Consider the following 54,444-nt stretch of genomic DNA (forward strand, 5'->3'; position numbering starts at 1 on the left):
AAGTGGAACATGCAAACTCCAGCCTTGAATCAGACCCGTGCATAACAGTGCTAACCACTACCCCACTGTGCCACCCAGATCAGAATCCACAACGGGGAGAAACTAACTTTCCTCATTACGGAAAATAAAAAGTGAAGTTTGGTCTCTTTTGATTAACAGCCGGTTCTTCAGCGCCTTCACGTTATCAGACGTTCTCCGGTACGCTAAAATCACACGTCCAGGAAACAGGAAACGGAGCTACTTATACAAAGAAGAGCTGTGACTGATGCACAACTTCAGACCCTGTGGCAGATCAATTTACAAAAAGAATTAACAATAACCGGAGGGCAATTCAGCAGCTTATCTGCTGCTGGCAGGAGGCGAAGAGTGACGTCTGGAGTCACGTCAAACCAGCAGCAGGCCACTTATCTCCTCAGCTCACGAAGGAACACGCCGTACTCCTGAGGCGAATCCTGAAACTGTAAATTCAGGTAGAAACAGAGAGGCTCTTCAGACTTCAGCGATCATCAGTTCAGGCTGTCAGGACGGCCGGAGGTCCGAGAGGTTGAGGAATCGGTCCGAGTCCTGATCACACTGCGCCGAGACAAATCCAGATCCTTCCGGTTTACATTAATCTTTATTCAGCGGTTTTCAAGCTGTACACGACAAGAAAATGGGCCTGAAAACACAGAGAGACCCAGGAGTCTGAAGGTGCAACTGATGCTCCGTTTTCACATCGTTTCAAGTAAAAACACTTAATTTCAGAGAAGTTTCACATTTACAAGTTTTGAGAAAGACCTGCGTTTCCATGGGAACAATGGAACTGCTGAAAACGCTGCAGGCCGGCGGGAACAACTGCTCGCCACCGAAGAAAGACTTTCAAACCATTACTATTACTTACCGGTTAATTCCTGCACAGTGACTCTGACGCTGCGTATCGACTGATCCCCATGGGATGACGAAACACGCCGAGGCAACAGGAAGCATTTGATTGCTGCGAGGTCGAAGTTCAACACAAGTCGCTACACATGCAGTCATGCTGGCCATGCTGATGCCTCAGACTCGTCACCATGCATTCTAAACATCCGTCTTCTTCCCAGTCAGGATAAACACATCACACTATACCGAGCTCAGTCTCCGCTGCTGCATCGACCTGGCCGTCCAGCTCGGAGCTTCCCAACCTTCACCTCCAAAAGTCTGCAGACCTGAACCCAGTCCGTGCTTGACAGAGATTTTGAGATGTCAATAATCTGGTATGGAAATTATTTCTGCACATTTCAGGTAGAATGCCGTTGATGTTGACAAGAGCTGAAGGTAAATAAGTGAAATCATGGCGTGTGGACCTTTCGTGGGTCTCTTGTTTGCGTTGTGGAATCCACATCACCATTCTTGGCACTGCAAAGAAAAATGAGCCTTTTCCTCCTCGATCATGCGTTAAACTGATTGTGAACCTCGGAATCCGAAGACAAAGCCGTTTCCCGCTCTTCCTTTTAAGCTGTGCAAGAGTTCGCATCGATCAGGGCCCGTTTCCACACGGGATAAACTCACCTCTAATAATAGAGAGCACCTGGCCTTTTCAGAGGAAGGAAGGAAAATTCCCCCGATCGGGTTTTGTTGGGGCGGACGCCCCGAACGGAGGCTGTGATGACGGCCGGCCCGCCGACAAAGGCTACAGAGGAATAGCAGGAATGGCCCTGGCACCTGACTGCTCGCAGCTGACATCTCTGGCACTCAGACAAGGATTATCATGCAATTTGGCCCTCTCTTCCTGGGCTCAGGGCTATCCCAACAGCCCCCACATCAAAGCCGCAGATGAAAAAGACGGCCATGGACGCTCACTCCCCGAGTGGAATTGGCTTAGTGCAGCTCCGTTTAGAAATGGCAGGGATACAGAGCGGAGGCCTGTTTTGACAGGCCATGAGGCGAGAGAGGTCTGGGTCCTCTAGCGCCAGAGAGCAGCATTACAACTGGGACCTCACCTCCACAGGTCAAGGTAAGGTCCAAATCTTACTGTCCAAATCGTCTCAGTTCCAACTGGGACACCGGGGGCGAGCTGTCAGTCACCAGGTGTGCTGCATTAAAGAGCCTCATCATATTCCTGCATCAAATGCAAATCCGGCTTTAGGCCCCGGCGTTTGTTTCGCTGCTGGCTTGACGGCCTGATGCACTGCTCTCATGTGGCTGTCAGGCTGTTCTGCGGAGCCACAATTAAACCTGAGAAGCATCTGAGCATGGGGTCACTGAAGGTTTTCATTGTGAGCTCCAGGCTCCCGTCATTTCAGACATCTTATTGTTAATAGTCCAGTGCTGGTAGCTCCACATGGGATTGGTAGTTTTCAATAAAGCTGGAAAAATAGGAAGCACCGTTACAAGACTGAAAGATTACGGAGGAAAAGATGAAAACTACCAGTAAGTCAGAGGAGCAGCTTTCACTGGACGCTTCATTCGCTCCGTCTCTCCCGGTACTCATTCACAAAAATATCCCATCAGCCAATCACACGGCAGACGCTCCGTGTCTTCAGGCACGACGACGTGGCTAAGATGAGCCGACGAGGTTCAAACTCGAGGTGAAGACCATGAAGAAACGACCCTCATGAGACTCACTGCACCACAAGACGTGTCTGGGCTTTGGTAGATGGTTAAACTTACAACTAGGGCTGCAACTAATGATTATTTTGATAATCGATTAAGCTGTTGGTTATTTTTACGAGTTTAAATAATGCTTGATGAGTAGTTATTGGACAGGTAGATGTTGTCTGCCCTGTCAGTTTGCTGCTCACACGTCCTTTTTGTGGATTTAATGTGAAGTTGTCTGTGGATTTCTTTTCTCTCTTGATGTGTCGCTTTCTCCAGATTTTTTTGGACCTTTCGCCAGGCGCCTCCGCCATCTTGGCTGCTGGCTTCTTCGCCTGCTGGGCTGGTAGATGACAGCTAAAGCTCATTACTGCCACACTGTGGCAGCTGCCAGGACAGACTGAAATTATGCAACAACAAACAGTCCAATTTAGTTAAAAAAAAAAAAGGCATTAACCAACTAATCAGTTGCTACATTAGCTGACCTCCGCTTTAATAATCCATTATATCGATTAGTTGTTTCAGTCCTACTCGCAACAAGTTTCCACACACAAGATGAAACACGAGGCAATAATGAAACTCATCTTTTCTCTTTTTTTTTGTGCAGAAAAATCAGTGATATTTATTTGTCCTGGGCTATGAGATACAACCACAAAGACCCTGTGCAAAGAAAGCTTTAAACGATTAAGTCACACTTAGGGAGAGCAAAGCACAGGTCACACAAACAGAAATGGTATATTGGCCTTTGCACAGTATAATTTCATAGAGTTCATGCTACAAACAAACGAAAAAAAAAAAAAAACACTAAAATGAGGGAGTGAAAGTTATCCACAAGAAAAAAAAAAACACAAACACCGCAGTCCAAATGTTGAAATGAGAACATTGTGTTAAATGAAATTTCAAACTGCTAATACTGTTTTTCTGCTCTGCTCGCCGCCGCCGTCGTGGTCAGACGCTACATTTACTGCTGTGCTCGCTAATCTCATTCCACCGTGGGGAACTGTTTTCACCACAAACACACTCCTGCAGGACCAAGGACCCTCAATACTTATGATATATTGAAAAAACAAACAAAAACAAACCGAACGATTAGAACAGAGCTGGGTTACATAGCTTTTTGAAAGAGTTAGGAAAGTATACATGACAGACAGGATATGGATGACAGAGGGCTACATATTGGGAACAATCTCATGACTGAAAGCAGTTTAAAACAGCATATTCAGCAACATCTCTACATTTCATTTTGACATTCTCATCTGTGCTTTCACAATCGTCTCATCTGGCAGCCGGCTAGCTAAACCCCGCCCTTCGTTTTTTCATATTTCACATTCTGAGCCAAAACTTTGAACTTTTGTTGGTTTAATCGGTAAATCAGGGTAGCATGCTAACTTAGCTAGCATTAGGCCTTAAAGTAGGCTCTGGTGTTGCCAGTCAGGCTGGTATTAAAGCCGGAATCTCACAAAATACATGTTTTAAAAGAAGCCAGTTTCAGCACTGACATGAAAAGATCCTTTTTTTGATTCGTTAAGGCAAACCTGACCTTATCTGAGCCAAATACTCACTTAAATTAGTGATGGCTAAAATCAAATAAGGCAAAAAAAAAACACACAACAAAAAAAAAGGTGCTATAAAGTGGTTTTGGTACCCCGAAAAATAAAGGGGTATTTTATCAGTTTTGGGAATTAATTACCAAACTATTTCTAGATTCACAACCGTTCCTAAAGAAATAGCGGAAAACAAAAACGTCCGGTGCTGGATTGTCTCACAAATGGACCAAAGATTTCATTTGATGCAAAAAAACACTCGTCACAATCTAACAATACTTGTCGTGTTGTCACACAGTAAACCATTAGCTTATCGTAATGTTAGCTTAACCAGGAAACAGACCGCAACCGCTAGCTGACCGCAGCTAACCGGAGCACACCAACCAACAAAGTCAAAACCAAATGAAGTGTTTTCAGTTTTATGTGAGAAACCATTCTTTTTAGGACACGTTTGAAAGTACTGACATGTTCACTGACATTGAATGTCCGCCAGTACATTAAAAAAACAACAACTTTGCTTTAATGACTTGGGGTCGCTACAATCACAAGCATTTTTCGGCCAATTTCAAAGTGAAGAAGTGGTTAAAAACTGAAATATCAATTATCAGAAAGCGCCTATCCTTTTATTTAGGTACAATTGTGTGGACAAGTTAAATTTATCTACAAAACCTGTAAAAGATTGTCATCTTGTTTAAATATTATGTTTCAAAAACACATTGAGAAGTTCAGATATTTAGACATCACACATTTGACCTACGCTAGGTTATAAACGTTAGCTTGTGTGTCCCGTGGTAACTTCCTTAAAAACCCAAAATGAGCCAAGGCTAAAACACGGACACGCAAAGGACAATCTCCCTTCACAGGAAGTCATTCTGTGGCCGAAAACTGCACCACTCAGTTATTTATAGTTTATTTGGCATCTGAAATTTAAACTTTATGCTAAGTTAGCAAAAAATGCTAGTTGTTGACAACATGAATCGAGGCATTCTGGCTCAAAAATGATGCCACGAAATTATTTATAATTGGTCTCAAAGGTTCTAACCTTTACACTCTAATTCATGTTCATTCCCATCAAAGGTGCAGTATATTGGCAAAATAGGTAAAACACTTGTAAACATTCCGATCTTAAAAGTCCTCATTGGAGCCTTTGGCGCTAACTTCTGGAAATGGTTACTAAGAGTTAATTGTTTCTTGTGGGAGGGGTTCAGCTCCAGTCAAGTTTGGCACTCTGCACAGTCAAACCATGAATCTGAAGACGGAGAAACGGCTCCTTCCGCAAGCGACCAGCCGCGCTAGCTAGCTAGGGTGTGCCAGGTTTTCTACAGCTTTTTTCACAGGTTAAATCATTTCCAATGTTTTAAAAGTGCAAGCAAGCGAGTACAAATAAAGCAAAAAAAAAGTAAATAGAGTGACGGCTTCCCCTCTCGAACTGAATTTTGTGTGCTTTGTCGGAGCACCGAGTTAAAAAATATCCTACAAAATCCATAAAAAGAGGAATAAAAGCTGATTGCTATTGCTGTATGGTATAGATTATTATTAATACATTTCCAAGCTGGCGGGAGGGAGACGACAACGCACAGGAGAGACGGAAACAGCTGTGAGAAAACAGAGGTGAACCTGAAGGATGGAAGGTACTGTGTCCTTCTGCCGAGCGGCGCTCCGAACCTCGCCGCTCCGACTTCACTCGTCGTCGCTCTTGCTCTTGTCTGACTGTTCCTGCAGAGAGATGGAGAGTGTGAGGGGTGGAGGCTTATCGACGGTGAAAGGCGCCGCGGGTTATCCCATCGTTCATCTATCAGCCGTGAAGGAGGTCTGAAGGGGGAGCCGGCGCCCTTCGCTCAGATCCTCGACCTGTCTGAAGGACGGAGCAGGAGGAGGAGGAGGAGGAAGAGTGACAGACCGAGGAGAGCAGAGACCAACTGCAGAAATCACCCAAAGCATCAGATCCACTGAGCTCCAGGTAGCCGACGGTTCAGCGCCAGACGCCGGGCGCCCTCGCCTCCCAGGCCAGAACGCCGCCTGGCAGGGCCAATTAGCCGAAACAGAAGCTGAAACTCCACCCGAGGTGGAGCGGGAGTCCAGCCGAGCTACAGTACCAGTCGATACCATTTTTTGCCTCCCGATACCGATTCTTTTACTGTAGGTATCGGCCGATACCGAGTACCAATCCGATAACAGTATGTTATAAAATAACACCATGCCTCGCCTGCATGACTGTCACATGATTACCACTGTGGTGAGGCCTGGCTCAGGTTAAACCCTCTAAAACATGAATCAATACAAATTCAAGCCATTTATTTCTAAACAGAACAGTATAAAAAACAGTAGTGCAAATGCAACTGAACTAAATCAATCTAAGAATAATTATTCTCAAGAACTTAAAGTGCAGCCTCGATATTTTTAAATTAAAAGGGAATTTAAATAGAACAATATAAAACAGTACTGCAACGACAACTTAAATAACTAGGAATATATGTTGTTGCATTTTTAAATTAAAGTGCAGACACAGTATTGTAAAATGAAGTTATTTAGATAAAACAGTATAAATAACAGTAGTGCAACAGTAACCTCAAACAAATCTAGAAATATTTTTTTTAATTAGGGTGCAAACGTAACATAGTAAAATGAACAGGGAATTTAAATCGAACAGTAAAAAAATAGTTCAACAGCAACTTAAAAGATTACTTTCCAAAATGTTATAGTCCAGAACCAACGTATGAGGTTACATTCAAAAAATAAAAATCCAAAGAGCAGAATTTTCGGCAGTATTGGCGCAATTTCAGATACTGGTATCGGAATCGGAACAACTCTACCAGCATCCCCACACCCGCTGACTCTCGGTGGTTTTTCTGCCCGGCATGAAGTGTTTCTGAACACCGACGCCTCATTAACGCTGCTTCCACCACAACTTGTTTAGAAGGCAGTCGGGGAACAGGAGCCGAAAGAACGATGGGATTAGAGAACTCTAAAGCGGAGAACGCTATATCTGCATTATGCATGACCACCTACTCTAACTGGCTGGAGCCGAATACGGAGCCAAACCTGATGAATAATGCAAATTTCTTTATGCTTTTTTTTTTTTTCTTTTTAATACATTTAAATCTGGAAATTCCATAATGGGACTGAAATGTAAACCACGTGAAGTCTGGTCTTAAAGAAAGGAGGATTGTCTGCTATTGAATAAGATGCGTTGCTGTAATGCTGAGTCTAAGTATAGAAACGCACGCCGAGAAACAAGGGAGGAATGGCTCTACTTTAGCTCTGACAGCTTCTCGACGCCCTCTCATTAATGGAGTCTCCCTAAATCAACTGAGAACATAATGGCGTTCTGTCAAAACATCAAGAGGAGGAGAACAACTCGAACAGCGACTGAGTCACCGGAGACATCTGGGGCAGTTTTCGTTTTCAAAAGTTCCCTGAAATGAGAATGCAAAACGACACGGGGTGTTAAAACGAAGGCTCTGCTGGGGTGTCCTCTGCCGCAGAGCAGCTGGGAAACCGTCCCCGCCTCCAGCAGAAGAAACGAGGAGGACATGACGGCTGCAGGGGACGCCTGGCAGACAGTAATGGAACAAGGCAGACCTCCGTCACGCTGCCTGTGGACCTCAGCGTCGTGGTTAACGTGCGCCTGGCACCGTCACCTATACGCCAAGTTAATGGCGAGCTGTCAGTCACCAGGTGCGCTGCAGGTAGGAGCCCCATTAAACTCCTGCATCAAATGCAAATCCGGCTTTAGGCCCCGGCGTTTGTTTTGCTGCTGGCTTGACGGCCTAATGCACTGCTCTCATGTGGCTGTCAGGCTGTTCTGCGGAGCCACAATTAAACCTGAGCATGGAGTCGCTACAGGCTCCCGTCATCTGAGACGTCTTATTGCTATTAGTTCAGTGTTTGTAGCTCCACATGGGATTGGTAGTTTCCACAGGATTCCTTCTTACAGGACCAGAAAACATGAGAAATAGCAGTGACTTAAACCTTCAAGAAGAAACCAGAGAGGGAGGAGAGACTGGACTCAGATCTACTCAGGATTGATAATGTGGAAAAGGAGCAGAGGGGACAGACTGCAGTGGAAGGCCGTCAAGCCCCACAGACCACAGCATGCTCAGAAGGTCAGGAATAAACAGGCCGAAAAGCAGGTTAAATAATTCAGCACTGAAAACAGCAGAAAGGTTAAGTCAGGATGAAAACATTGAAGACCAGAGACTCGTTTACGCCACAACGTTTCAAGAGAAAACACATCTTTTCAGTTTAAAACTATAAAAAAAAAAAAAATCTATTAAAATATATGGAAAATGGATGATGGACATATTGATGGATGGACAGATGGATGATGGATGTACTGATGAAAATGTGGATGATGAATGTATTGATGTATCGATGAACAGAAATGAAATGGGGAATTCCAGAAATGAAATTTCCCCAAGTGGGACTAATAAAGGCATAATTAATTAATTCATTCATTCATGAGTGTATTGATGGATGGATAAGTCAGCTGGTAAATCGATGGGCTCACAAAGCAACTGAGTGGACAGAGGCTGAATCCCAGCAGGAGTCGGGAACAGTCAGGAAGGAGGAACCAGAGGAACCAACACCTACGTTATCGTCCTGATCGTCGTCGCTGTCGTCGTCGCTGACCACCGGCTTGGCTTTCCCTCGGCTCTGCCTCTTCTTGCCCTTGTCGGATCCGCGGGCGTCCCGGCTCAGCTTGATCTTCACCCGCACCGACTTGGCTGGAGGGAACGCGACAGGAAAACAGACCGTTCAAACAGGACCGGCGGTAATCACTGCTTGCTCAGTCACAAGAAGTTACACTAATCTCCCCCCCCCCCCCCCCCCCCCCCCCCCCCCCCCCCCCACACACACACACACACACACACACACGGACATGTTGAGTGCAGCTTCAATCGCGACCTGACTAATGAGAACACACACAGCTTTAAAAACTGATTTGAGTATTTCTCTCTTCGAATCTCACAAGAAACTTGCCAGCTGAGCAGAATCGGCGGGGCTCATTAGTGGACCGGGAGACAATCAACACTCTGACCCTTCTTGAGAAGATTTGCTCCTCAAGAAAACAAAGTCTGCAGTGTAATTTCTTTTGTGTGTTGCTGTTATTGTGTAATATGCTGTTATTACACCAAAACTAACATTACAGCTTTGTGGACTCCGCTGGAAGGTTATTTTGTATACAAAATAAATATTTATCTCTCAAGTCAATGAGGATAATTGTTTCCTACTACAACAGTTAAATGGATTTTCACTTCATCATTTTTAGTTTTTTTCACTCGACTACATATTTACTCAGTTTAAATCTTAATACTTAGCTGACGGACACAAAGATTTTATGGAAGACTAAAACTAAACGAAACTGTGTCGTCGAAATCAGGCTGAGCGTGATCGACGCGTCGGCCATGTCTGATGGAAAACATCACGTCTTGCCAGACACCGACGGCGACCGCTCACCCTCGGCCTCAGACTCCTCGTCCTCCTCTTCGTCCTCGTCGCTCTCGTCCTCGCTGTCGTCGTCCTTGGCAATTTTCTGTCTGGCGCTCTTGAATACAGACTGAAGAACAATGGAGTCTTCATATATCTGTAAGGTAAAGACAAAAATCTCTCCTTCAGACGTTCGTCGTACGGGAAGTTCAACACTTGGAGACTTGATTTCATACTGATCTGACAATGAAACAACCAGAGCCTGTCCTTGTGCTGTGGCCCCTGTCAGAAGACGGGAGCTATTCAACAGGAAGTGAGCCGTTTCTCATTAAAACTCATGTATTGCAACAGAAAAAAAAAAAACCAAAAGCAAGAATGTGGGCGGCTTTGATGTAGTTTCATAACTCCAGAGCTACTTCTGGCTGCAAAAAATGTAAAAATTGCAAAATCAATGCATGAAAATGATCCTTTTCTTGACATTTGTGGCAACTGAATTGACATTTTAAATCATATCAATCGATGAAAATGCTGAAGAGCTTGAACAAACTGCAAAGAAATTGTGAGAGAAACTATCTTACTTATATTAAGTTTAAAAAAACCCAATACTTAAATAACTTTGCACCTCCAATTAAAAGCCACTGATCAGATCCATCCGGTTCATTTCTAATCATTTCTGAAGTAATAAGTACAAACTGAAGGGGTGGGCAGCACCACAACAGACCTTTGATACGACTGTCAGACGGAAACATGGTCGTCTCCATGGCAACCAGCATGCTGTCTCTGAGCAAAAGGCAGCAGGACGATTAGGTCTACATTACCCATGATGCCCCCCCCCGCCACCTAACCATTAATGAGCAGTAATATATCAAATGTCTCAGAGCGAGGACACACAGGACGGCGTCTGAAGAACAGATTTTTAACAAGCCACGCAGGAGAGCTCAGTCTGGAGACGTGTCCGCCGGGCTCCGGTCTGTCAACGGCGGCGAACAGCGAGAGCGCACACAGGCGCAAACGCCACGGTCACAAACTCAAGTCAAGGACGAGCTTTTCTCAGGAGGACGAGGTCCAGTCATTAACAGGATGAAGGAAACCGAAGCCCGACCTGCTTCTACGGCACGCTGGAACCGATCCACTCTTCTGCTGATGAAGAGTCTTCATTATACGGCGGCACTGACTGGAGTGCTGGCAGTGATTATGTCTTCCCACACACCGACTCATCAAGCTAAACAGCCTCACCAAGGTCGCAGAGAGAAACCTGCTTCACCACATCCTGGATCCAGGGTCACGCCGACACTGCAGCCAATGGAGTGGCTACGCTTTTTTCAGACGATCGTCACTGAGTTGGATTACAGTCGGCTCCTTTAAGCGACTGATCACCAGTCAAAACTGTGCACTATTTATGAAAAACAACTTTCATCGGTTTTTGGCGTGTTATCTGTGATCCTCATGTTCCCATCTCTGACGTTATCTCAAAGATTTGCTCTCGAGTTTCATCTGAGATTTAAATGTTGATAAACCGAAATAGTTTTGACATTCTTGTAAGTGAAGCTTTGAAAACAAAACGAGAAACAAAGAAAACATTGTAGTTTCTATTTCAGGCCACAAGGTGGTGCTGTGTTTTTGGATGCACGCTGATAACGCTCAAGCTCCTTCAGAGGGTCCCTCTTCGCCCTCCCGTGTCTCCACATATGCAGATGACGGTGTGGTAAACGGTCCGGAGGAGAAGAGCAGCCGGCCGGGCCTTCGTACGCCGCCTCCGGCTGCTGGCGTCGCAGCACGGTCTGGGGCTCTGGCTGACAGCGGAGTGCAGCGGCAGAGCGTTACCTGGGACCCCTCCAGGTTGAAGGTCTGTGCGTTCTGACAGAGCAGCATCACGTCTTTCTCCAGGTCTCCCACGCTCCGGTACTTGTGGCTTCTCACTCGTTCCTGTGGACGGAAAAAACGGCGGCAACTTCATCCAGGCCTTCCGATGCCAGAGGCCGACGCCTGCTGAGATCTATCGGCTTCTCCGCAGTGAACTCACCTTGATCTTCTTGAAGTCCACTGGCTTCCGGATCAGCTCGTAGTATTCTGGGAGCTCCTTCCTGGAGGGGAGCTGGACGAAGACCTCGCTCAGCTGCCTTCCAGACCTGAAGAAACGTCAGAAACGCATTCATGCACTGCTCTCCACTCAGCTTTACTGGTAAACACATATCAGAAGACTGTGACGGGACGGAGCCCGTTCAGAGAGAAAATTCCTTCATCTGGAGACAGATGGTTTAGACGAGTCCCTGACCTCACTTGTTCCAAACCCGTCTCCCTGGCTGTGGTCGAGTTACGTAACAGACAAGCACAGCGAGAATAACATGAGCCTGGCTTCAGGAAAATTCAAGATTTGGAAAGATTTTTTCACTCTGACTGCCTTTAATGCCCAATGATTCTTTGGTAAATGGAAATAAATTAGAAAAAAAACTAACTGCTAAAGTGGCTAAAACATCAAAAACTAACTATAACAGCAGAGTTTAGGCAAATAAAAGAGGCTAAAGTAGTTTAAAAGGTTAGAATTGAGGGGGAAAAAAAAGCCAAAAAAGCTATAACGACTTCAGGAAAACTGCTAAAATGGTAAAATATGGTCAAAAGAGCTCAAATGACTTATAGAGAGAAAAGGTTTCAAAAGAACAACCAAACCATCACAAAACTTAAAAACAAACCATAAATGATGAAATCAGCAGAAAATAAAAAACAATTCAGCTAGAGGCTACTTCATTCTAGTTCTTTATCCTGCCAGCTGCAGATACAGACCAATGTATCGCAGTTAGAGGTCGCCATTAGGGGGGGGGGGGGGGGGCATTGAGATCAGAAATGAATAATGAGTATCTGAAGAATTGGAGGAGCAACGTCAGAATGTTGAAAGTCCGACTTCAGACGGTTTGGCGTGGCGCCCTCTGGTGGACTGAGCTCAGAATCAGACATCTGGCGCTGAGGATTGCGTATTCTGCGGCCAAAGCTCTAGAACTGGATTTTACGTTCCTGGAGTGGAAACCACACCGCCGGTCCAGGGAGCGAGATGCTCGGGGAGCAGCAGCCGTCGGCTCGCAGAGGAAAGAATGCGACTCTGGAAAGGCAGGTGGCATTTTCCTGGAAGAGCCGTGGCGGGAGCATGTAACAGCGAGACGCATTCTTCTCTCTTTACACATGGGCTGAGGGGAAGAGCGAGACAAAACCGAGGAGACCTCGATCTGTGGTCCAGAGACATGACTTCACGTCTGCCGGAGGAAACGGTTCTTTCCACTGGATAACGGCGGAGGCGAGCAGCACGCTCAGAGGGAAACACAGCGCCAGGACGCACCGAGCGGCAGGATGTTCCCAATAGTTCTTTTAGTTAAATCAGCTAAAAGAAGTAAATGAGCCAAAAATACCGAAAAAAAGATGTAAAATAAAAAAAAGGTTTCATGACAATCACTGATCGAGTTGTGTGAGCTGTAAAGGAGGAGCTCCACCCACCCGTCTCTGTAGTTGATCACCGTGTCGATGATGGTGTTCATCTGCTTGGTGAGCTTGGGCGGGTTCGGGGACAGCTTCTCGGCCGGGGGACGCCCTCGTCTCTTCTTGCTCTTGGCGCCGGCGTCCTCCCTGCTGGAGGAGTCCTTGTCCTGTCGTCTCTTGCGCTTGCGTTTCTTCAGCCGGATCTCCTCCTCCATCTCCTCCAGGTTCCCGTCCTCGATGGCCTGAGAGGAATTAAAAACCATAAAACCATCTGTCTTCGGTTTTCTCGCCGTACTTACACTGAAGTGTGGATATACGTTAAGAGGAAAACTGGAAGGAGCGGACCAAAGCCAGCGGGAAGCTGATCTCGCAGAGCTCTGAACTGGAGCTCGGGATCGGGAAAAGTGTGCGAATTACCCGGATCCACTGCTTCTCGGTCAGCGCCTCGCTGTAGTCCACGTCGCGGCGGCAGCGAGACCCCCGGCCGAACATCTTCTCCTCCTCCTCCTCGTAGGTGAGCCGCTCCACCTCCGCGTCGTCCTTGATGATCCACGACGGCAGCTCGTCCTCCTCCATCAGGCGGGGCTTGCGCTTGGGGTTGCGGGCGTCCTCACGGCGGCGGTCCATGTCCATACGCTGCGGGGGGGGACAGGACGCCATCGGTGTTAGCATCTCAGCATGGATTCATACTTGAAGGTAGAAGATAATGACGATTCCACCACGGGATCAGGCCAAAGACGATCCGATCCGATGCGGCGTCTCCACTTTCAATGCAAGAGAACTTCTCACCATGAAGAGCTCAAACTCGTCTTCATTGCGGGCGATCATCTGGTTGAGTGTTTCGTCGTCTGGCACCTCATCTTCTTCCTAAAAAATTGTTGAAAAAATGTCACAAAAGAAAAGACATTTGGATGAAAACGAACCTTTCACTGCTCTAAGAGGAGATCAAACGATGCTGAGAGGCGGCACCTCGTTCTGCTCCTCGTGCTCCAGGATGGCCTGGAGGAAGGCTCGGCGCTCGTGGCTGGAGGACTTCTGGTCGAACATGCCGGCCTGAATGACCTTCTGATCCACGTTCAGCTTGTATTTGGCGGCGGCCAGAATCTTTTCCTCCACGCTGTTGACGGTGCAGAGGCGCAGCACGCGCACCTCGTTCTGCTGCCCGATGCGGTGAGCACGGTCCTGAGCCTGCAGGTCCTGCAGGGCGTTTGAGGAGAGGTTTACGTTTACACGGCAACGTTCTGAAAACCACGTCCGTCTCCACGGAAACGTTACAAACACCGGGAGAGCACGGTGGTGGTGGTACCTGGTGCGGGTTCCAGTCGCTGTCGAAGATGACCACCGTGTCGGCGGCCTGCAGGTTGAGGCCCAGCCCGCCGGCTCTGGTGCTCAGGAGGAAGATGAAGTACTGAGATCCCTCCTCGTTGAACTTCTTCAGCAGCGCCGCTCGGTCTTCTGACTTGGTGGTGCCTGAAACATCGGATCTCTTTCACTGCATGGAAACGTGACACTTCTCACTACGTTACAGAAAGTTTATTGTGGGCGGGAATCTATCTTCATTAGGAGGGGTCACCAATGAGCTCCATCAGGGACAGATACTCAATGTAATGATACTCAAAAACAGGGAGGCTGGATTCAGATGTGTGTGTGCTGATATGGGTTAAAATACACCCCCCTCCTTGAGTTTTATAGAGTTTTGAAGAGGATTATTCCATTATGAGAAACAGTCTCTTCGTTAGAGAGACCGTGTGGAAGCTTAATGCATATAGTTTACTTCACCTCACACTGACTGATGGATGGATGGATGATGAGTGGATGCATGGACAGATTTATCAGTGGATGGATGGACAGATGGATGGATGGATGGATGGATGGGTGGTGTGTTGGTTGGTTGAATGGGTCAACGGTTGGAAACTGGTAAAAACGGCCCATTAGTAAATACTTGAGTTTCTTGTCTTTACTAAAGAGGGCGACAAAACACTACAAGTGATTCACAACCCGACTTCGTCTCAATCAAATAGTATTCATGAGTGTTTTGGTTTCAGCGTCTCAGTGATTGGCTGCTATCAGAGTGTGTGAGGTGGAGTGTGGGAACAAGGAAGCCGTTTGTCTCCAGATTTCTGTGGTCGGCCGGCAGTGATCCTCCGGTTGAGAAATGAACAAGCTTCCACACTGTTGGAAAGTGTTCGTGCTTTGAAGCCTGTTTGTTTTTGTCTCGCACACAGCAAGTCAGAGTGGGCCGAAGCCGAGAGACAAACTCACTGCTGTGCCGGAAGCCTTTGAAAAGTCGTCATAAAATAAATCGATAACCTCTGGTGAACGCAGGTGTGAAGTTTTGATGCAACAATGGAATGAGTTCTCTCACCATCCAGACGTAAATAGAGAAAGTTGCGGTAGCTGAAGTAGTCCTCCATGATGGTCATGAGAGTGGTCATCTGACAGAAGAGCAGGACTCGGTGACCGGTGGCCTGCAGCTTCGGGAGGATGCGATCCAGGAGCTCGAACTTCCCAGATGCTCGGTACAACTCATGGCTGAGAGGAGACAAAACATTGAAAACCACGAGTTACAACAATGGAGGGAGGCGCGACGAGCAGCGAGTCGCCTCGATATCGAATCAACCAAAACCAGCGGCTCAAGTCAGGATCACCCAAAACCAGAGGTTCAAGGCAGGGCTTAGTTTGTTTTGACAGAATTGAGACTTATAGCACTTCCTTCTAATCAGTTATTTCAGCGTGTCAGAGTAGATTTTCAGATAGAACCATCTGAATCAGCAGTGCTAAAACGGAATGAATCGGAAAAAATACAAGGGGATGCATCGATACCGCTGTGATGTGGTGAGATGTGATGAGGACTCTGTGCCACATTGGACCAGATAGCAATGCACTGCTTCAAAGAAAAAAGAAAAAAAACAGGATTCCTGTAACTCTTAACACTGCAGTCTAACACACTCACACACACACGGGGAAAAAAGGTTATGTGGTCTTTCTAAATTACCAATAACTGTGAAAGAGTGATTGTGTCTGTTTGACAAAGTGCAGTTCTTTAGCCATCGCCGCCTGCCATCGGTTTTGGAAAAGAAGATGGATTGTGACCGTTTCGGCTGTAAATCAACAGACTGTTCCCATTTAGCATCACCATCAGCCTCAAACGCAGTGAGGGAGCAGTGGAACGTGTGCAGAGGAAGCCCTGAATCAAACCTCATGAAAATGAACAAAAACAATTAATTGAAATAAATATAACGAAGGCCGAGAAAGTCAGCAAGTCACTCGTTTCCACGGCGATGGAGCTGTTTTCGAAAAGCAGTGTTTTCAGCGGCTCCGAGCACCGGGCCCTCAGGCGGCACAGGCAACATCGTTTGGGAAGGGATTTATTATCCAGCAAAGAAGTGTGTGACTATGGCGTCCGTGGGTCCGGCAGGACGGCGGCTGACGGATCGCGGAGCCCAGCTGCCGCTCGGAGATTTTTATGTGGCGCAGCGAGCAGGAAGGTGAGAATCACCTGCTCCAAACCCAGAGGAGAAGTGGAGTTCAGCATGTGAGCGGCTGGCAGCAGCACCAGCGTGAAGTGCGAACGGCTCGTCACGCCAGCTTTCACACGCCGCGGCCGCAGACTTGCTCGGGTCTGTCACAAGCGCGGCAGCAACACGAACCAGATGGAATTTAATCTTCCTGCATGAGGTGTTTAAACACACAGCCTGGTGAATGAGTGTCACTTCCATTCAAGTCCTTGACAAAATGTGAGGACGAAGCTGATGAAGCCCATCGCTGCCGTGAAGATGAAACACCAAAAAAACCTCAATGAAATGGAAATGTGAGACTGAGGTATTTGAAGAAGAAAAAAAGAGTCTTGAAGCACTTAAAATTCTAATTCATCCATCATACACAAAGTGCTGGCAGAGAGAGGAAGCAAGGGAAACCCGACCCGGTCCTAATCTGAGAATCCGTGATCGGCATTGATGTTCCAGCTGAGCCGCGGCGGCGGAGCGTCGACACGGAGACGGCTGCTGCTGATTTCTTCATGAGGCTCTAAAGAGGGCTGTTTTCTCTACATCACTGATGAACGTGACCGCGGTTCATCTCCAGCAGATACTTTCTGAAGTCTGACGTCGCGGCTGGTTTTATGAGCGGTACTGTTGGACTCACCCGTTGATGATTCCGTTTGGATAGCCCAAGTGCTCAGCAAAAGACTCCTGCAGCAGAACACATTTACAGATTTAGACTAGTGGAGGATTTCTGTTGAAATTCTGAAAGCAAGTGTCTCCGTAAAGTAAAGACCTGAATCTTGTCTTCCATTGCCTTGTCTGGACTCAGAAACTCGTTCAAACCAGTCATGTGATTTGATTTCTTTTACCAATTCTCTTTCTTTAAAAAAAATAAAAATCAGCTCAAAATTCTGTTTCTCACATAAAAACATTTCATAAAAGACCTTTATCTTCTCCTCATATCTCTTGAAAAGCTGTGGACATTTTTTTTTTTACTGCTGCTGTGTCCTCTGACGCTCTGTGGTGCTTTTACAGTGTTAAACAATAATCTTGTGATTTACTTTTCATGTTTTGAGAGCAGAAGTTAATGCAAACACCCTTCTCAATAATACAGCCGCAGATGCTGGCATTTCCAGTGCCACTGCTCACCTCGATGTGCTGGAACATGTAGGGATGGTTGCAGATCTTCTTCAGCTGCATGATGGTGTTCATCAGGGTCTTCGCGCCTCCTTTGCCCTTCACACAAACATTTCATCCAAATTTTTAATGGATTCAGAATGGAGAGCACGCTTAAAAGTCAACATCAGACGGCTGTGTAAATGAGTCTCTATCGAGGGAAATCTATGTTTGGATGTCAGAGACTTGGCTGGCCGGTAAAGAGCAGGTGGGAGAGCATTCCTCTTCCACCTGGAGGAGAAAAAAAAACTTCGGAAGTGTGAGAAAAGCTGGTGCTGAAGCGACAGTGGACCAGGGAGGACGTGGGGCCGGGGGGAGCGGTGCCGTCAGGTGATAATTCTTACAAGTTCATAACAACAATTAATGTCGGCACAGCTGCAGAGCCGGGCCACAATTCACACAAACACGAGGCTCATTTACACAGTCTGATGTTGTCAGGACAAACATGTTTATTTATACTGCTGGTAACCACAGCTGGAGCGACGCAACGGCGACCGCAGTCCAACGGTCGTAGCTCGAGGCTTTGCAGACGCTGTGTGTTCGAGGCTCTGCGTTTGAGGCTACGCAGAGGCTTTGTATTGGTAGGCCGAAGCTACAGAGGATCTACGTTGTTAGTTCGAGGCTATGCAGACACTCTGTATTCTAGGCTATACAGAGACTCTGTGTTTGAGGCGACAGACGATCTACACATATTTAGTGTATGTAAATTAGGCTTTACACTCTATTTCTGTTTCCTGAATGTTTGTACAAAAGTTTCCTCACAGACTATTGAATATGACACCTGGGATTCAGTCCTAATTCATTTTCACCACACAGGATAACAATGTGACAGAATATAAGAATGGTCAGACGTCAGTGAGGGAGGCGACAGCAGAGGGAACAGAGGCAGACAGTAGCGATGGGGGGCGCTGAGGGAATTTCTACCTTCTTGTCTTTCTCGGAGCCGTCAGTGAGCAGGATGCCTTTCTGCATGTGGCGGTACAGCACCTTCTGGATGGCAGACATGTCACATTTGATGACATACTCCACCTGTGGGATTGACAAACAAACAACTTCAGAGGCGCCACAGCTTCCCGTCACCGCCGAGCCTCATCCCCGACACCATGACAAGCGGGGAAATGTGAGAAGTGACAGGAAGTCGCTCCAAGTGACGTTAAGCTATCAGAATCTTCTCCTTGCGCCATCCTGTTCACCCTTTTATTCCCGCGTGTCTCCTCCTAATACATCTGCAGAGGTGCTGAATTAATTCACACCTGGGCCACGGGGATTTCATGTATAATTATTTTCAGTGTTTCAGCTCTGACACCGCAGACTCTTCTTAATTAACACTTACATCTTTAAAGAAACTGCACATTTCAGCAGTTACAAGCTGAACGGCTCTACAGCTTCAATTACTTTGTGGTGATTTAAACAGGGACACAGACCTCAAATACAAATAAGGGCAATTAGTTTGGGAACGTAAGCCTGAGACCATGAGAGGAGTACGATGCACAGCCCAGGCAGCCGCTACTTTGAAAGCTAGTTTGCATTTAGCATTGGAGCAGCTGGCAGGAAGGGTAAACTGTTGATAAAACTGAAAGCAGGTACTGCGGCGCTCCTCCGGTGCTGAAACCCTCAGCTCGGGGAGCAGGCTGGCTCCGCTCCTTTAATTAGAAGAAGCTTTTCTCTTTAAATTGTTATGGTCGAACTCCTGGCCCGCTTCGCAGAGCCGGAGACTCTCCCACGCAGGTGAGCTGACCGTTTCCAGGCGTCAGAGTCTCACTGTCGCCACAATGTGAGAGGTGGTAAAGCAGAGTGCTGTCCTGTGATCCCATGAGTCAAAATGTGAAGTTTCCTCAGAGATCATCAATTATTCCTCAAGCTGAAGAGGACAGGCAAAAAAAAAAAAAAAAAACCTAGTTTCACCCCGCCAAATCCAGCCTCTGTGACATTTAGGGGAGCATTTAATGAACACGGAGAGACAGAAAGAAACATCTTTTTCAGTGAGACAAACTGGGTGAAGCTTAACTGCCTTCAGGAAATGAACAGTTTGGAGACAAAACAACAAAAATGACAAACTGGAGTCAAAACTATTGACAGGGTTTTAAAAAAAATCAATAAAAATTTGATTTGGTTTTAGAATGTTTTTCACTGTGGAGGAAAACAACTTCAGTGATTTCTCACTTAATTAAACTAATTTTAGACTGATGAGCATCACAGTACAGATGAATGAAGTGTAAAAGTCAATGTGGAACGTTGTGCCCTCTTTTCACTTCACTGCACTTCCTCCTCTGGATTCATGCGAGTCAGCCATCAGTGTAACGCTCTTCAACATGCTTCAGTGTGAGTAGACGGCACATGAGACAGTTTGACGCTGCATTTAAAGCACTGATGCGGCCTGAGATTCCCACTTTGGCGCCTAACCGGAGGTCTCTGGCGTGGCGGATCGGCGGTTTGACCTTCTCCGGCCCTCACCTTCTCCGGGAGCTGCGACTCCACCTCCTTCTTCAGCCGGCGCAGCAGGAAGGGCCGCAGCACCTTGTGCAAGCGGCGGATGATCAGGATGGTTTCCTCCTCGTTCAGGTCCACCTGAACGAGACACAGATGTGAGTGAAGCACTGTGAAGCATTGTGGGATGTCATCCGTGTAAATTAGGCTGAATGGCATTTAGTCAGTCCCGGCATCAGGATTCAGTATCGGCCTGTAACTAAAGGCTAGCCCTCGTACTGAAAGAGTGGTGTCGGTGCCTCAATCCTCAGATTAAAGTCAAAGCGATGCTGACGGCCGCGTCGCCCCGTCGTCAATCGCCGTAGTGCAGTTTGCTGCGGCGCCTGCACCCTGGCTGTGTTGAGGCTGAGCACGCCGGATTACAACATAATGCTGTTTTCACTTCCAAACAAAGCTGCTTAGCAGCATTTTCCCTGAGAAAGCTTTCACACTGCAAGATAACCACATGTGCAACATATTTCATTATTTTCTTTTAGCAAATTCAGGCCCAGAGAGCACGAAGGCTTTGTATTCTGAGAACAGAACTGGGCTGAAATAAACCTCTGCTGCGAGACCTCTGCACTGTGGGGGAGTTTCGGCTTCCGATGATAATTTAGTCGACGAAGACGACGTCAAAAAACATTAGTAAACAAATGTTTGTTAAACCTTCAGTCGCTGCTCAGTATTCCGGCGTGTGCCTGACCTTCTCTGAGGGCAAAGAACAACTTTTCTCTGAGGAACTGAAACGGCTTTCATCGTGATTCAGAACGTTTCTCTGGTGTTAATGAAGTGTGTACTGTGAAGCTGCCCTTCGATAAGTTTAGCCAAACAATGGTCCCAGTGGACTCGGCTTCAGGTTCTCTCAAACTCCACCAGCTGAAAAGACTGTGTTTCCGTTCTTCTCTTATTGATGCGATTACTGCCAAAAGAAGTATTTTTGGAAAAAAGTTATAATTAAAGAAGACTTTACACAGCAATGCCCAACAGAGACAATTAAAACAACTTGCAGGTGGTATTGATTTGAAAAGTTCTTCGATTTGTTTTGTGAGAAACACATTTTCTCCGATGATTATTTAGCCACGAGGCAGTGTCGAGCTGTGCATCGATATCGGCGCGGTTCTGGAAACGGGTAAAAATAAGCAACGCACCAAGCAGCAAATTAAACTCAAGCAGCAATTTCATGGCATTTAGCAGCAGAGTTACTGCCTTGTTGTCGTGTCTCTGCTAATCGGCAGAGTCGGACTCCACGTCTCTGCTCGGGGGCTCAATTACAGCAAAGGCTGAAGTGAGGCGGGAAGCGCCGCCGCCGATCGCCAGCCTGCGTGCTCAGATTGGTCAGGCTGACGGGAGAAAGCCCAGGTCCTGCAGAACCCCCACCCAGCATGTCCTCGCTCTGTCCCTGGATCTAACGGTTCTGTCCTCAGCGAGCGCCGAGCAGAGCCCGGAACTAGAGCATGCTGGGTAGCGGCTCTGAGGGAACGGGGCTGGAGGAGGATGCAGCTTCAGCATCCACTTCATCCAGAGATGAATATGATGAATGGCAGCGCCGGCGGAAAAGAGCTCTGAGGAAGAGGATGATGAAGCCACTCGACTCCAGGAACACCGACCGGAGACGAGAGGCTCCAAGGCACTCAGCCAGCACTCACTCATTAGTCTCATCCGACTTCGAGGACATACTGTACAGAAAGGTGGGTATTTTCTTTCTTTATCTCTGTTTACAGTTTCCCCAGTGTCATAGGCTGGCTAACGCCGCCTGAATCACAAGTGAGATTCAGGCTGGGAACCACTTGTTCACTTTCTCGTAGGGGAGGAGCAGTTTAAAATGTTCCGCAGCTGTTGATTGGGCGCTGTGCATGTCTGTCAGTCTGGGGCTGTTGAAACCCAGAGCCAATCGTGTCAGATCCAGCCGCTGACGTAACTGCAGAGCTGCATTGTGCGCAGTCGCTTAGTGTGCGTCATCGTCCAACTGTCCCTCCCCGTCCTGTGATTGGGTCCCGCACTTAGGGACAAATTCTCCTCTTGGTCGCCAGACCGCCCTGCAAATCGAAATGAAACGAGGGCGCAGGCAGGATGGGAATTCCCAGGCTACCAGTGTCGGCTAATCTCTAGAGACTCGTGGGTGAGAAAAGCTCTAATGGGACGCCGCCTGAATCACACGTCTCCTCTCACTGCTTCAGTCTTTCCTGTAAGGCCATACATCAAACCAGGCTTCTCAACATGTCTGAACTGCTTTCTTCTCATACGCTCGTGGTTTTTGTTTTTTTTTTTTTTTGACACAGATGAAATGAGCGGGCGAGCGGCTCGGGGCCGGGACAGTTACCCTCTCTCCGGTCATGGCGAACGGGGCGTTGAACCACTGCTCGAAGGTGCTGCAGCTCTTGAAGATGGTGGGCAGCAGGAAGTTGAGCAGCGCCCAGAGCTCGGGCAGCTTGTTCTGCAGCGGCGTGCCGGTGAGCAGCAGGCGGCGGGGCGCCACGTAGTGCGTGTTCAGCACCTGGGTCAGCTTGCAGTGGTGGTTCTTCATCCGGTGGCCCTCGTCCACGATCATGTACTTCCAGCGAATCTGCAGCGTGGAGGAAACTCAAGTCAGTTTGAAACCCAGCCCCGGTTCGCCTCTCTGCCTCTTCACTCTGGAGTTTGCACCTTGCTTCACTCAGAGGATCGACCGCTGAGTTAAACTCTCCTCTGAAAACTCAATAAATCCATCGGAGCCCCTGTGGGCCGCGGCTGAGTGTCGGCGTTTGAGACGGAGCGGAGAAAAGAGCGCGCTGGAGAAGCTGTGCGTTGCTGTTAAGTTACTTTTTAATCGTCCAATTATTTGCCGGTGGCGTGATTCACTGTGTTGTTCTCGATTGTTCCCATCGATCCGCAGGCGACTCAGAAGAGCTGCGAGGAGCTCGAGGAGAGTTCAGCTCCGTCTTTCAAATGACAACATAAACCCAAGAGAGGTCGAGGAGAAGGGGAGGATTGATGAGGGGAGAAGTCACCTCCTCATTTCTTCACATTTCCTCCAAACGAGCCGTGAGCAAACTGAGAATATACGCTGGAATAATGAAGTGTGTGTTGTGACAGACCTGAAGTGATTCAGATACGCTTCATCTGGAACGGAAACGACGCTTTAAACCGGGGTTGTCAATAGATGGTCTTTCTTTAAATTAATCACTGAATCTCCATAGCTAATCATGTTTTGAACTGCATGTTTAAGATTCAGTTATTTTGCATTTCAAATCCGTTTCAAGCCCATAAAGTCAGCATTTCTTACCAGAGTGTCTTAAGTCACACAGAAAGAGCTTCTTTCTTGACCGTTTGTATTTTCTTTCAAAATAAAGTTCCATGTACATCAACTTAATCCAATGTCTATGTTAAAAAAAAAAAAAAAAGAGTTTTTAAATTGAAATAAAGCTCCATGTTGAGCCACTGGTCTACTTTTCAACTACATGTGAAACAAAAAGCTCAAACGGTGCTGAAACCAGGACTTAGACAGCTACAGGAGGAGACATTTTTAGGTTTCAAATAAAGAACCTGATGCTCTCAGTTCTCCTGAACCGCTCAGGGATGGAAAAAAGTCCCGATGACAGGGACATTAAATGAAAAAAAAATTAAAATTGAACAGAACTCATTAGATATGAGATTCAGAACTGTCAGAGTTCTACGTTCTCTCTCCTGCTTCGTTTATCTTTGAGGCAATTACTAACCCTAACCCTAACTCTGCGATTAAACCATTTTAAACCCTACTTTAAACCATTATGAATTTAAACAAAGCCTCATTCAATGATGACACTATCGTTTTCAGCTACTTGTATAGAAGAAGTATGGCAGTTATTAACTTCAGAGCGCTGAAATCTGCAAAACAACCAAATATTAATTCCATTTCTTCCATCAATGTTTCATTATTGGCTGATAAGTTAGACGAAATGATTAATAAAATAATGAACCTAATCTTAAAAGCTGTCGTATGAAAAGAGGAAACGCCTCCGGCAGCACACCTCCGTCTGTGCTGATCCCCTCCTGGTTCTCCAAGATGCACAGCGGAGGAGCGTCGCCTGACCTGACCGCCTTCTCCTGAGCGGCGGCGTCTCTCACCTTGGCCAGGATGTGCTTGTCCTTGATGATGTACTCGTATGTGGTCAGTAAGACGTTGAACTTGCCGCTGCGGAGCTGCGGCACGAGTCCGCGGCGCAGGGCCGGCGTGCCCTGAAAGGACGGCGGGGAGGAGGGAAAGCTCAGGGTGAATCCACGAGAGGAGGAAACCGAAACAGTGCAGACGGAAAAAGACGAGGAGGCTCTCACCTTGTAGGCGATTTTGACAATAGAAGGAGCCCACTTGTCAAGTTCATACACCCAGTTGGACAAAGTCCTGGAAGCAACAACAAAAACAAGTCATTTGAAGCTTTTGTCTATAAATATTGAAATAATATTGCATAAACTAGAGCACAGTATTTCTAATTGCTGTAAAACTAATTCTATTCCCTGATGTGACCGACGCTTTTCTTGACTGATGATTGTTTGTTCGTCTGTTAATCCCCAAAAAAACTACAAACACCAGGAAATTCATCCTCATATACGGTAAATAATACACAATATCCACGCCTCGGAAGCGTAAATTTAGCTTGGAAACAGATGAAAGTGAAATGTTGTGTCATGATTAAAACGTCTCGCTTCTCCTCAGGCGGACTGACAAGTCGGCGACGAGCTTTGATGTGGAAAAGAAAAGAGAGCAGCAGAGAGAGAGAGAGAGAGAGAGGCCGAGTGTGTGTCAGAGTGTGTGTCAGCCAAGCTCAGCAGGGGCTCCATGTGCTGCGACACACACACACACACTCTGAGGCCATTCAGGAGCCATTCTCTCATTAGGCTCCGTGGATGATACCATTAAAAATCAGCCCTTCAAGGTGACGAGCTGAAGCATTGTGTTAAAACCTGAGTCCAGTGCGTCCCTGAAGACTCTGGAAGACTCATGAACAGATCTTCTGATCTGTTTCATGCCTTTGTAAACTGCAGCTCCACAGAGTTCACAACAAATTAAAGTAATTCTGATCTGCTCATCAAACCACATTTACAACAGCAGTCGTTCAATCAAGCTACTTTCCATGTGAAAACAGGGCCGGAGAAGCTCAAAGCTGAAAGCAGCTGAAGACTGGAGCCTTGCTCTGCAACAGGAGTGTCCAACATGAGGCCCAAGGGCCAAAACCGGCCCGCAAAGAGGCAAATGGAGCAATATTGATCTTTAACAACACAACACCAAGGCCGTGGAAGCTAGCTAACTAGCATTAGCTTCAAAGCCATGCTGTCAGGGGAAGAACTGTCTTTACTCTGCGACTGCGGTGATTTTCATCAGTGAGGGTGGATAGTGAGGTGAGCGGTACTGACGAGAGCGGCACGATGATGAGGTAGGGCCCGTTGAGCCGCTTGTGCTCCATCAGGTAGGTGATGAGCGCGATGGTCTGGATGGTCTTGCCCAGGCCCATCTCGTCGGCCAGGATGCCGTTCAGGTTGTTGTTGTACAGCGACACCATCCACTCCAGGCCCTGGATCTGCGCGGCCAGACACAAACCCATCAGCTGCAGCTTCAACGTTCAGGAGCGACAGAGACAACTTGCTTTTCAATCACGGGGGGAGAAACGGAAGTGCTGCTGGAGCACACACACACTGCTCTTTCTGGTTGGAGCTCTTTGTTGTTTATCAGCATTGACAGCTGAAAGAAAAAGAAAAAACACTGCATGAAAAGAAGCTAAATCTTCCCGGTTTCTCCACACGTACCAGGGAACCTCTGTATGTGCGATAAGGAGCTAATTTAAAGCTTTTCACTGTGTGCCTCGCCGGGGGACTTTGATCTCACTGCCACCGTGGCATTTTATTTCCCAGCTGATTGTTGGGTGGTAGGGAGGAAAAAAAAAAGAAAATAAATAAATAAAGACATCTATGTTAGTGACGGCGGCGCTCGCTTGTGGAAAAACAATCAGCGAAAGGAGCGTGTGAAGAAACGGAGAGAGGTCAGGAGGTCACAGGCGGAGGGAAGGGAGGCCCAATTACTGGCATGTCTGTCAGAGCGAAGAAAAAAAACAAACACAGAAACCCAAACTGGACCGCTTTCTGCGGACGACGATTGTTCCACAGGTTGACACCGGAGGAGGACTCATTCATCCAATTATAGTGCTGCTGAAATCCTCCCGGTTCCCCACGGGGGAAAACCGCCACGCGCTGCTTAGAGGTGCAATAAGGAACATTACGTCACCGAACGTCCTCCTAACCCTTCAGTTCGCTCAGCGGGAAGCAGCTTCCCCCGTCAGAGAGTCAGACCAACACTGACCACCACGTCAACATTTACAACTATTCTGAAAAATCTACATTTCACTTCAATTTTTTCTCACCAATGTTCTCTTATTTTCTGATTTTTACTGTTTTTGTTTAGACCTTTTCTCTATATTCTCATTTTTTTTTATTCTGGGCGACTCAGGTCGAAACGTCCGGATTGCAGCGTGTTCTATAATTCTCTCTGCCACCCGACTCTGTCTTCACTCTGTTATTTACTGTGTGAGCAGCACTTTGGCTGCTATGGACCAACAGCATGTTGGTCTACACTTGTGATTCTGATGCAGATCGGATCACATTAGAAAAAAAAATGTAAAAAGTTTCTAAAACCTTGAAATCTTTTATGATCAGAGCAGAGAAAAAAGCCGATGAACATTCATTGAAGGCATTTCTGCGGCCAGTTCACACTGTTTGTTTTCCTCCTGTCGGCATGATTAATTACTTCAAGGACCGTTCATCACTTCTAATCTGACACAACGATTATGATGTCTTTCAACTTTCATAAAGCTGCTGAAAAAAAAAACCTGTGAAAGGAATCAAAGCCAATCAATCAGGCGCGGCGGAGTGAGTTATGAAAGGTTAATGATTGAGGGCAAACGGGTGAGAGGTGAGGGGAGGGGGAGTGCTGGAGAAACGCCGCCACCTGGTAGTGCTTGAGCGTGCCGTTGATCAGGAGCGACGACTGCTTCTCCACCCGCTCGATGACGGCGTGCGCCACGCCGTAGTAGGACTGGGAGCTGGTCTGGTCGGTGGCCACGCCGTACTCGTCGTCCACGTCCTGCTTGGCCGACCTGAGCGAGGACGAGGCGGAGTGCGTTAAAGAGCGACAGCCTGACAGTCGGCAGCGCACACAGTGCTGGTGCTGCAAGTGTGACAGGCGGTGGGAACGTGATACGCTACTCGATGATGTGCTTGGCGGCCGTCACGTTGACGCCGTCTCCGTTGGGATCGATGATGGTCTTCTCCTCGCCGTCCGCCTTGGCCGCCTCCTCCTCCTCCTGTCACGGCGCAGAGCAGAGAGAGCAGGGTGAACGGAGCGCGAGCAGCTACCGCCCCCTGCTGGATCTGCTGGAGCTCGTCGACTGGGACTGACCTCCTCCTCGAACTCTGAGCCGCTCTCCTCGCTGTCGGAGCGCGGGGCCACCTCGTACCTGGAGCGGACGGGAGAAACAGGCTGTGCTTCAAATAACCACAGGAGGAGGGATTCAGGACAGTGTGAATCAGAAGAGTCAAACACATTACAGTTCAGGCGCTGCATCTGGAGAGGCTGGAACGGAGTCATAATAACCTTTAAATTCAAACTTTTCAGTTCTTCTTTGTTGTGGCTCTAAGGGTAAGTTTTGGAAAAAGGGATTTTTGCAACCATTAAGTGCATAAAGTCAATTTTAATGAAACCTTCCGATGCAAAACACAGTAAATTGTCCCCAAGACATCTCCTACATCCATAACATTCTGCATGTTTTTACAAACGAGCCTCGTCTCATACTGAGGTGGCAGCACCACCGACACTGAAGAAATTTGCTGGAAAAAACAAACAAACTAATTTTTCTTTGAATATATGAACCTGTTGGGGATGTTACATCTTCAGTAACTTCAATCAGCTCCAATGTGCAGAAACTGCACTGCTGGGCTGTTACATGAATTGGAAGCTTCAGAACACATTTCCTGGATTTCTTAAAGCTCCTGTCGTAACTTTCCGAAGGCCAAAGTCTCCATTTCTATGAAACCCTGCATGTTGTATCAAGTTAAATGTGTTTCTCCTGGTCTGTGTGTGGAGAGCCTCACTCAGGGTTCAGTGTCTGCTTTAAAGGCTTCTGTGGTTAAGAACATTGTGTTCCTGGCATTAGTGGCGGCGGTTTGCCTGCAGGAGCTTACGGAGCTCCTCAATCCCCTTAAATTCACCCGAATGACAAATCCTGACGCCGCTTCCTTTTTAAGAAGAAAATCTGCAGACAGAGCGAGCCGCTCACCCGGGGTTCATCTCCAGCCAGGCCTCCAGCTGGCTGGATTTGGGAGCGTCCGTCCCCTGCAGGACTTTCCCGGTCTCCGTCTGGATCACTTTGACGGGCAGCTCGCTCATCTGGCTGCTCTCATCCATGGGCTGCAGACGAACACGACAGAGAGAGGCGGGAGTCAGAGGAGGCCGGGGCCGGGTAACTTCAGCGCTTTCAAAGCGCTTCTCAGACAAAAACAACGTCATGTGAACGAGCTCCACTCCATCACGTCAGCTCACCTCTCCGTCGGGCCCGAGAGCGCTGGTGCCTTCGCCGTCTCCATCCACCTTCTGCACAGAGAACAACACACAGGCGGGAAGCGTTCAGGAACCCCAGAGACCAGCTGAGTCTGGACTCTCGGGACTTCCCGGGAAGCCGCCGCACCTTCTTTTTCTTCTTCCTCCTCTTCTTCTCCTTGGCAGCCTGAGCGGCTTTGTGCTCGTACACCAGCGTGGTGAGGTTGGCCACGTACTCGTCCGTCTGCTGCAGCAGGTAGGCCAGGCGCTTGTCTTTCTTCTGGTCGATGAGTTTCCGGTAGCCTTCCTCATCCTCTGCCTGGGCACAGAGGGAACCACTCTCAGTTTTCGCTGTTACCACCAGCCGGTCCGTGCACTCCTGCAGCTGCTGCTGCTTCTCACCATCAGCCTCCTCATCCTCTCCTTCTCGATCCGCTCCGTCTCCTTCTTCTGCTCTCGCTCCGTGTTGGTGTGCCAGGTGGCGATGGCTCTGGTGAGCTTCTGGATCTTTCCGGACACCGAGCGGTGGTACTCCTTGAAGTCCTTTGCATGCTGAAGGATGCTGTTGAGATACTCCTGGAACAGAAGGGACAGCGGCTTAACAAAGCTACACAGAGGAGCTGCTAGCAGCTGCAAATGTCTGAGAAACGTCCTGGAGGGAGAAAGACGCTGTAGACCGCTCCTCCCCCACCTGATGCTTCTGCCTGCGCTTCTTCTCCTGCTCCAGCTTCTGCTGCTTCTCCAGCTTCTCCGTCATGCGCGCCTCCCTCAGCGTCTGCCGCTTGCTGCGCCGGTACGCCTTGGAGTTGAGCGCCGTCTCCAGGGTGGTGTCCCTGCGCATGCAGGCCACCACATCCTGCCTCAGCTGCAGGGACGTGCACGGCAACACCGAGCATGTGGGACAGAGACCCAAATATCAAACACATGCCGAGACGGTGGAGTCAAAGTCAAATTGAATTGCTATATTTCTGAGAGTTTTTATTTTCATCACATAATCTGGTGTGATCTATGTTGAAATGTTCCTTCTTAGTGGCATCTGAAGCAGAAAAGCTTCAAACATGGCGTCCGAGTCGTACCTGCCGCTGGAAGTTGAGCAGGCGCAGCGCCTTGAGCTCCACGGTGGCTTTGGTCCTCAGGTCCGGAGGCAGCGAGCCCGGCAGACTCTCCAGCTCCTGGATCCGGTGAGCGATCCGAGCCTGCAACCTGAGCAGCACCACCCTCACCTTCAACCGGCTTCACACACACTTCAACAAACGCTTTCCTTTGCTTCAGCGTAAAGGCAGACGAGAACATTATGAGAAAGATGACAAGTCCAGAGGAAGGTACCTGTACTCCCTCTCCTGCAGGATCCCCACAGGGTCCAGGCCCTGGGGCTTCTGGACCGGCGTGATGCGGTTCTGCTTCTGCTGCATTTGGAGCATGGGGGACACCTGCTGCCCCGGGGGCTGAGGGGTTGTGGATCCGCCCGGGAGGGGCCCTGCAGGCCCGGTGGGCACAGCGGCGGCGGCAGCGGCCTGCGGAGGCACCGGGGACGGGCGGCCACTGGCTACAGGGGTGAGATGCTTCTGCGCACTGGCTTGACTGTCACTGGACTGACCTGAAGACAAGAACGCTGCCGTGTAAACAGGGTGAACAGTGAAAACCTTTCTGACTTCCAATGCATTTTACAATAAAAACACAACAAATAAAGGAAATGCAAACACGGTGGCATCAACTGTTACCTAAAAGTAGTATAAATAATACATAAGAAGTAATTTGGTTCAAGAGAAAAGGAAGAATTGAGGAGATTAATTGAACAGAGGTGCTCCAAACTCAGGATCAGAGTGTGAGCGATGCCGGTGTGTTTCAGGGCTGGTGTGAGGAGTGTGAGTGTGTCGCCCTTCACCTACCATCAGGCCAGGGTTTGGGTCCCGAGCTCTGGCTGTGTCCCTGCAGGGCCGGAGCCGGGATGGGGCTGGACTGGGGGCCGCCCATCGGGGCCATCGGCATACCTTCAGGAGCAACGGTGAACATGGTGACGGCTGAACCTGGGCTGCCTGCCTCGCTTACACTCCGTCAAAACACAAACATGATTTACAAACATCTACCTGGAGGCCTGCTGAAAGGACTGGCGCTCGGCGCCTGCTGATGCTGCTGCTGCTGCTGCTGCTGTTGTTGCTGCTGCTGCTGTTGCATTGTGGGTAGGCTCCTCTTGCCCTGAACGGCCAGCTGGAGGTTTTCGGGCAGCGGCTGGCCTCGGCCCAGGATCTTGTAGGCCAGGATCTGGGCCCGGAGCTGTTGCAGCTGCACCGGGCTGAAGGCCGACGGGCCCCGCGGCCCCTGCTGACTCATGCCGGGCATGCCGGAGATGCCGGACATGCCTCCTTGAGGATCCATGGACATCATGGCCCCTGACTGCGAGGGGGGGATGTGGGGTGGGGTGGGTCCTCCTCCTGACATGGGGCTGGATGCGTGATCGTGGACTCCCATGGGGGATGGATGAGGGGACATGTATCCTGAAGCAGACACAAAATGCTCACTTCAAGTTTTCACTGATCAATTGAACCGCCGTCCAGACAACAGCTAGAAACTTCACCAGCCACCCAAATGATGTCCAGTGGTGTAATACCAGTTTATACCACCAGAGGGCAAAAGAAGCCGTATGAACAGGCAGTTTGTTTTGTTTTTTTTTTTTTAGGTTTTATTCCTAAGATTAAAGCGATACTTCAACATTTTGGCAAATTGGCCCATTTAGCACAATTATTTAGTAATTTCGAACAGCATACTTACTTTTTTTGTGAGGGCGAGCTGTTGTTTATTCAGAGGTGAGTCGGGGAAGGTTTTCGGGACGGACACAATGGAAGTGGGCGGTATTTTGGTTCCCCCTCGTCAAACTCATCAAATACACAATCCAAAAACCCCAAAACACTTTGGTGGGCAAATTATAATCCGCACATTCACTACGCTGTGGAACACCAACAAATAATATTGTAGCGTTACGACACTGAAGCAAATACTGGGAACTACTTTTTCTTTTGAAATCACTACACCCAGACAAGTAGTTCCGTCTTTGCAATCTTCGCATAAACAACTCAATCTCGTAATTTTGCATTAATACTTCACAGCGTAGTGAATGTGCGGATTATAATTTGCCCACCAAAGTGTTTTGGGGATGTTGGATTGTGTATTTGATGAGTTTGACGAGGGGGAACCAAAATACCATCCACTTCCATTGTGTCCGTCCTGAAAACCTTCCCCGACTCAACTCTGAATAAACAACAGCTCGCCCTCACAAAAAAAGTAAGTATACTGTTCGAAATGACTAATGAATTGCGCTAAACGGGCCAATTTTCCAAAATGTTGAAGTATCGCTTTAACAAGGGAGGAAGAAGGAGCCTACAATCACTGTAGGAACAAACAAACGGCATCATGACGACTACTACCACAAAAAATAATGAGAAACAGCCAAAACTTGGAAAAATCAGGCTGAGGACAGACTGGACATGATATCGGTGAACTGTGGGGTGGATTTATTATCTGCTGTGCCAAGACAAAGAACAAGTCTCGAGGACAGAGAGGTAAAAATGCTAACCAGGGTTTAAACCGGTGATCTTGAGTAAAATAAGGACAGGATACCTTGACTGTGCTGGTCCATGGGGCTCTGAGGAGGCCCCATGCCGCTGTGCAGAGACCTCATCCCCACGCCCTTCATGTGGCCGTAGTGCATGGCCTCCGCCATCGTCTTGTCATTCATGCCCTCCAGAGGCTGGAAACATGAAAACAAGCCTTCGATCAGAGGAGCCTGGAGGAGCTTCTTGGTACTAAGATACAGGACCGACATGTTATTCAGTACATGAGGAATATTCCTCACATGATCACACTCGTTTCTTAACTTTATAAACAGGAACCTTTACACATAAACGACTTCCGGTGAAAATACAAAACTGCATTTTGGGTGTGCGTTAAGCAACATCAGTATGTGGAGCCACACTTTTTGAAAATGGCTCCCAAGGTGGAAATTTTAGACGGGCGAAAAAAACACTTCAAATCTTTCTGAAACAAAAAAATAACAACAAAAAACAAAAACACGCAAATACACCACATTTCCACTTGATATGTTGGGGTGTAAACTGGGCCCGATTCTACTCTTTTGTTTTGAGTTGTTACAGTTTTTTAGAACAGAAATGTTAAGGAAATTCTAATTTTTAGTCAAATGTTTATCATAAAAAGAAGAATGGAAGTAATTGAATGGAAGCTAAACGCGCACAGAATTACTTAAATTTTTTTAATTGAACACTACTACAGATTAATATCCAGCAACATATAACAACTATTCTATATCACACACACATATCGGTAGTACCTTGTGCATAGGATACATGCTGTCCTGAGAGTAGTCGCTCTGGCCCTGCATGCCGTGCGGGGCGTTGGGGGTCCCCGGCCCCGGACTGGGGCCCATCATGCTGTGAACTGAGCCCGGGGAGGGATCGGGTCCGGGGCTGGGGCCCAGGATGGGCCCCGGGGACAGGCCCGCCCCCGGAGAGGGGCCAGGATGGGACATACCACCTGACGAGTCTGAAGGGGTGGACATCTACCACTGGACTGGCAGGATTCCAGTCAGCTATGGAGAACAGAAACCATAATTACCATCACATGTCCTGAACATTGCCATGAGTTTTTTTTTTTTTTTTAATCAACATTGTTGTAAGCTATTTTCCCCTCCAAAGAGCTCTTCAAGAGCATTGATTATTCCAGCCCAACCTAAAATTCATCTGAAAATACAGACAAGAGCAGAAGCATTCCGAGAAAAGAAAGAAAACATCCTTTCAAATATGAAAAAAAAAATATGGACCTCAAATATGGATTTCTAACTGTCAACTGATCTAAATTTAAGCCAATTTCACCTGTACTGACAACTACTGTCATTGACATTAGAGGTGAAAAGTTGTTACTGCATCCAGGCGAATGTGCTGCCTGAATAAATGTGCATGTGTGTGAATGTAAAACCATAAAATCTGTAAATTATTTATATGTTCCTTTTTCACTTGAGATTCAAGAAGCAGGATAATATACATATATTTATATAATAGATATGTAGTCTTGATAGCTACAAGTACCACTTGGATATTCATAACTTATTGTGTGCATTTCTGTATGTATGTATATGTTGCACACGCATGTACATATTGATAAATAGAGTCAAAGCAGCAGAGAAATGGACCGTTTTCTATTTGTGTATTTTTGTATGTTCCATATTTAAAATTAAATCAACTAAAAATAATAATACTAACGCCAGGACCCCTTTTCCAGTTGGTTTTGGAGGACAGTGGAGGGGAAAACTACAGCTGTAGTGTGTACAGACAGCTGCAACATGCACACTTGCAGCTTGCACCGCCTGTAGAACTAACACGGTCACCACGGCAGCAACAGATACCGACCGTGACATTAAACTACTCGCATTACAGAGCATGATACGGCTGCAGATGGGGTGCTGAGAGTGTCTGCGGGCGAGTGCAGCGGGTCGTTTATCTGTGGAAGTGTCACTCCAGGACCGACTCTGATTGGATCATGGCTTCCCCAAAAACTGGTGGCCATCGCGGATACATGCTCCCAAAAAAACACCAAAGTTACCACCAAAGTCACGCTGCTGACACGACCTTGTCACGACTTCACGTGGCTCGATTTACCCGACGCGCCGCGTTAGGAGACACGCAGCTGCGCGAAAAGGAAGAAATGAGGAATTTTATCGCTCGAGCGTTGGGGAACTTTGCTAACAGCTAACTAGCCTGCTAAGCTAGTCCGGGCAGAATACAAGACGCATCCCGAAAGTTTGCACAGTTAGCGCCGCGCAAAGGCGTCAACACGTTCGCGTTAGTCAGACACGAAGCGTCAGGTGTTATTTTTACCTTGCGGCTGAACTCAAGCTGCACACAATTAGATGGAGTTATTATGTATGTTGAAAAAAAAATGACGGCTGTCCAGAAGTTGACTCCCCCTCCGTGTTGTTCTGATGACATGTTTAACTTTCTCTGATTTGTCACTGTCACCGGAAGTCCCGCCCACCTCTCCAGCCATTGGCCGAGCTGCATGCCAGTCGTACTGTTTAGTCCGGTGGGCGTGTCCCCGCCCTGCGGCCACAGCTGTAACTTCGGACCTGTGGGTTCAATTAAAACTTATTTTAGTCTAATTTACCGCGTTTTCCACCTTAGACACAACATAATTCAACAGACATTAAACGAACTTCTATTTGATATTGTTAAAGAAATAGAGACGACCATATCTGTCCTTCCTCCCCGCAGCTGTGATACTCTATAAAAAGCAGTGTTCTCACTAATACCCCCCCCCTCCTCCCACACACACATACACACACACACCCCTCCACCATGGCCAGTATGACACACACTGCACTTCTAATGTGCAATAAACATTGATTCCGTGCAATTAAAGCATAATCTCTGGTGTATCACCAACCACTACCAGCAATATCATGGAATAACAGAAAACATTATGGTTATTATGTTTTCCTATATTATTGTTGCTTTTGCTCATGCTGTAAAAGGTTTCAGCTATTGCATGAGATGGCAGGTGTTATATGGAACACAAAAGTATTTTTACTATGAACCATAGAAAGTTAAATTGAGACTAAGTCATGTAAAGAGAAACACTGAAGGACCAAACCCGTTGGATTCATATCAGCATTTTACTTCCATTTCTTCAAAGTTGACATTTTTTTTATGACAGACTGCAAACTCAACAGTGTTTAAGTCAGACACATTTCCTTTAAGGTGGATGGTCTTTTGTGATTTTTAGGCTGAAGCTCAACTTCCTGAACCAGATCTCCCAGAGTCTTTCATGGCTTCATCTGTTGGTGAGTTTCCAGGTGGTGCAGAAGTGAATTACGATGAGTAAATCTCATCCCACATGCCTACGGCTTCTCACCTGCATGAGTGGACCAAACAATTAGCCTGTTGACTGAAACGTTTGCCACGTTTTACAAGAATATGGCTTCTCACATGTGTGAATTTTCATGTGACTATTTAATTGATTCTCTTGAATGAAACTTTTCACATGCTCCACAACAATAGGGGTTCTCACCTGCGTGAATTCTCATGTGGCCCAACAAATTACCATGGTCACTGAAACCTTTGCCACGTTTCACAAATTATCTTCCTCTTATCAGTGACTGCTCCAAGTTTCTGACATAATTTCCCTTTTTTAAGGGCAATTTCACAAAGCTTTTTTTTTTTTTCACATGTTGGTCTTCAGACTGCCGAGAGAGGAGCTGCTCAGAGTCCAGTTCTTCCTCTGGTTCACTCAGCCTCCTCAGTAGGAAACTTAAAGGTTTCTCTTTCAAACTTCAGAATAAGAGTGGTGACTGCAATGACTGACTCGTCATCAAACTTTCTGCTGAAATCGGTGATGGAACCTTCATGAGATTCAGCTGTTTTGAAGCAGGGAGAAATGGAAGACATGTTGGGCTCTGTGGCCCACCAGGATCTCAGTTTGACACCCAGATCCAGATTAGATGAGATAGAGTATCTTCTTCCTGCTAATTGATTAAACTTCAGGCAAAATTTATCAGTAAATCCACAGACTGAAACAGGACTGATGTATCACAGCAACACTACGTCTTCAAATGACCTGTTCAGATGTGTTCAATATGCAGAGCAGTGTGTTTCCAGGCGCAGCAGAAGGGAAACCAGGGCCTCTCAGTTCCACTGTGCAGTTTGCAGAGTGATCACAAGGTGGAAGTAGTGACCAGCAGTTGCTGCAGCTCAGACCCCACCTGTCAGGCTCTCTAAACAAACACAGTGAGTCCAGAGAGACGGACATTTCCATATCCTAACTTTAGTCAGTGTAATGATTGCATTGTGGAGCTGGAAAAACAAGCCATGCAAATCCCACACAACTTTTAGCAAAGTGCCATTTGCATGCTTCTGATATGAGAAGCTATGTTTTGTTTTGGTTATGGGACGATAAAGCTGTTTCTACTGGACATTTGTTTGTTTAAATCCAGAGGAATTATGATTGATTTCTCTGCTGTCTTTTCACTGTGCAACCATCATTTGTCTGCATTTACATCAAGCGTATTTCATCCAAATACAGTCAACTCCAGCAACATTCTCTTTTCAAAATGAACTATGGAAATGTAGTTGTATTGTTAATCTGTAATATGATATCAACACCCTAATGGATTTTTGTTAGATTTGATATGACCGAGCTATATGCTATTGTGATTTCTTTCAATGACCCTTTTTTTGAAACATTTTTAGATTTTCCTAATGAATTTATCACTTTCATATAAGGAGAGATCATATCATTCCACAACACTATCGCACTGCAGAATGTCATCTTTTTTGCAGATGATGTTGTCCTGTTGGCTTCATGGAACCCGGACCATCATGCACCGGGGTGGTTTTCAGCCCAGCATGAAGCGATGGGGATGAGGATCAGCGCCTCCAAATCCGAGGCGAAGGTCCTGGACCAGTAGAAGGTGTTCTGCCCTCTCCAGGTCAGTGGAGAGACCCTGGCCCAAGTGGAGGAGCTCAGGTGTCTGACGGTCTTGTTCATGGATGGATGAAGGATGGAGGTGAGACTGACCCTGAGGATCAGTGCAGCACCTGCAGTGATGCAGTCATCGTTTCGGTCCGTTGTGCTGAAGAAGGAGCTGAGCTGAAAAGGAAGTCGATCCTTCATGAGAACAAGTCCTCTGTGCTCTATCGAACCCGATAGCCAGTTGTGGTATCAGAGCATCTCTAGATATCGTGACCTGTTCGCTCATGCATTATTAACCCGGTTAGCTCCAGCTGTAATGCAACATGAGCTTTAACTTTTTAATCCACGTCTCAGCAGGAGAACCGTTGAAAAAACCTGACTCGGCTCATTGCCGCCGATCTGTTCGCGATGACACTTGGATGACCTGAGAGGACATTCAAAGCCGTGACCCCTCATCATTTGAATGGCCTGTCCCTCTCAGATCTTCAAACAAAGCTGTGATCAGGACTTCCCCTCCTTCACCATTCTGTCCTTTCTTATACGTCTTCGGAAAGGATGTGCCCCCGGTTCCTGAATGTAAATTTTACTCAAATAAAGAAAGCTAATTAAGTGTGTGGCGGCCGCCGCCCACCTCAGATTCAGTGAGCCAGGAAAGAGCTCAGCCGCAGTCATTTGTCAGTGAAAGGACTTAGTGGTTGCGGCTTCCATTCACCTTGAAACCCTTCGCCAGAAAGGCTCCGGTTAAAATGCTCTCATGACTTCTTATTCAAAATCTGCAGGGTTTTAATGGACGCACTGAACAATAGATCACTCATTGAAAAGATGCAAAGAAGGACATTTTTCAACCTGCTGTCTTCTGATAAATCACATTTTCCTGTATTTGTCTCCTCAAACGCAAAGAGGAATATTTTTATTGTGAATTATAGACAAAATTAAATAGAAGACTAGTTAACTTTTTTCCTACAGGGTTTCTAAATCCATCCCACACTCAGTGCTTTTGTATATTTTCCTAGCATGAAGAGATTCACATGGCTAAATTTTGGAGAAAAAGAAACTTTGTGAACATTTGAAAAAAACTGAATATTTGCAATACTTGTAATAATAATGATTTAAATCATTTTCATTATAGCTGTAAAATTGTGTTGTAGACAGAAACTTTATTGTAAATAGTAATAGTAATAGTAAGTAATAATAATAGTAAAAATACACCCCCCCCCCAAAAAAAAACGAAAAAAAAAAAAAACAGCTGACTATGACAGGCAGCATTTCAAACACAACAACCTCATGTATTTTATTTCATATAGTCCGGGGGTCAAACGTGGGCCTGTGGGCCAAAACCAGCCTGCAACAGGCTCCAAACTGGACCGCCGTGACGCCACCAAACACATGGTCAAAATTTCAAAGAAAACTTGATTTTTGAACACATTTCTTCAGATTAATTCACAGAACAAAACACTATAAGGCCTAGTTGGAAGACTTTAATCACTCTAATATCTAATTGAAGACTTTTATTTTAACTATTGATAAGGGTGTGAATACCGGAATTCTGGACATGCCACTTTTTGTTCATGTGTAAATAAAAGCAAAGATTTGGTCGACCAAGCTGGCATGGGTTTCCTCAGGGCACTCTGGTTTTCCTCCCAATGTCCAAAAACACCCAGCGTTGATCGCTGAGCGTGACCTTCGACCCCCACCAGCTCCCTCTGAGTGCTGTGCTGTAAGGCTGCTGACCGGTGGGTCAATTCAGTCAAGAAATCCCCCCTCAGGAGAAAGGGCTATACGTCAATAAATATCACCATTGTATCAGTATCATGGTGTTATTGTATCTGTTATAAAGCTTTTATTTACATCCTGGGTAATATGGGCATCATACCAGCGTCATACTAGTACCATATTATATCGATATCATAATAGTTATTGTGTGTCACATTCATTTCATATCAGTGTCAGATCTGGTAACATGTTGGTTTTTTGGTTGGTTTTACCTGGAAAAACTGGAAAAGAGAAGAGCTGCTGCACATGAGTTTCTTTAACAGATACATTTTATCTTTTTTTATTTTATTTAAGCCTTGACTCAACCAGGTCAGTCCTATTAAGTACCTCTTTTCCAAGCCTGGCCAAAACATTATTATTCAATTATAATTTGCCAATGACACTTCTGTCACTGCATGAGAAAATACTATTTCATTCCACTGTAATATGTTCGTCATTCGTCCCACGAGGGCTAAAATGTGAAACACACACACGTGTGTGTGTGTGGGCTGGCGGCATCCACAGGTGTGCAGGCAGAGGCTGCGTTATAATTAGTTTGACATGAGTCCCATTTGGCGGCGGGCTGTTTGCTTTCTGCTCGCTGATACCTGAGAGGCCCATTTGAATAACCACTGCTTACATTGTGGTGCAGTGATTCTATTTCTGAGTGCGATGATGGAGTGTGTGTTTGGAGAGCAGCGACAGGCGGCTCTGCAGGCGCAGGTCGGCCCCGGTCTGCTTGTTTAGCGCGTCACGGTTTACATTCGTCACTGCTTGTGTTTCCAGTCGCAGCTGTTTTGTTACAGTAATACAAATTATTGATATGAGTAACGGGGAGAGTTTTTCCCTCCTTGTATTTAGATCACTTTTTTTCTTATTGCATTTACTCTGAGGAGGTAATTTGCAGTTCGTTACCCTGAACGAGTTCCCGTCCATCCATGACTCCCTCTCTCAGCGCTGTGCTGTGAGATCCTCGGCTTATTGATGCCTGAACAGCATCTGTTTGTCATTTTGTGAAAGTTATCGGGCCTCCAGTTACCAGATCAATGCATAAACACGCAGACCGCTGTTGAGAGCAGGTGTTTGGTGTCTGCACGCCTGACTCCTGGACGTCCCGGGCCTCCAGGTTCCTCGTTTGTCATGTCCTCCTTTAAACGCTGCTGTCGTCCGCCTGGTCCGACCCGGGACGCCGCTCCTCTCACGCTCGCTGCGTCCGGCACGCCTCATGAAAGGAGCAGTCCGGGCAGATTTACGGGCAGGTGCGCCTCCCTCGCTCCACCCTCCGTGCTCTTCGGTTTGCGAGTCGAGCCTCTTGAGGGCCCTCGGGGGACCCGGAGCCACGGCGCTCAGATCTTTTCCCAAGATGTTGGGAAGGCGGAGGAGAGAGGAAGCGCCGTGGCAGGAAGCCTCTTTGTAGTCGCCTCTGCTACAGGTGTCCCGGTGAAGCTGCTGGATATTATGGCCTGGCTGACATCTGGTGGCTGCAGGATGAAAACCCTGCACAATCACATCCTCTGACAGGTTACGGCCACGGGTATTGATCGCCAGCAGATGATCCGGTCGTTCTGCTTCATGCTCTCAAAGAGCCAGTAAAGCCTCCTGGTGTGTGTTCTCAGTCTGTTGTGAGATTGTGTGTGTTTTTGGAACGTCTTCAGGCCCCGTCTTACACCACAGTTTTCTCAGATTTTCGTATTTAGTTTGAGTTTCGCGTTTACAGGGCAACACTCCGACAACAACGTAGTTTTCATCAAACGCACTGCAGAGAACGACGCGCTCTGAACAACGAGTCGAGAGTCGTCTGTTACTGCAGTAATAAAGCTGTGTCCCGGGTGTTGGGGTGTAGCGCATGCAGCAGGGTTGGAATGGTTATTCTGCCCCCACCTCCACCTCTTAATGTGTTTCCACTCCTTGCAACTTGTAGCAGAGGAGGATCTGGAGTGTGGAGCCAGCATGTGTTTCCAACTGGTCACAGTGAATGGCTGCAGCTCCAGTTGGGGGGGGGGGGGGGGTGGGGGGGGGGGGGGGGGGGGGGGGGGGGGGGGATGGATGATATCTGCCCCTGCCCACCATCACTCCATCAGTGTGCAGACAGCATCTGTGAGCCGTTAAGACCTCTTCATCTCAGGCCCATGAGCAGGAGTGGGGCTGGAGGCGAGAAGGTGTGAAGAAAGGAGCAACATGTCCGTTTGGATGTGAGGAGGAATGAGTCTGGGGGGGGCCGAGCTCCCCACTGCCACCAGGAGGAACATCCACTGGAAGAACATCACCCAGTGACCCGCAGCTGCAGCTCGCCCATAGTTACTCATATATTTCAGGATGAATGGCTCCATCACATGAGACGTCGGTCTTTAACGCCTCCAGTCAACATGAAGTAGCATCATTAATGTCAGCTCAGTAAACTGAAACTTTTTTTTTAACATAGTGGTAATTTCCAGACGTTGGTGGAGGTTGCTCTGGTATGTGGGTGTCAGCTGAAGCGACATCAGTCAGCAGGAGGAAGATGCTCTACTGTCTATGGATTGTAGATCGGCGCTTCTTGAAAGAAACAGATTTATGAACTCGAGAGGAGATTTTAGCTACAACACAGCTGAGATGAACAAGCAGCCTGCAAACAGGTGCGAAAAGGTCAGCTCGCAGTTCCCCCTCAGGCCGCTGCAGTGTGTGGATATAATAGGATCAATTCAACATTCAGCTTTCAGTTGTTTAGGTTTTATTAGTTCCTCCATTCAAATCTAATCTCTTTCTTTTACAATTTATAAAATTTGACCATTATATCATTAATTTTTGTATTTTGAATGACTGTAGTCATTTATTCAGTTGTAGTTTGCATCAAGCTATTGGTTGATACAACATCTAATAGGAAACCAGCTTCTAGGGAAAAATGGCTCAATATCAGTCAGATAAACAAAAAATAACTGTTATTATTATTTATAGCATTTCCCAGCTCACTTACAAGTTAAGGATTGAAAAGTTTTTATGGTAAGATGGTAATTTACAGTGCTTTGGGTCCAATAGGCCTTTGAGGAACACGCCTGTAACGATTATTGATAACTAGACTCTGATGTTTCTGTTTCTGCACAAATAAAAGCCAGAAAGTCACTGATAAAGTCAAAGTTTCTGGCCTCTTGACTCACACACTCACATTGCTGAGCGTGAGTGCAGGCCGTCACTTGCTGTAACACACACCGTTCTTATCAGAGTGTGTAAACAGCAGATGATGTATGTTTTGTCAGCGCTGAACACTCTGACAGGTTCCCGAGGCTTAAGCCATTACGGAGGTAACGACAGACGTCTCTCTGACAGCGGGGATCAGCGGAGGCTCCGCCGGCCGTCAGCCTTCATCTTTTCACCGGGACTCAGCGTTCGACTGAGAGAACAATGCCGGGATAAGTGTTTCGCTGAGGGTATTTCACCTGCGCCGCACACTGGGACGAGGTTCCCCCGGCTCACAAAGGGCCCGTCAAGGCGCCCCGCCTCGCCCCCGCCTCGCCCCGCTCAGACCTCTCACAATGGAAATCTGCTCTGAAGGCTCCTGCTCTCCTCCGTGTGTGACTTTCTAACCCTGGACGGCGTCGTGTGACGACTTGCTCGGGAGCAGATCGGCCTGTCATATCCGTCAGGCGGGTGTTTTGTTCTGGCATTAGGCAGCCAGAACACTGACGGGACCGTCGGAGCGCGGGCGGGCGCTGGTGCACGTCCAAACCACTTCTCCTCTGCAACCTCCGACGACACACACCGGCAGATTACAGTGATCTCTCGGAGCTCTGCGTCTGTGTGCAGCCGTGTCGCTCGGGACGACCCGGAGGCGGCGAAGACTCGGGGAGGCCGGCAACTGCAGCAACATCTGTTGACGACGCGGCCTTGGACGGGTCGTGGTCACGGTTCTGCCGTCACCAACAGCTCGCACAAATCTCCTGACAGTGTCAGAAATCCCACTGCAGCCAGTGGAAACACTGCTGGAGGAGAATCAGTCCCACCGAGCATTTTTCGGTCTAATGACGTCTAAATGACGTCTAATTGTTCTTCGACGTCTAGTCTAAAATTGGTCTACCAGTGGTCTAAAAATGAAAGTTTTTTAGCGGTCTAAGTTAGACGTCTTTTAGACGTCTAAGCATTAGCCGTCTTTTAGCCGTCTATTAGCCGTCTTTTAGCCGTCTACGTCTGTACGCCTCGTCTCATCTTAGACGTTTAAATAACCACTAATATACGTCTATTTGTAGACGTCTAAACTTAGACGTTTATTAGACGTTCATTTATATACCAAATTTATACGCCTCTTCTGATCTTAGACGTTTAAATAACCGCTAATGAACGTCTATTTATAGACGTATAAATTTAGACGTTTGCTAGACATTTACTTTTGTACCAGATCTAAACCCCTTACAAAAACTACTCGTCTTATAGATGTCTATTGAACGTATTAAGATATTCTAATAAAAATGCAGCCATTGCAATTTTTTTATTATTCACCAGAAACCTGTATTTTAACATTTTTTTTAATCTGAGCTCCTTTTTTAACCATTAGTACTGTAATCTAAACCAATACCTTTTAAATAAAATTCAAAAATATGAATGTCCAAAAAATATTTTTAATTTCTTTACACCACCAAAAGAGAAGCACAAACTCTAATACAAAGTACCGACATAAAATATAAGAAACATTTTTTTTTTTTTTAAATGTAACCCACTTCAGGGTATGTACACGTCACATACTAGGTTCGTAGGAGCCGAGTGAAACAACAACCACTGGACACAGAGGCAGAATGATTTGAAACTCTTTAGTTCCACAAAGATCTTAACAATACAAAACACAATAACATTACAACCTTGGGCCCATATACTAAGAAATAAAATAAAATAAATAAATGTCCAAATGGGAATGTTCCTCGGTGGTTTGGATCCAAAAGTCAAAGTCAAAAGTCAAGATTCAAGGATATCCAAGGAAAGCTTTCGTTGGTGCCGGTCAGTTGGACTGACACAAATCCTACCACTTAATCCGTTAAGTGGTGTGGCGGAATTAAAAGTTCTGCTTGAAGCACCGAAGGTGGACTGGGTGCTCGTCATCAGTTGGATCGCTCATCAGCTTCGTCAGACATGAAAGCTGAAGCTTCACTCTTTCCAAGCATCACAATAGAACCTGACCTGTATTTAGAAAACAGGTTTACAATCCAATTCAACGCACAGAACCTCTTCAAATGATCACCTAAATGTTCAGTTCAAGGTGGTTGTACAACACTGATAATCTTTATGAAGCAGGAATCAAAATACTATGGGTTACATGCTGAAAACCATAATTAATCTTAACAATTAAGAGTTTATCATGTCAAAATGTATTTTAATCAATTCAAAGGAATAATGTTTTAAAGATTTCATTCAACCAAGGAATTCTTACTTCTACATGAAGGCATAACATGTGCTTCCTCATGTGTTTCTCTCATTTTCTAGTTTTTTTTTAACATCAGAGAAGAGATTTTCACTGAAATACATCAGTTCTCATAACCTAACTAACTTAAATTACAGCTTTGCTGCTTCTAAGCAACTTAAATGAATTTAAAATGACTTCTTGTACTCCTGAACACATTTTAACTTCGCATCACATGTGCAAAAGATGAGGCATTTCACACAGTGAAACTCTCATAATGTGCTCATTCCAGTCAAATTTCACCATCAATCCAATAATATAAATGCTTTTAAGTGCAAAACATGAATCAAAAACAACTTAAGATGTACAAAACACCCTTAATTGAAACAGCATGGTCGCCTCACATCTCCACATACACACACATTGCAACACATGGGGACGAGCTTACCAATGGTTTTTTCAGGAGAAACGCGGCCGGAAAGAGCTTCAACGACGGTTTTTCCTCTCTCTGAAACGGAGTTTTCGGAGCATGGTATCAACAACTTCTTCATTTCTCAGTTTGACTGCGAAATTGTACAGTTTCCATACCTTTTTTCCCGTTTTTCTCTCTCACGCGGAAGTGAAGTGGCGTGCTCCATCTGTGTATTAGTGAGGTTAAACTGCTTCACTAGCGCGGCCTACTACTTCCGGTCTTCAAAATAAACTTCAGGTTTTTCAAAGTAAAATACAAAACACTTATAAACATAAGGAAATAATTAAATAATGACTGCAAATTAATGGATTGTATTTATTAACCCTTCTGGAGGTTGGTCATTGCAGTGAAAAAATAGAACAACTTGTAAATACAAAATTAAAACCAGAACAATAACAACAACAACATTTTTTTTTATATATATTTTTTTGTTTGTTTTATTGCTGCAAACCAAACCTTTAAAATCAAACTACACCACTGGTGTCCTGGGTCTCCTGTAACCCCCTCCACCAGTCCGAGCTGGGCCTGTTTGAAATGGAGTCCCATGGCCAAGCGGATTTGGTCGTCTGTAGCCTCCTTAAAATTCTTCCGAATTGCTTCTGCAAACAAAGCAATAGAACAAATGAAGAAAAACTGCAAATGTGGCTGCCTATTGTATTATGAATTTTGGTGAATTATGTGTATTATGGTCAAGTATTGGCATCTGAATATATCTCGTCTTCGAAGTTAAACAGTAAAATGTTTTGAAAATAGCCGAAGCAGAAGCTTTTAACCTCAATTCCTACAGAGAGAGCAGGCCCTTAATTAAAATAAGCAAATGCTAAATTAATGAATGACGGTAAAAAGACCAAACATTGCAAAAATAAAAAAATTTCTGTAGTAGTTGCTTCGACACCCACCTCTGTATGCCTGAAACAGCACTTCTTCGACCAACTTTTCCGCCGTTGTTTCAGTACAGTGGAGCACATGAGCACAAGGATTTCACAGTTGGAAGTAGCGCAGTCCACAGGCACAAGTTGAAGGCGTTTTCAGGTTATGGTCGTACAATCTCCACAAGACTGTAAAGTAGTTCAGTTTTATCACGGACTACTTCTCTCTGAGCGGAATAGCGTTTTCCCAGAAGTGGTTGCACGGTGCGTCACGTGAGCGTAGTACACCAAAGAGGTTTTTGTCAACAACGAAAGCAACATGGCGGCAGTCAGCGTTACAGAGGCTGAGAAAACACAACCGACATCTAATAATCTAAGGGAATTTCAGCCACAAACTTCGTTGTCGAGTGCTCAGCAGGATCTGGGCTTTCAGATTTACCGAAGGTTTTGGGGAGGTTTCATACGTTTTGATAGAATAACGCGAAAACACCGATCACTCCACTGTGAAAGCTGTGCACTGCAAAGACCTGGCTCTGCCATCAGATTTTTGTTTGATTTGTATTCTGAAGATGTAAAATGGTGTAATTATCGACACTGAAATGCAGGATATTAGACGTCTACATCTAAACTATACCTCATAACGATTATGGCTATTAAAGTGATTTCAATCCAATATTTAGAGATCAGTTTTGCAACGTGTAGTTATTGTTTTAAATACACAACTACTGAATGATGGATTAAATTCAGTTGTCTAGATTCGGTCTATATCTAGACGTTGAAATGCAGTAGAGATTTAGACGTCTAAATCTCGGCTATATTTATACTATACTGTATATCGCTCGATGGCTATCAGAATTATATCAGTTCAGTATTTGAAGATCAGTTCTGCAATATACAGTTATTGTTTTAAATAAACAACTTTTAAACAATGGATTAAATTCAGTTGTCTAGATTCGGTCTATATCTAGACGTTGAAATGCAGTAGAGATTTAGACGTCTAAATCTCGGCTATATTTATACTATACTGTATATCGCTCAACGGCTTTCATAATTATATTAGTTCAGTATTTGGAGATTAGCTCTGCACCTTACAGTTGTTTTTTTAAATAAATAATTATAGAATAATTGATTAAACTACAATGTCTAAATTCCGTCTAAAAACAGACGGAATCTAGACGGTTGAAATCAGGTCTAAAAAAATACTAGACGTCTACTAGCCGTCTATTGCTCAGTGGGGTGATGGGAGAAACACAGGTGCAGCCGACAAGTCCACCCACTGGAGAGAGGCATTCATTCATTTTTTTTTATTATTAATTATTTTTATTTATTGAATTATTTAATTATCATTATTATTAATTATTATTGTTATTATTAATTATTTGATTATTTATTCATTTATGATTTTATATTTGACTGAAGTCTTTGTATTTCATGTTTTTACCAATGTGGCAAATAACTAGACTTTCCACATGCATTGCTTCTACAGAATGGTAAATGGTCTACAGTGATAGAGCGCTCTTCCTCTGCATGACCCCAAAGCGCTTCACACTGCATTAACACATCTACCCATTCACACACACATTCACACACCAGTGGTGGCGGCCGACATGCAAGGCCCAAGGACACTTCGACCCGCAGACAGGGGGAAATAGGAATCGAACTAACAACCTCTCGATTGTAAGACGACTGCTCTCCCCTCTACAAAAGGCTTTTTGTGCATCATTTATTGAACATTATTATATGTTTGTTTCAAGCTTCAAGTCAGGATTGTCAGAACTCAGCTAAAAACGGCTCTGTAGTTCACTTCATGTGAGAATCATGTGGAAAAAATAATTTTCTATTTTGATCTAAAGGTCAGTAGGTATACAATATATATTCATTTCACTTATTTTAACAAATTTACTGATATATTTTGCAACAAAACAAACAAAAAGGCTGCTTTCTGTGAAGCTGTATGAAATTGCCCAAAAACACAAAATCATGTCAATAACTTTCTTTTTCTTCTTTTTGTTAAATTGCACCATCACGTCTGTTCTTTTCTGATTTAAAAGTTTTGTCCATTGTGTGATAATCCAGATCCCCACCAAGTCTTTTAGAGCCTTCAGAAAGTCCAAGTGCCTGCCCCGCCCTCTGGAAAAGTTATTTATGACGGTGTCGTTTGTCGTACATTCAAAGGCGGCATTACGCCGCCATTCATCTCCTGACAGCTCTGCTCTGAACCCCTGAAGAAAAGCTGGCAGATCAACTGAACGCCGGCTTCCAGAGGCACGCTGACATAAATCTGTCCAATTCTAGTCCTATTTTGACTCAAATAACACAAGTCACAGGAAGGAACATCTCCCAGACTCCATTTGAAAAGCACAACATGCCTGAAATTGTCACAGTGATGAGTTTCGCAGAGCCTGAGCCGTACAGCTGGGATGAGTTTGTTCAGGCAAATTGCTGTGAGAGTCCATCAGTGAAATGGAGACGGGCTTCTGGCCCCGGTCCAGCAAACAGCAGACCCACTGCAGGCATCCAGGAATCCTGATCTGCAGTCAGAGCAGCGAGGGGGAATAATGACGTGACCTGCAGAAACCTGTCCGTGGAAGAAGGGGAAACGTGTGAACACTGATCATAAAGGACTTTAAAAAAAAAAAAAAAACAAACAAAAAAAAAAACACAAAGTGAACAAAGTGCTAAATAAAACACACTTTACACCAGTGAAAACACACCGTTTTGGCATTTACAACTCATACTGAGCCACTAGAGGGAGCTGTTCTTTGTTTTTTTTTTTAATGAAACCACACACACACACACACACACACACACACACACACACACACACACATGGATAAAAGGCTAAATGTCTTGAGCTGGTTGGTATAGAAGAAACTGACAAACTGACAAAGCATGACGCATCAAAGGCAGGGGTGTCAAACATAAGGCCCCTAGGCCAAAAAAGAGCCCTCAAACAGCTCCGATCTGGCCAAATCAGCCAGAAAACTTTTTTTTTTTTTTGTTAAGTCTTTATTTTTCAAGAAGATTCCTTCAGCATAGCAGACACAACACAACAGTGAGGTGAGATATCAGTGATGCTGCCATGAAAGCTAACTAACTTGCATCATTCTCAAAGCCAGGCTGTCAGCCTGAGTATCTAGAAACACCCATAATGCAACAGGAAAAGTCTTCTGGATTCACTGGATTTTACAGCAGAAAGTCCCATTGAATTGTCCTTATGTTGAGACTCATTTTCTGGAGTTGATCACATATAAAGGTAAACTTTAGAGTTTAGATTTGATTTTCCGAATTCTCAATCTAGAATTTCAGTTTTAGCAGGTTAGAATCAACCCAGCAGATTCAGTTCAAAGCTTTGGTTTCTTGGAATGATGACAGCTGTAGCTCTTTCCTTCTGATTGCCGGCTGCAGCGAGGACCTTCGCTCTCTGATCCTGGCGATGTGGATTCAGAGCCGCTGCAGAGCCGGGAGCTTTCCCTTCAGTACCACCTCCACTCAGTCCGGCAGCAGTAGGAACAGAAAGTGAAATGAAATCCATCCAGCAGAGTGTTGTAAGCTATAAGGTGACTCACCTTTGAGTGTTTTCAGTCAAGTGTGAAAGACTTGCTGCTTCATTTAGCTTTCTATAATCATTTTACCAGCTAAAAACTGAAAGAATAACCTGATTTCCTGCATCATGACGAGTCAGCAGGGATCCTGTTTTCTGCACTTTGGTCCAAAATGCTTACACAGCAACACTTTCTAGAACAAAGGTGCCTAACATAAGGTCCCAGGACTAAAACTTTGCCACAAGAGGCTCCGCTGCGGTCTGCCAAACCATCGGGCAAATGGCAACATTTGAAAGAAAACATGACCTTTTGACTTTGGATTTTTTTGGATGTTTCTCTGTATTATTGACCCAGAGGTTTTAAAAAGTGTTTCTTTAATTGAGATTGTTGTTATTTTCTGCAGGAGTTGCTTTGTGCTACTAAAAACATAGATATTTTCATTTTGTTTACTCTGAGCTAAAACAAATTCAAATTTAAAGGCGGTATCTTTCCAGTCCAGCCCAGTCAAGATGGAAGTGGGGTGCATGTGGTCCCTGAAGTTAAATAAGTTTGATAGACCCTCATAGCGAGACGGTGGAAGTTCAAATAAACTATTAGAAAAATGATCGAAATGGAAAGAAAGACTTTCCTGGAACAAGAAAAAAAAACAACAACAGTGAGTGGAGCTACACTGATGACTTGTTGTTTTTCTCTTGGCAAATGAAGAATTTAATCAGTTCAATTATTATTTTTTAATTAAATATGACATTTAAACAAAGAGGACATGTCAGGTTTTTTCAGACAGATAACGGCTCCACATGATCAGATTCACTCACACGTCCATTTTCAAGACATGCGGGTGTTTTCTTCAGTATTTCCAGCAATCGGTTTAGTTTTTTTTGTAGACAAGGAGTGTTTCAGGTTAAGACCTGTTTTTTTCTCAAACCGCTCCACTGGCTCTATGTTTTAGTGTTTTCAGTCTTTTATTGTGAAGGCGGAGCCCCACAGCCGTGCTGTTGACCAGTGTCTGTTGACGAGCCTCCAGATTCCTCTTCCACTTGACAAGCCTCAAGAGGTATTGATTTGTTCGGGACGGGAGAGGTGAGTCCAGGGAGGTCAAGAAGAAAGAAAACTCAATATTAAGCTAAACAAAGTATTTGTTAGTGTGGAATCGCTCACTCTGGAAACACTCCCCTCAGTCCAAACTTTTGTTCTCACCGGGAGCGAGCTGCACCCTCCCGGCGTTCGGTCGGCCCGGTGTGGTTTCCGGATGACGAGCTTGGTTCGGGTGTAAGTCCCTCTGGACGCTGCAGGGCATCTCGCACTGCCGCGTTTCTAAAAAGTTGTGTTTTCGGTGGCTCCAGGCACCGTTGCCATGGAAACGGACCCCCAAAACACAAGAAAAGTGTTTTATTTCCCCTTGAAAAGTTGAAAAGTTGTCGTGTGAACGGAGCCTCGTTCTTTTGTTCTTTTCTTGGAACTCGTCTTCAACATCTCTGGAGAAATTCTTTCAGAAATGTTTCTAAAGGCGGATTTCATGGCTGAATGCTTCATTTTATCTCCCTGTGTCAAAGCCACGGAACTCTCTGAGTGAAGGGTGTGTCTCCAGGCTCTGGGCTGAAAATCAACCTGCTCTTATGTTGAACTTTGGACCCTTGACATCCCCGCGCTGTTTGTTAAATTTTCAATGATATGACAAAATGTTTTCACGTGAGCAGACACGCCGGCAAGAGCAACATTCACCAGATGCTCCGATACAGCTCCAAGTGAGCGTGATGCTGTTTTCAGTTTCCATATTCCCCCCTTTCAGCCGCACTGAGGTGTTTTCATTTCTTAAAACCTCCACATCTGTGGAGCGCAGCCAAAACACCGGAGGGGGACGAGTCCGTGCTCCCACCTTCACACGCTGCACGTGTGACCGCGCTCGCAATTAGCACAGCCGAGCCGATCCGCTCGGTCCAGCAAGTGGAAAATCATCCGAAAGTCTCACGAAGCCTGGAGTTCTGACAGTAACACGGCTGAGAGGGAACAGGTGGAGCTCCTTAAGAAAAGAGCGAAAGCATAACAAGGCCCCTGTGGTTTCCTAAGTGTGCCCTCATTTACAATGTATGCCCACATATATCAGGGTTATAATCATTAACAAGCGGTTCAGCAGGAGTTCAGCCGGCCTGTGGGAGCCTGTTCTGAAGGGGGGTATTTTGGTCCCTGACACCCACCCCTCCCCGAAACCACACGAGGGGGGGACTGACCAAATGTTATGGTTTCCCCCGTTTCACAGGGCTCAGCGACAACGATTTCCTTTCACTGCGCGGAGAAAATCAAACGGGGTAGAGTTGCAAATAATGGCTTCCCTCGGCGGCGGGCGAAGCCGGGTGCTGAAAATTCCCCCTCAGTGGCAAAGATTTAACACGCGTGACACATATGTTTGGAGCTACAATGCAAAAACAGAGGAAAAAAACAAGAAGGAACTCAATCTGACGGCGCTGCTGCAGGCGCCATTGTCCCACTTTGCCCCCAAAATAATGATTAAGGCTTCTATCGGGTGTCAGGAGCCTCGAGGCGCTCGGGGGCGTCTGACTGTCCTCTGAGTCCAGGCAGAAACGCGATCGCTGCGGCCAGACCGGGAAGAAAGCGCAGTCAAACCTGCGACAGTCACAAACTTTCAAGAGGTAACCATTAGACTTCTTTAAACATGCAGTCATAGCCTCTGGACGAGGCCGATCCCGAGGCTCCGCGTTCAGTGAGATCATTCAAATCTCAAAAGGCGGCGAACGTTTCACAGCTGGCCGAGCCCCCAGAACAGAACCACAGAAAGAAAAAGACACCTAAACAAACAGCTCTTAAAAAGTCAAGTACACACAGCTTTCAGGCTCTCAAGAAGCCTCTGTTGTGCAACAATTACCCCTTTTAGGATTGGCTAATCCTGAAATATGGGCCTGTGACTAATGGTGGAATTTAGCAAGAAATCAGCTCCAGTTTCACCAGGTTTTATTGACTCTAATGCAGGATGCAGATACCTGGGGCTATGATGAATGAGCGTGGGGATGCTGTCAGCTTCCTCCTCCTCCTCGTCGTCTTTCACTCTTGCCTTTGTGCAGGTGATAATGAAAAGTGTCAGAGAAGCATGTAGCAGGCGCTGCCAGCAGAAAGAGCTGTCACGTCAACGGCCAGCTGAATGGGCCGTTTTATTTCTTGTTGTTTTACGGGGCGAGGTGCCTCGAGGAGTTCTGCTTTTTATTCCGCCACCTTTATCAGAACTGCAGTGTTACATCTCACTGAGAAGCGTGCGCCGGCCTGCTCTGACATTTCAGCAGGAAGAGCCGCCGAGCAGAGTGTTTCTGAGACCAGGCTCCAGTCATGCTCCAGATCTGGAGCGTCGGCTTCATTACGGATATTTAAAACTCCTTCATCCCGCAGTGACAGATATGGAAACAATGGAGAGTTTGACAGCCAGGGAGTTTCAGGGAAATGCTGGAATTTCCTTTGAAGCAGACATAAGTCAGTGTTTGCATGGTGTCACCTGCGGAATGAAAAACGTGGATTCTTACCATGTGAAATGGATTTCATGTTGTAGCAGCTCAACAGCAGAGAGCCAAGCGTTTACTCAAGAACTGCTGCAAAAGTCATCAGTTCTGTCTTACAAACAAAAAAGAATACTTGAAACTGAACCTGATCACATTCAATCAATCAACAAATGTTGAACGTGGATCAATTAACGTTTCTGCCCAAACTAATCGATCAATCAACGAATTATTAACTCAGCCAATCAACTAACCTCTAGATGGACCAGTTGACCAACTGATCGATCTATTCAACTGACCTAATAATCAATCAGTCAACGACTCACTGTATCAATAAACCAAACTACCAGTCATCGTACAGATTAATCAGTGAAGTAATTCATCAACCAACCATGCGGTTGACAAATGGATGAGATCGATCAATCACTGAAACAACCGATCATTAAACCAATCAACCAACCTTTCTGCTCTCCAAGCTGAACTCGTCAATATAACATGTTTACCGACTTCAGTTGAGTCTTACCGGGTGGAAGTTTAATAAGTTTAACAAAGTTTTCAGATGCTCATTGCTGCCTCTTGTGGCACTAAATGGTATCGCAAGACATGATCGTTAGCTAATCACTTCGGTTGATTTCATTTTGTTTCTTGTTCTGATGCTTAAATATTTTAAGTTTTGTGAACGTTCGCTTCCGTTTAGGGGTAAATAAAGAAACAAACCTTAAAAATACTGGCTTATTGCTGCTTTACCTGCAGGAGCAGATCTGGTTAACGGTGTTTTTCGCTGTTCAGTGTCAGTAAAAGCAGCGTGAGGAGATCTTCACGCATATTCCTGAAAAGCATGGATACATATTTACATACAACCAAAGGCTGCTTTTGGCCACAACAGCCGCCGCAGACACTTGTTTGATGGCAAATAGGAATCTGATGAAAGAAACGCCTGCCTTTATAAGGAGCTGTTGCATAAATAACGTGTAAAACCTGTGCTCGGACCATTCTCCCATTCCGTATAAACAGAGGTGTGTATCATTAAAACATGAAAGCGGAACGAGGAGGGAACGATCGGCATGAGTTCCAAACAGCTGGGGAGCTTTTTCAATACGGTAGCCGAGAAAACAGAAATGATAAAGTCATTACAGCTCAGGGAGGAAGGAGGAGGAAGAGTTTATTCAGCTCTGCCAGATGTACGATCGCTGCACTGAGAGAGAGAGAGACAGAGAGAGAGAGAGAGAGAGAGAGAGAGAGAGAGAGAGAGACAGAGACAGAGAGATTACATCTTGGCAGTTGCAAAAGCCAACTGACTGCCTGACGTGAAATCCATCAACAGGCCGAGGCAACATCAACAAGTCACGCTCGCCGAGCCCAGGAGGCAAATATGATCAGGTGTTATTGTAGGAGTCATGCAAATGAAGCCAAAGTGATACAAGTTCAAAGGCAGAAGCCTCTGGAAGGAAGGAGCGCTCCCAAATGTTTCTCTGCAGCAGATGGCTGCTTTGGTTAGCAGAGAGAGGGAAGAAAAAGAAGACCTTCACCTGTTACCTGGTTGATTTAAAGCTTGACAGATTGACCTTTATTAGAGCCCCTCTGCAAACGCTAAACTCTGCTGAGTTTAACATGACAATGGCACTCAGAGCCTTAGAAAACACAGCTTTTTGAAATCGGCTCCCAATAATCGGTCCTTCATGTTTTGAATTTTCGCTGCACTGATGGCTAAAAACGCTTATCCACAGAACAGGAGAGAAAAAAAACCCCATTTCACCTCGTTTGATTCAAACTGACGGTGGGCCTGCCGGTAAGTATTCAGCCGCCTCTGACTC

At 46.0% G+C, this 54,444-nt stretch overlaps 1 protein-coding gene and 1 long non-coding RNA gene across 2 annotated transcripts; both read right to left on the minus strand.

The window, feature by feature from the left end:
• Nucleotides 1-3,153: 3,153 nt before the first annotated feature.
• On the minus strand, nucleotides 3,154-33,225 carry LOC115384449 (probable global transcription activator SNF2L2). Its single transcript, XM_030086724.1, has 33 exons — nucleotides 32,998-33,225; nucleotides 32,271-32,400; nucleotides 30,743-31,150; nucleotides 30,545-30,646; nucleotides 29,982-30,252; nucleotides 29,732-29,858; nucleotides 29,347-29,520; nucleotides 29,058-29,231; nucleotides 28,804-28,974; nucleotides 28,659-28,709; nucleotides 28,396-28,526; nucleotides 27,519-27,576; nucleotides 27,326-27,423; nucleotides 27,069-27,216; nucleotides 25,484-25,647; nucleotides 24,407-24,473; nucleotides 24,200-24,310; nucleotides 22,437-22,679; nucleotides 20,105-20,218; nucleotides 18,575-18,679; nucleotides 17,624-17,710; nucleotides 17,136-17,182; nucleotides 15,358-15,524; nucleotides 14,299-14,462; nucleotides 13,962-14,189; nucleotides 13,782-13,859; nucleotides 13,410-13,628; nucleotides 13,011-13,234; nucleotides 11,551-11,656; nucleotides 11,352-11,453; nucleotides 9,558-9,684; nucleotides 8,691-8,824; nucleotides 3,154-5,813 (listed from the first exon to the last, which is right to left on the minus strand). The coding sequence occupies exons 1-33, from the start codon at nucleotides 33,223-33,225 to the stop codon at nucleotides 5,778-5,780; spliced, it is 4,794 nt and encodes a 1,597-aa protein (XP_029942584.1). The 3' UTR covers nucleotides 3,154-5,777.
• Nucleotides 33,226-43,609: 10,384 nt separating this feature from the next.
• LOC115384453 (uncharacterized) lies at nucleotides 43,610-44,904 on the minus strand. The gene is made up of 3 exons (XR_003930878.1): nucleotides 44,833-44,904; nucleotides 44,693-44,752; nucleotides 43,610-44,024 (listed from the first exon to the last, which is right to left on the minus strand). It is a non-coding gene; the product is annotated as an uncharacterized LOC115384453 (long non-coding RNA).
• Nucleotides 44,905-54,444: the final 9,540 nt, after the last annotated feature.

This window comes from Salarias fasciatus, unplaced genomic scaffold (assembly GCF_902148845.1).
Source record: "Salarias fasciatus unplaced genomic scaffold, fSalaFa1.1, whole genome shotgun sequence".
NCBI classification, from domain to species: Eukaryota; Metazoa; Chordata; class Actinopteri; order Blenniiformes; family Blenniidae; genus Salarias; species Salarias fasciatus.

What these genes read in the sequence shown, in the direction of transcription:
- LOC115384449 (XM_030086724.1), bottom strand. Translation starts at nt 33,225, where the DNA reads ATGTCCACCCCTTCAGACTCGTCAGGTGGTATGTCCCATCCTGGCCCC. An exon ending in TGGCTGGAGATGAACCCCGG is followed by an intron (nt 27,577 to 28,395) that starts GTGAGCGGCTCG and finishes CGTCCGCTCCAG; the next exon opens with GTACGAGGTGGCCCCGCGCT. An exon ending in TCTCTATTTACGTCTGGATG is followed by an intron (nt 14,463 to 15,357) that starts GTGAGAGAACTC and finishes CCGATGTTTCAG; the next exon opens with GCACCACCAAGTCAGAAGAC.